Here is a 72,089-nt window from a genome sequence, read left to right on the forward strand (position 1 = left end):
CGTCTGATTTGGTGTCATTGTTATTTTCGATAACATCAATACGACTGGCCAATTCATCGATTTTTTTCATTCAGTGCTTTTACCTGATCGTCATTTTTAGCATCACAAACATTAATTTTTGTTTTTGTTTTTACGGGTGGTTTTGTTCAGTTTCTTAACGTCTGCTTTAATGGGATCGGGATCTTGTTTTAATTTCAATTGTTCAAGTCTGCTGGTCATTGTCTGAAAGTCTACAGTGTGTGTGTCTGTTTTTGTTTTAAGATCGGAGATTTCATGTGCAGTTCGGTGTTCAACTGTTTTATTTCATCTGATACTGTAGCAATATTGTTGTCTACGTATGTTTTTGCTTTTGTAAACAACTTACGCTTATCTTCCTGTCTCTGTACCGTAATAGTTTCCATGACTTGTTTCTTTACTTTGTTCTGCTCCTGTATGAATTTACGGTAACGCGTTTCACTGTTTTGTAGGTGGTGATTAAAGCGCTCGTCAATTTGCCTGTTTTGTTGTTCAAATATCTTGTCGACATTCGAATCCAGTGTGCGTAAAGTTCTGCAGACATCAATATACACTCGTCGCGTTACTGTTTCGCGTTTTCAGAACATTGTTTAGCGACTGCACTAATTTCATCTCTAAGTAATTTCGTTGTGGCTGCATGTGTATTGTGTATTTATTCACTATTATTCCTGGGATAGGCCTTAATTTCCTCACGTAATTGTTTTTTAGTTTCATTACATTGCTCTGCAACGGCTGTAATCCGGTAAGCTGTTCAATAGAGGTGTCAAGTTTTTCATTAATTTGTTTTAACTACCTGACGTGGTTTTCATTCGACTGTTTGAAATTTTTATTAAGTTGTTTGTTCGATTCATTAAGGTTGTCTTGTTTTTCATTAAGTTGTTTGTTCGATTCATTAAGTCGTTTGAAATTGTAGTCTTGTTCTTTCTTGACTGTTTGAGATCTTCATTAAGTTGTAGCAATACTGCCATAACTTGATCCATGCCAAAATTAGCGACTCTATTTTCTATGCTGTGTGATGGTGTATCTGCATTTGTCGCGTTTTGTGTAACGATTAGGTCATTGATTCACGGCAAGGTTTCTTAATCGGATGTGCACTACATTGGAACCAAATAAATCTGACGTACTTTGACTACATAGTTCATTTTCATTAGAAACATTTATCTGTTCACTAGGTACATTTTGCAACTCAGGTGTATGACTCTGGGCAGCTTTCGTTGTAACGGAACGTGCCGCGTCATCAATTGTCGTTAAATTAATGTGGACGTAATTGAATTTGTTTGCTCATCATTAGGATTAAAATCATTACTAGTGGTCGGTACGCACTGATTATCTGTACTTGGAGGAATATCATTATGAAACTGAGAGTCGTTACTATTATCTGTCAAATTATTGAAGTCCTCCTTTTCACTCACTGCGCATCGCGTTGTACTGTTAGCAGTTTTTCGGCATTTTCACAAGTCAAAGTACGCACAAAATCAAACAAAGACACACCAAAGTTGAACAAATACAATAACAACAAAGAGCAATAAATTTCCGATGATCTATGAAAGAAAGAATGACAAATTAGTAAATGCGTTGCGCCAGATGCAAACTACATTTAACATTAAGTAAATAAGAGCAGATATATAACTAACATCAGAAATTCACAAAAAATATGACCCAAGCCGGTTGTCGCCAAGTGTAACGCCGCAACAGAAAAATTATATAATAACGTCCCAACAGTAAAAATATAATTATTTATAGTTAAATTTTCGACGTCAGCAAAGCTGTGTCATGGCCCTGAAAGATCATTCTGAATAAAAAATGAAAATTCTTACCTCAATTAAGTCGCCGGATAACGCATATATATCTGCTTCTATAAGAAATGTTTCTGGCACAGCCCAGTGCAATGCTGGCCGATAGATTTGTCATGTATAAAAAGAACAATTGATTTTTCTTTGCAATAATCGGGATGACCATGGATTGGAGAAATTAGTAAATTCTTTAAATTGAGTTAAATAATTGTCAAAGGTTAATTTTTATAAGAAAGATTATTATTAAGAAATTTCTTTTTAAAAACATTTACATGGGACTTGATATAACAATGCAACGTATGCGAGAGGCTGCTTTTACCTTATACTACAACGTTCAGGCTCCGCCATCGCTCCACACGACCGGCACAGCGAACTTCATATACAAGACTGCTCGCTACAACTTACTCCTACTAACTCTGCTCTTACTGCAGTCAACACAGCTCTTTGGTCTCAGACTCTCTTATAGCTTACATATCGCAGGCAGCGCGTGAGCAATCCATCGAAATTACATCTGCTCGAGTGCGCTAGCAACAAATTATTTAATCATGGACCTCTTACACGGTTAACAAAATCTTTAGCCATAGGGAAGTCCTCTCTCTATGCTTTCCTTCGGCTTTCACTGTAGCCCATGCTACAACTGCTTAACGTAACGTTATCAGGTATTTCAGTGTCAGAGCAAACGTTAGCCGCAAGAGCATACGCTGATGACGTCGCTGTCCTAATAAGCAATAAAACGAGATAGCAACCATGAAACGAGACATTCACAAACATAGCGTCGCGCCGTGTCGCAGCTACGTGATCGAACATATAAAATCCTAAACATCAGGTGCTTCAACAACCTAGACAAATCGCTCACACGAGTTGCGGAGAATCACAGAGTCCTAGGAATCATCTTAAATAGGTGCCATGTAAAAATGACAGCCAAAAATAGGACGTCTCTCACAAACAAAATGGAAGGAATAATTATAAAAATACCAGACGCTCTCTGAACCCAACTGCAAAAAATTAAAATTTTAAACACTTATTAATTACCCATAATACTTATTTATTCTCCAAAGTACAATCCATCGCGCTGATATTTTGGATGCATAATGCGACTAACTGGCAGATACATACGTAAGAGAAACATTTTGAAACTGTCGTGTTATAAGTGGCCACATCGAAAATGTCTTATGGGCTGGAATATTTTCACAGCAACAGAAAAGCAGCAGCGTTTTTCCTCTGGAGAATGATAACGCTGATGAACGAAAATCAAGGCGGTATCACTACTTTCCGAAACCATGTGCCGAGGAAGGATGCTTACACCGATCGTCATACGGACATTTAACTAAAAGGTATATTAGGGAATTCTACCTCCAACCCAGTTATATAGACGCTACTCTCATAAAGAGAAACCGCTAGACGACAAGGGGTTTTCAACGCGAATAGAAAAAGGCGGTAAAACCGAAAAATTGAGGATACATCCTTGCGGCCACTGACTGTGAAACTGTATGGACAATCATAACCCTCATAATGTATTCATCTGACGTTACGGCGACATGGTACAGGGTTATTAAGAAGACGGCACCTGTGGCCGAGGGGTTGTAGGTGCTTCAGTCAGGAACCGCGCTGCTGCTACGGTCACAGGTTCCAATCCTGCCTCGGGCATGGATGTGTGAGATGTCCTTAGGTATTTAAGGTTTAAGTAGTTCTAAGTCTAGGGGTCTGATGAACTCCGATGTTAAGTCCCATAGCGCTTAGAGCCATTTGAACCATTTGGTTATTGAGAGTACCACTGCAACAAACGAAAAGATCCTCAGTACATGACTTAGTGAGACGGACAAATTCCCTCACGTGGATTAGTTGATTCCCTTCTTCACCGTTTCACTTGCTGTTGTCATTTCCGCAGCTGGAGGTGGTTCAGGAATAGACTAGCCTTGCGCAAGGAGCTCCGAAACCAGCTACCTGACAGACATCCCACTTCGGCCTGCATCCAGACTGTAGCCTACCACAAAAACTAGCACTGTAATGAGGTTACTGGGACATTATATCAATCACATAATTAACTTTACAGGGGATAGTAAATTCACAAACTTCATTACCTACGCAGGAATCGCCTACTGGGAGAGCAAAAGGGTATGTAACACAAAAACAAAATACTTGAAAGCATACTCGCAGTAACATTTAACAAAACTGGAATATGATAATTCACTGGACGGCTAAAGCAAGACAGAAAACAGAACAATATACTTTATAAGAAGACATTTATGTTCGAAAACAAATCGTTTCTGTTGCTGATGAACATATTTATTGTTACAATTCTCTTATTTAACTTGTTTAATACATCCATTTCTCATGTGTATAATAGTAATTTTAATAATTTTTTCTATTTTTTAAAAAAAGTATAGAAAGCGACATACTCTGCTCTTCCACCAGCTGTTGTATGAACGTGCCGACCTATTAAGTATAATGGCTTTGTCTTGTGATAAAGAAATGGAACGTGAGATGGCTGCTTGCTTGTGTTCATTTTGCGTAATTATATGTTACGTGTGTACGGTGTCGCCATTGAATTAGAAGGCTGTTCTGTCTGGCGTTACTGGCTCATGTGTAATATCGACTGTCCCTCTTGCGGCTCCATTGCCAATTATGAGGATGAGTTGGTATCTGTGGGTTCTGTCCTTAGAAGGTCTTTGCTTGCCGAGATATATACGGATCCGCCGGCCCGAGAGGGAGCCACGGAGTTTGGGGATAGGCGGTAGCGTCGCGACGAGAGGTGGTCACGAGGTCCGAGCGGCTGAAACGACAAACTACGCAAGGAGGGCTGGCGCAGAGCGAAGATACGGGAGTAGTTCACCAGGGTCAGCGTCTACTGCACGCAGCAGTCGACATGCCGTTGGCTGGTTGGCAACGTTCATGTCGGACGAATGTTCGTGGCCTGGCTGCCCTCTTCTATCTGGATTTCATCGGCACCGCTCAGCTGGATCCATGCGCCGACCCTCAGAGTTTCAATAGGTCGGCTCTTTGGTCTTACATACAGGCGGTAGTATTGTACTAAGTCACTAGTTGCCATTTGAAATTTGTTCCGCTATTGTATGGCCTTACCTTTCTGGTTTGGACCCGATCATTAATGTTCTAATTAATCAGCTCTTGGTCGTAAACACAGCCAGACGAATTATACTAAGGTACAGGTTGCCGTTAAACAAAAGAGGTACCTTGTGGTTAGATTTAGCTGTTAACCGGTTCAATTCTTTGACTGTAATTGCACTTCTCAGTCATGAGTCATTATCTGAAGAACCTGTTGTACTAAGCTGTTCGTTTCCGTGTTTGAAAGACCCGGTATTGAAATGGCTCTGAGCACTATGGGACTCAACTGCTGTGGTCATTAGTCCCCTAGAACTTAGAACTACTTAAACCTAACTAACCTAAGGACATCACACACATCCATGCCCGAGGTAGGATTCGAACCTGCGACCGTAGCAGTCGCACGGTTCCGGACTGCGCGCCTAGAACCGCGAGACCAGACCCGGTATTCTACATCTACATCTACATCTACATCCATACTCCGCAAGCCACCTGACGGTGTGTGGCGGAGGGTACCCTGAGTACCTCTATCGGTTCTCCCTTCTATTCCAGTCTCGTATTGTACGTGGAAAGAAGGATTGTCGGTATGCTTCTGTGTGGGCTCTAATCTCTCTGATTTTATCCTCATGGTCTCTTCGCGAGATATAAGTAGGAGGGAGCAATATACTGCTTGACTCTTCGGTGAAGGTATGTTCTCGAAACTTTAACAAAAGCCCGTACCGAGCTACTGAGCGTCTCTCCTGAAGAGTCTTCCACTGGAGTTTATCTATCATCTCCGTAACGCTTTCGCAATTACTAAATGATCCTGTAACGAAGCGCGCTGCTCTCCGTTGGATCTTCTCTATCTCTTCTATCAACCCTACCTGGTGCGGATCCCACACTGCTGAGCAGTATTCAAGCATTGGGCGAACAAGCGTACTGTAACCTACTTCCTTTGTTGTCGGATTGCATTTCCTTAGGATTCTTCCAATGAATCTCAGTCTGGCATCTGCTTTACCGACGATCATCTTTATATGATCATTCCATTTTAAATCACTCCTAATGAGTACTCCCAGATAATTTATGGAATTAACTGCTTCCAGTTGCTGACCTGCTATTTTGTAGCTAAATGATAAGGGACCTATCTTTCTATGTATTCGCATCACATTACACTTGTCTACATTGAGATTCAATTGCCATTCCGTGCACCATGCGTCAATTCGCTGCAGATCCTCCTGCATTTCAGTACAATTTTCCATTGTTGCAACCTCTCGATACACCAGAGCATCATCTGCAAAAAGCCTCAGTGAACTTCCGATGTCATCCACCAGGTCATTTATGTATATTGTGAATAGCAACGGTCCTATGACACTCCCCTGCGGCACACCTGAAATCACTCTTACTTCGGAAGACTTCTCTCCATTGAGAATGACATGCTGCGTTCTGTTATCTAGGAACTCCTCAATCCAATCACACAATTGATCTGATAGTCCGTATGCTCTTACTTTGTTCATTAAACGACTGTGGGGAACTGTGTCAAACGCCTTGCGGAAGTCAAGAAACACGGCATCTACCTGTGAACCCGTGTCTAAGGCCCTCTGAGTCTCGTGGACGAATAGCGCGAGCTGGGTTTCACACGACCGTCTTTTTCGAAATCCATGCTGATTCCTACAGAGTAGATTTCTAGTCTCCAGAAAAGACATTATACTCGAACATAATACGTGTTCCAAAATTCTACAACTGATCGACGTTAGAGATATAGGTCTATAGTTCTGTACATCTGTTCGACGTCCCTTCTTGAAAACGGGGATGACCTGTGCCCTTTTCCAATCCTTTGGAACGCTTCGCTCTTCTAGAGACCTACGGTACACCGCTGCAAGAAGGGGGGCAAGTTCCTTCGCGTACTCTGTGTAGAATCGAACTGGTATCCCATCAGGTCCAGCGGCCTTTCCTCTTTTGAGCGATTTTAGTTGTTTCTCTATCCCTCTGTCGTCTACTTCGATATCTACCATTTTGTCAACTGTGCGACAATCTAGAGAAGGAAGCACAGTGCAGTCTTCCTCTGTGAAACAGCTTTGGAAGAAGACATTTAGTAATTCGGCCTTTAGTCTGTCATCCTCTGTTTCAGTACCATTTTGGTCACAGAGTGTCTGGACATTTTGTTTTGATCCACCTACCGCTTTGACATAGTGGTGTATTTTAGCTGGATCTTGTGGTTCCGTCGAGTGAGTTCTCTTGTAATAATTGTTCACAAGTGATGTTTTAAGACTTTCCTTCAGAGCGGTCGTAATAACTGACAATAGTTTAACCTTGAAAATATTAACTGCCAACTGTCACCAGGCCTTTATTCAGTTGTCAGAATGGACGGGTTGGGATCCAATTGCACCTTGGTTGGCGACTGAAATTAAGAGGTTGGTTGCTTTGAAGTAACCCTTATCATTGTCATATTGTTTGTTAATATGTCTAACGTTCAAGCACAGGTGCGCATCGTAACACTGAACCTTTCGACATACCGTTTTCAACTTAAAAGTTAAGTCATTTGATTTGAGTAATTGAATCACTCTTGTCATCAGTGGTACTTATATAGTTTTCATGTGTTGCAGAAGGGCATTTAATGAGACAGACTGTGTCCAGCGCGGTAGTAAACACCGCTGTTTCACCCGATAACGGGCGGGCTGCAGGTCCGGCCGTCTTGTACTCTTTGTCATATTTTTCAATAATGCAATTCAGCTTTCTTTTACAAATTTTAAAAGCTTATTCAACATAAGGGTTAAGGTCAAAAGAATTTTACAAATTTCTTCATTTTGTTAAGGAAAATTATGTGGGTAAATGCTTCGATTATCTGTAAAACACAGTTTATGTATTGTTAAATAAACAGGTTGTGTGAAAAGAAAGTTATATTTCAGGGTCCTCTCTTCCACGTTTCCCCCAATTCAGTAAGGACCACGAATCAACGAGCCCTTGGTATTTCTCTAAGCGAGATATTTTACAGTTGTGTTTCACGTGACAATGCCAGGGGTATTTTCAAGTTCACTTTCTTTTCAGTCATCTTGGCCTGCAAATTGATTTTCTCACTGCTTTTCCACTATTTAAATAATAGTATGAGAGTTTACATGAATATGGGGTACGTTTTTATTGTCTTTTGAAAATTATGGTTCCCTGAAATCACGTAGTCAGTTGACATACAATAGTATGTAAGACATCAGATTTTGTTTTAACTTCCTGCAAATGTATATGTTTCCATTCGCTTTCGCCGCAACTGTAATATTTTAATGAACGTCTTTCTTTTTCACTCCAAGATACTGCAGTTGCCTTGTTACCTTGAAATGCAGTGTTAAGAACAATGAGTTTCTCATAATACTCGGTGAGGCTAGCCATTTTCAGTAGCAGATCTCCGTTGCTCAAAGTATCTGCCAGAGAGTGAGTTTTCTTCCATAACAAACAGAATACCTCACCCCTCTCAAACATTCTGTTTAGTACTTTATCACTTTTAAGCCATTGAGAATTACTAAAAATTCCGTCTGCTTAGCTGGGTGGCAACGTGTTTCTCTACCATTCAGCGGACACGGGTTCGATTCCCCGCCACGTCTGAGATTTTCACCGCTCTTGGACTGGGGGTTTGTTGTAGTCATCATCATCTCTTCGTCACCGACGCGCAAGTGGCGTCAACTGAAATTAGACATCAGCAGGGCTGCCGAACTTTCCCGACGGGGCCTCCCGCCCACCAATACCACACTATCATTTCATTTCATTCCGTTACTAAAGAAAGAGCAGTTGAGTGTATTCAGCACCCATCTCCTCAGACAGTTCTCTGAAAGCCTTTAGTTACATGTGTGATTCTTAGGAAGTTATTTTTCAAACTTTCAGATAAGATTTTCAGATAGCCACGGCAGTTCATCTAGCAGCAGAACTTCAAGGCACTCGGATGCAACGAAAGAGTCTTCAATATTTTTCTATCACACTAGCCCAGGTCTTTCAGGTTGTTAGGTGTTGTTGGATACGCTTTTGTATTGCAGATAGCGAATAGCTACTTGAAAACAGTTGCAAGGATAAACATTTCAGTTATTTTGTCTTGGTTTAGCTTATGTTAGACGCTGTTCATGTCAGAACGAAATATGCGATGAGATATAAGGTTAGTCAGATTGCTTTGTGTTCCCTCTACCTCTACATCTACATCTACATCTACATGGTTACTCTGCAATTCACACTTAAGTGCCTGGCAGAGGGTTCATCGAACCATTTTCATATTACTTCTCTACCATTCCACTCTCGAATGGCACGTGGGAAAAAGGAACACCTAAATCTTTCCGTTAGAGCTCTGATTTCACTTATTTAATTATGATGATCATTTCACCCTACGTAGGTGGGTGTCAACAAAATATTCTCTCATTCGAAAGAGAAAGTTGGTGATTGAAATTTCGTAAATAGATCTCGCCGCAAAGAAAAACGCCTTTGATTCAGTGACAGCCACCCAAACTCGCGTATCATATCAGTGACACTCTCACGCCTATTGCGCGAAACACGAAACGAGGTGACCTTCTTTGCAATTTTTCCATGTCCTCCGTCAATCCTGCCTTGTAAGGATCATTTTGTAATTGGAATTGATCGTCTGATGATTTTACTGGACGGTAAATTACAGCGTCTTCTGCAAACAATCTAAGGGGGCTGCTCAAATTATCACCTTGATCATTTATGTCAATCGGGAACAGCACATGGCCTATAACACTGTCTTGCGGAACGCCAGATATCACTTTTGTTCTGCTCCATGATTTACCGTGTATCGCTACGAACTGTGACCTCTCTGAGAGGAAATCACAAATCCAGTCACACAACTGAGACAATACTCCATATGCACGCAATTTGCTTAACAGTCGCTTGTGAGGAACGGTATCAAAAGCCTTCCACAAATCCAGGAATATGGAATCGATCTGAGATCCTTTGTCAACACCACCCATTACTTCATGGGAATTAAGAGCTAGCTGTGTTGCACACGAATGATATTTTCTGAATCAGTGTTGGTTATGTATCAAAAAGTCATTTTCTTCAAGGTGATTCATAATGTTCTAGTACAGTATATGCTCCAAACTCCTACTGCAAATTGAGTTCAATGATATGGGTCTGTAATTCAGTGGGTTACTCCTATTTCTTTTCTGGAATATTGGTGTGACCTGTGCTCCTTTCCAGTCTTTAGGAACAGACCTTTCGTCAAGTGAGCGGTTGTATATGATTGCTAAGAAAGGCACTATTGTGTCTGCATACGCTGAAAGGAACCTGCTTGGTATACCATCTGGACTTACCTTTCGTATGTGATTTGAGTTGTTACGAGACACCTAAGATATCTACTTTTATGTCACTCATGCTAATAGCTGTTCTGGTTTCGAATTCTGGAATATTTACTTCGTCTTCTTTCGTGAAGACATTACGGAAAACTATATTTAGTAACTCTGCTTCAGTGGCACCATAATCGGTAACATTTCCATCGCTCTCGCTAGATGACGGTGTTGGCTGATTTCGCCGCTGGTGAGTTAGATTTCATACAAGAGGGAACATTTCAGGTCATTAATACCGGATACCGATATAGATTATGAACTCGCAACCTACAATCTAAGTAGGGAAAGGCTTTCAATAACTGTACAGTAGACACAGCTATACCAACAGGCCGTATATGGCATAGACCCAGCTATTTTCATACAAGATGAGTCATCTTTCAGTTCGATTATAAAGTATTGTAAGATAAGTTTCCGAACGATGTGGACACTGAGAAGCCGATGAAATAGACGTAGCATAAGGCACAACCATCCAAAACTGGTGTATGGGACATGAGGTACTCAAAAAGCATTTTTTGTAGACAAAACGCACACACTCATTCACAGATACATTTAACTATATAAATTTTTCGCTGCTGCTATTATTCTGTCAATCGTAATGGTAAATGTTTGGCAGAACGAGTGACTGCGGTATGGTTCAAATGGCTCTGAGCACTATGTAACTTAACTTCTGAGGTCATCAGTCCCCTAGAACTTAGAACTACTTAAACCTCACTAACCTAAGGACATTACACTCAACCATGCCCAATACAGGATTCCAACCTGCGACTGTAGCGGTCGCGCGGTTGCAGACTGTAGCGCCTAGAACCGCTCGGCCACCCCGGCCGGCGCTCACGATTATGCCTTGTTTCCTGTGGAATAGGTATCGAAACGTTCGCTGGGCGTAGAGTCAAGCAGAAGTCTTCTTCCACTTGGCGACACTATACTGCATCCCGCTGACGTGCTCATCCAGAGTTGCATCCAGAATCTTAGTGTTCCATTGCAAAATGAGTAGTAGAGCATGTGTTCGCAGACATCAAGACTAACAAACGTTTGATGATGATGATGCGGGGGACAACATAACACCCAGAGAAAATCCCCATCCCGGCTGGGAATCGAACCCGGTACCACGTAATCTAGAGGCAGCAACGCTAGGCACTAGACCACGAGCTACGGACTAACATATGATGAGATAGTCAACTTACTTATGACTGTTTGTAGTTGAATGTTCAGTTTTCGAGCTTGTCTAAAAACTGAAGACTTGTCATTTTTTGGATGATGGAAGTACAATGTCTTATAGACTGGAACTCGAGTAAACCTGGAGATCATGGGCACAGAAATCGTATTTGAAAGAGGGCAGTAGTAGTAAGATGTAACTGGCACACAAGGATAAGAGTGGGATCGAAACTGATCCTTGCGGCAATACCGAAAAAACTTGCTTAGGTGTCACAATGGTGCCTTTTTCTCCGTTAGCTTTCAAACCACTTCATTGCAGAAGATACTACTCGAAGTTACCCACTTCTTTTCAAACTGAACCCGGGTGTTCAGATGAGGTTATTAACGAACTGTCTTCCCTGAAATATAACTCCAATACACTGAATACTACACACCAATAATGATATCTGACTTTAGATTTTCGGAGATGGAAAAACTTACGGAAAGTGGAAGAAGAAAAGGGGACGGAGTTATACGGAAGTAAGAGAATTGACTTTTGAATTACATTGACTGCAAACATTATGCTGTACTGTCTCAAAGTGTGTTAGAATTTGGCGTTACAGACTCAATTTGTTCAGGACAAATGTCTGTCTTCTGTGACCTACACCACATAATAATGAAAACGGAGAGCTTGTTTGGTAGAAGCAATAATTTACGATTATTCCGTTTCTGCCACGTTTACCTCGAAGAGCTGCATTTTCGTCACTTTATACGAACTGCTGAAAAGTTGAAAACGCAGATAGCGCTTGTATCGTATCCTCTGAGCGAACTGCGGTGTAAGTGAATGGAACACGTTTTGTACGGTCCGCAGCTCGTGGTCGTGCGGTAGCGTTCTCGCTTCCCACGACCGGGTTCCCGGGTTTGATTCCCGGCAGAGTCAGGGATTTTCTCTGCCTCGTGATGACTGGGTGTTGTGTGCTGTCCTTTGGTTAGTTAGGTTTAAGTAGTTCTAAGTTCTAGGGGACTGATGACCATAGACGTTAAGTTCCATAGTTCTCAGAGCCATTTGAACCATTTGATTCGTTTTGTGCGAGGAAATCCTTAAATATTCACTAATGGAGGTAAGATACACGTGACTGAATTTGAGAACAAAAAAAGGTGTAAAATATGGAAATTGGTGAAGACTAGACATCAGTCAATCAGGGTAACGGTTTTTACCAGTCAGGTTATCTTCGCAACACTTAGTAATTTGGTTTCAAATGGCTGGTGTTCCACATACTTGCACTGCATCGTACTAAATGTGACAGTGTTATTACCGCTTTGATTTCTAGTTAGTATTTAAATTGTCTTTCCACTTTGCTATAAGCCATTAGGCTTATGATATCTATTTAATTAAATTGTCTGTGATTTAAGTTGAACAGCGCCTGGCCAATATTAGTGTCTCGATATTTCAAGTGAAACCATCGGTACTATATTAACACTGTCTCTTTTTTACTGCTTATTAACACTTGATTTCGCTTTGGCAGGATACAAATTTACCCAGAGCGTCAGATATACGAAAAGTAACAAGTTTTTTAAGACTGGTAAAAAATTAATCTGAGCGACCGTGTAACTTTGAGAGGTGGCAGAAGCCCCCTCTCGTATTTCTATCTTACTCTGAGTAATTCGATTTTGCTCTGTAATTGCATGCGGTGAAAAGTTGCTATACCTTCACAAGCGGACTTCCCACACAGCGTCTCTCGTCACCCGGTTGGTCTGGTGACAGGCGGGCTCTGCTGATCTTGAAGGGGTTAAGCCGACGGGTGTGAGGGAGTCGAGTGAATGCTTTCCAGACGCCAACATTGCCATAATAGTGGCGGACACACGCCCGCAGGAGCCTGAAGGAGTGGCTGGGCTAGAGGTTCCGTTACTTCTCAGAAAATTAGCGAAAACACTTTCTGGCAGGCTACCAGCAAGGCGTGGGAATGACTTATAACTTGTGTACCCAGGCAGTCTTGGCATGCAAATTCCCGCGTTTTCTGCAAAATCGTAGCCCACATCTCGTGGTCATGCGGTAGCGTTTTCGCTTCCCACGCCCGGGTTCCTGGGCTCGATTCCCAGCGGGGTCAGGGATTTTCTATGCCTCGTGATGGCTGGGTGTTGTGTGATGTCCTTAGGTTAGTTAGGTTTAAGTAGTTCAAAGTTCTAGGGGACTAATGACCATAGATTTTAAGTCCCATAGTGCTCAGAGCCATTTGAACCTTCTTCAAAATCGTAACTGTGATTGGCTTGGTCAGGGCATAGCTCCGTGACGTAGCAAAATCGGCGCAGAAATTGGCGCCAAGAATCTCCATCGGTGGAATGGTAGTGCTTCGGCAATAGAGTGGAATTTTCCGCCGGTTTTCGAGTTGCTGATTGGAACGTTTAACCACGGCCACTGTCATGGGGGCGGGAATGTTCTGTGTTTGGTTTGTACGGGTGCTCTGAGGGGAGTCGGTTCTCGCCTTTCGGTCAGAGTAGTTTACAAGACTGAGCTCCCACTGCTCTGGACAGCCAACCCTCCGTTGGCTGTGTAATATACTTTTATTTGATTGTAATTGTTTAACAAAGTTGCTGAAGTTTCTACTTCAACGTAACTTTCCAAGTACAGATGGCAACTGAGCGTTCTGCGTACAAGCGGCCTATGTTGTCTGTCTCGGTCAGTTTAGGCTAAAGTTGACTGTATTGGAGTTACTGTGTGACTTCGCTTGTTAAAATCAATCACTGTACCGTCAGTGATTGTGTGGCGAGCCTTCTTCGTCTGGCCCAGAGGCGCATTTGTATTGTTAGGAAATCTTTAGTCTGGAACAACCAGACCACGACAATTTGTTTCGGGCTATACTCGCGACATTATCATCACCACTACGGGACGTCGAAGCAACCAGCCATCGCCTCCGGTACGCCAGATCGTGTCCTTGCAGTTAAGTAGACAGCTTGGTAATGTATGTCCGCAGCACCGGCATACTAGGGAATTTGCACTGTGATAATCAGAGCTCAGCAGAGCGCGCCTGTTCCTCTTTTCTAACTTTGTTCTGTCTTGGGTGTTCATTGTCTGAGTTATCACTACCGTAGCAGCAATTAATGTTGAGTTGGCTGGGTGTTTCTCTTAAGATTTGGGTTGCAAGGAATTGGCTCCACATACCACTTCGTCATAAATGTCACAATCTAGTTTATGGACAACTTCACCTTCACAGCGTTTACTTGAGTATCCAGTTTGACCCAATTTGATATATTGTAAATGTTTCATGTGTTTTTTTTATGATTTTGAGTTTAGTCATAATAAATCAAATAGTTATTTTGGACAGAACTTTCATTCTGTTAATCGGTAGAGCAACCCTTTCATTTCTCGCTACGTTACTGAAACTTTGCTTTATTTAATTAATGTCTTTCAAATTAAATTATTGCAGATGCCAAACTCTTTTCTACTCCACTTGAAGGGTCGATTACAGTCAGTTCGCGTTTCTTTTTAATCCACGTGCAACAGCAAAAGTAGGAGTTAGAAAAGGGGGGCTTAGAGCATCATTTCCATATGAAGATTCGAGAAGAATTTAGTGTTAAATACACTGCTAGCCCCGGCACGTCGCAACTTTGTACCAGAATTGAAACTGGAATCTACTGTTATAAGTCATAATTAGCATACATTTTCACCTTTGCAAGGACTCTGTAACTACAGATGTAAAATGTTACAACTTATGCTGTGAGGAGTAATTTATTTTTTTGTCCGAATCTCGTGGTCGTGCGGTAGCGCTCTCGCTTCCCACGCCCGGGTTCCCGTGTTCGATTCCCGGAGGGGTCAGCGATTTTCTCTGCCTCGTGATGGCTGGGTGTTGTGTGATGTCCTTAGGTTAGTTACGTTTAAGTAGTTCTAGGTTCTAAGGGACTGATGACCATAGATGTTAAGTCCCATAGTGCTCAGAGCCATTTGTTTTAGTAATTTATTTTGTGTCCGGTACTTCCAAAAATATATATGGAAGCGATACAAAGTTATCCCAATTAACAGTGTGATACATGCAGCATAACGAATGAACAAATAAGGTTTACAGAGTTAAGCATTGTGGATTAAGACAAACATTAGATTAGAACAGTGATCATCGTCTCTGAACATCATTGTAAAAGAACACATAAAAATAAATTTAGAAACTTCTCAAAAACGGCCTTGCTAATGGGCGAAATTGTTTGTAAATCACTTGCGTTCACGGATGGTTAGCTCAGAAACGCATGCCGGTCACCACGTCTTACGATGAGAACGAAACCGGAAAGACAGACAGAATGTTTTCCACGGTAAGGAAGAATGCAAAATACAGCGTGAAAATGACACGATTTTACCTAACTGCAACACTATCATAATTTCCAGTCACGTGAATGAACCCGAACGGGCGTTGCTTGCTGCAGTTTCACTATTATACTGAAAGTTACTGGTCGGATTCGCCGATGTCAGGTACTCAAGACAAGGGTCAGAATCACTTATGCCCCATACGCTGCCCAAGAAGAGATTGTTTTGTGTAGCAAACTGCATGAATAATATGCACCAATCGCTCTGAGTGACCAGCACGACTCAAAGTTTTGGCGTTCCTGTTCACTAATATGTATCACTGAACCGGTCAGAGTTGGCTGGTGACGGATTTATAAAAGACGCAACTGCCTCTCAATGAAAGATTTTCCCTTTAAAGAAGTAAGATAACGAAGGATGAGCAAAGTAGAGTAGATAGCGACAAAGACGTAGAGAGCGTTCTTTGATAAAGAATTCAACTGATTGCAGTAATGATATGGAACAAAGAAAGAAATACCTGAAAGTTTACACCTCAGGCATGGTAATGAAGCACAGTACATCTGCAGCAGAAGAAACTGAATGTATTTAAAATTCGGTGCAATCTAAAAAAGTTAAATATTAAATAATAAATGAAGAACAACTAAAAAGACTAGATGAGGAAAGAATGATATGTAAAACATTTACCAGGAGAAGGATAAGTGGAATATCTGCTATGGTATCATGTAACAATTAAACTGTGTACCATTACCTCCTTTCAGCGTAATTGTTGTGGTGCAGAATTAATTTAGTTATTTCGTGTAAGTCAGTGACGATTGCTACGTGAAGTCTGAAATTCTAGCACAGGCGCCGGTCGCAATCTACAGCAATGATAATGTAACGCAGCAGGTTAAACTCTGAATACGCAGACAAGAATTTATTTATTATTAATGGCAATATTACTCTTTCTTTCAATGAAGGACAATGTAACGTAACTTGCAACTAACCCAGTGATAATACAGAGCATGAAATGATTTCTTTCCCCACAAATCAATTTAATGTCATACAGAAACAGAGAATGGTACAAACACTTGCGTAATATTGAAATAATTGCAAAGAATTTCATTATTTTTTTCTTTAAGAACTGAGTTAACTTTTAATCCTTTAAATTAGCTGAAAATATTTTAAACCAGAGCTGAAGCTGTAAGTAGCCTGTTTATATGTTGGTATGTTGGCAGTGCGATAGACTGCATTAATAACTCTGACGACACTGTGCGCCCTCTGTGAGAGACTCTGTGTGGCTGGTCGGACCCGCAGTTGGGAGTGAATAGCCAGCGGTGATGAAGGGTAGAGGTCTGGACGTGTGTCCGTCATCGAGATGTGAATTTGTTGACTTTTAAAATTCTTGGGACTGGATGTCATGGACGATTACAAAAAAAATTTTTTAACTGGGTGTCACACGATTAATGTTAAATCTGCTAAATACATTGTTTGATCTGCAACAAAATCTTTCCTTTGCTAACCACATGCCTATTAGTAGTTATAACCTACAGTAGTTAGAATCTTTTGTTTAGCTGGCTGTATTGGTGCTTGCTGTATCTCGTAGCTCGTGGAATAAAGATTTTCTGTGACGTAAGTGACTTACATGGGTTGTTGTTAGGATTTCTTCTAATTCAGGGCCATTCTTTTGCGTTAATTATTTGAGCAGTCAGGTTGCGTTGCGCTTGTATATTGTGGACAAGTTTGAGTTGTATTTGTCAGGAACAATTCCGTAGGTTAGAAATGTAATGATAAAGTCAAGCAAAGAGACAATTCTTCAGTTTCACTTAGCAGTTCCAGAATTAAAGTAAGAAGTTAAAACTTCCCAGTTATTAGAGCTTAAGTAATTTTTTTTAATAAATAAGTTTCAAAGCCTCACCTACTTCTTGCGATGTTAAATCTCTGAGTAACTACCGTAATCAAAAATATTAACTAACATTAATATAGAAAACTAACTGTAAAAATTCATAAATGCACTCACGACTATTTTCCTTTGCGAGTGAAGCTCGCAAACACTGAAATCTTCATAAGTACACGTAATGGCGGACACAGCGCAACCGAAACAGTTGAAGCCAGATGGGCAGTCGACAGCAGTATTATTATCTTTAACTAAATTCCACGTGGAGGGAGAGGTATTTTTGAAAGAAAACATAAGATACTTTCAATTAACAGTATATTGTAACTTTAAATTACGTAGACAGCTAGTTACACATACATCGACCCACAGCCGGGAGAAAACAACGAGGCGAAAAACAGAGAACGAACATGGCTCTTGTGAAGTTCCATGCTTACTGAAATGTCGTATTCTTTACCTCTGCGATTAATGGAAAATATTTACAATATTTGTCACAAAACATTATCAGAACCGACAAAATGACTCATAATATTAAAGGCGTTACTTTCTTGTTTTACATTACATTCATACCAGCTGCATAAATGGGGTCATACGGGAGATGGACTTCCAGGTGACGCCACAACTTGCAATGGAGTGAACAGTAAGGGAAACAGGGGCATCAGACCAAGACAAGAATATGCAAAACTCAGTCTAGACGTTCGTATTACAGTTCGTAGAAAAGAAAAATTAGCTGAAGATTGGGGAAGATGGATAGTAACAAATCAGTCAAACGACTGATGATTTTACACAAAAATGTCAAGGTTTACAATGCAATATGCGTTGCTGTAGTCTTGTAAAGTCAATATTATGGCCTTACGGTGTTGCATGATATACATTAGAACAACAGTTCTTTTAAGAAGCACACTGTTTCTGCAGTGGGATAATATTTGTCAGAAAGGCGAAAGTTTCTGAAAACTAAAACCATTTTAAATGTCAACCGTAGGCTGTTAAATCCTTTACACAAGATTATGGTTATGACATCTAGTATTACATTATGTTACGGGCCACTTTCGGTCTGACGTCATTTTCAAAGGCAGTTGTGTCACTGACATGTGTCATATTTAAAAAGTACTTGGTGCTAGTTGGGAGGAGAGACTTGTTCCCACACAAACACGTCGATAATCTGCACATATTATCCTTCTTACCATAGTGGAAAGCATTTTGTAAAATGTTATATACACTATGTGATCAAATGAATTACAACTTAGTGGCGCCCTCCATCGGTAATGCTGGAATTCAATATGGTGTTGGCTCAACCTTAGGATCGATGAGAGCTTCCACTCTCGAAGGCATACGTTCAACCAGGTGCTGGTTCTTGGTGAATGACAGCCCCGTCTTGACAGAGTGCTGCACTGGTAAGCGGTATCGACGTCGGTCGGTGAGGCCTGGTACGAATTTGGCGTTCCAAAACATCCCAAAGGTGTTCTCCACGTTTCAGGTCAGGACTCTGTGCAGGCCAGTCCATTACAGGGATGTTATTGTTGTGTAACCACTCCGCCACAGCTGTGAATTATGAAAAGCTGCTCGACCGTTTTGAAAGATGCAATCACCATCCCCTAATTGTTCTTCAACAGTGAGAAGCAAGAAGGTGCTTAAAACATCAAAGTAGGCGTATGCTGTGTTAATACTACGCAAAACAATAAAGGGTGCAAGACCCCTCCATGAAAAACACGACCATACCATAACGCCACCGCCTCCAATTTCTATTGTTAGCACTACACATGCTGGCAGATGACATTCACCTGGCATTTGCCATACCCACTCCTGGCCATCGGATAGCTACATTGTATACCGCGATTCGTCACTCCACACAACGTTTTTCCACTGTTCAATGGTCCAACGTCTAGCTTCTTACACCAAGCGAGGCGTCGTTTCGCATCTATCGGCGTGATCTGTGGCCTATGAGCAGCAGCTCGATCATGAAATGCAAGTTTTCTCGCCTCCCACCTAACTATCATAGTACTTGCAGTGGATCATGATGCAGTTTGGAATTCCTGAGTGACGATCTGGATAGATGCCTGCCTATTACACATTACAACCCTCTTCAACTGTCGGCGGTCTCTCTCAGTCAACAGACAAGGTCGGCCTGTACGCTTTTGTGCTGTACGTGTCCCTCCACGTTTCCACTTCACTATCACATCAGAAACAGTGGACCTAGGGATGTTTAGGAGTGTGAAAATCTCGCGGACAGACATATGACACAAGCTTCAACCTAACACTTGACGACGTTCGAAGTCCGTGAGTTCTGCACAGCGCCAAATTCTGCTCTCTCACGATGTCTAGTGACTACTGAGGTCATTGGTATGAAGTACCTGGCAGTAGGTGGCGGCACAATGCAACTAATTGGAAAAACGTATGTTTTTGGGGTGTCCAGATACTTTTAATCACGTACTTTAACTGAATAATTGTTGAAAAATGACTTCTATGTCCTTACACATAGTATTTAGCTGTTGTATACGACTTCATACACATCGGAAAGGAGAGGTGGGCTACAGGGTGATTCAGCAACTTTCGTCGTAAGAAAACTGAACTGCAGGAGAAATGATACGCGAACAAGTTAACGCAGTAAACGGAAGATTTATTTAATTTCTATTTCTCCAAGTTAAATATAATGCAGCAAGAAATAAGTGCAATTTTTTTCAACCGCAACAACGGCGAGGCTCTCCGTAATAAAGCATTATCAGAGCTGCGACCAGATGGCGTCTGCATAGAGTCACGTAGCAAAGAAGCTCCAAGTGCGAGTGGCTGTGTAGCTGCCACCGGCCGTACTATACTGCTGCAGCAGAGTGTGCTCGTAGACTAGAGCCGCTGGAGGCATGGCTTAGTGGGTGCGCTTCATTGGGTCCGCAAAGTCTTGGACGACCGCTATCGGGAGCTGACGGAAACTTGCAACTTTGATGCCGGTCAGGTGGTATCGATACGTGACACCACATTAGCTACAAGCCAAAGTTGCTAACCCGCAGTGGCTAAGAGAGCCGAATTAGTATTCATCATCACATGGAATATCTCAGCCGACAAAGTTACTTTTCTTTAGCTGTTAGTATCTGTAGATACATATGCATGCCATGGTCCAAGGCCTTATAAGACGAATTCGAGGGGTGGTTATTCGACTCTGAAGATGGTGGGTGTTTCACCGTGGAAATACCGTTAGAAGAAAGGATTTTATACAGCAGCATTCCGGCTATTTCTTTGTTCGTCCAGGCACCTTATGTAATTGATGACTCTTGCTCCTTTTATACAACGTTGTTATATCAGACAAGCATGTCTTTCAAGAGGTGTAATACCAGCGATGTTGAAATCCCAGAACCCAAGAAATTTTAGAGCAGCAATGGGAGAGTAAGGGTTGACACTGGTCAGAGGTGCACAACATTTTGGACAATAGTGAACTATGGAAGTGCCATAATATACATTCGAACAAAAACGAGAGGTTTATTTGAATTATGTTTTATGAAGTGCGGTTAACAACTGAAAACTTACAAAGGCGAAATCAATCAAAAATAAGGTATTATAAGAAAATCTCCTGGACTAATACATTATGCGATGCAGACGGTGAAGGACGAAGGACTTCTCACAACAAGCGTTGCGTCGGTATCATCAGGAGACAAGCATGATTAACAATCTAAGCAAAATAGGTGTGACCTGTATCCACGATGAATCACTTGAAATTATCGCTGCGAATATTTCTGAGTGGAAGTACATACAGGAAAAGAACACCTTAATGTATACATTGAGGGAAGGTACACTAAACCACTATATCTACATCATAATGAAACTAGAGGACGCCAAAAGTGGCAAAAACTAAAGAGGAACACAAATATTGGAATATATCCAAGAAATAATCAACGACATTTGTTGTACCCCTACCCTCAAATGATGAGATTGGTACAAGAGCAGAATTTGTGGTGGGCAGCATCAAACCAGTGACAAGACTGATTAAGGTAATCGAAATTGATAGTGTACAGGAATTTTATTTCAGTGATTTCTTTTATTTCCCTACTCGGTTAGGTATTGTCAGCACACTTTTCAATAATTTGTCTGTTTTATTACGAACTCACTAATACAACACCAATACCCTGTCCGTATTGACTTCATGCAAAACAATGTTGGACGCATAAAGTATAAAAGGCCATTACCCTACAGAACTCTTGTTCACAATGCAGCCTATGAATGTCAATTCAGCGACATATCGTCTTCCACCAAGAGTAGTGTCACATATCTCTAAACGGTATTGTTTTATTTTCTGCCACTATTTAGTAGTTATTTAATTGAGAGAACTGGGCCGGCTGCTGTGGCCGAGCAGTTCTAGGCGCTCCAGTCTGGATCCTCACGACCTCTACGGTCGCAGGTTCGGCATGGAAGTGTGTGATGTCCTTAGCTTGGTTAGGTTATGTAGTTCCAAGTTCTAGGCAACTGATAACTTCGGATGTTAAGTCCCATAGTGCTCAGAGCCTATTTGAACCATTTGAGAGCACTGGACATGTGGGATTGGGAGGGATTTGCAGTTTCCGCACTGGAAAGTTGCATTCCAGCGTGACCTCAGGGTCCTGCTGTCGGCAGAAGACAGTCAGTGAACCTCATCAGTGCCTCTACAGAGAGACTGGCAGTTTACATGGGAGAGAAGCTGTGGCCTGATTTCCGCTTTTGTGGGCAGAGCTGTCTGCCACGTGCCCTAGCCGAAGGCGGGTGACCATGCCTGCTGTCCCCAGAGAATAATTGAGTAGGACATTTCTGTCTCTTCCGAACAAACTTCAAAGGTCGAGACAACGCAGTTACATGCGATTGTTTTTATTCCAAAATTTTGGCCATCCAATTAAATTGAGTGGTCCACAACCGTGCTTTGCATGTAGAGGTAGATGAATTGAGGACATGCTGCTCTAGGCCATGACCAACCTCGTATTTGTTTATGTGCATTTTGTAAACTTAGAGTGGGATATTTCTGTTGTGTGCCCTGTTCTTTTCATGAAATAAGCGATATTCTTGTCCATCACAATGGTTATAGTATTTAGTCATTCCCACCATGCAAAGATTTTTTCAAAGTACGAATTAGAGGAAGGGGACATAAGTTTCGGGGCACTCGTGTTCCGACCGCCTTGCGAACGGCCCTTTGTCGATGGGTGCATGCTTTGTGGAAATGGAAATTTCACACTCTGTGATAGCGCAACCCGTACTCTGAGCATCTCGGTACTTACTTGTTCCTGCATGCAACTTGCCATGGTCATTTCATTATCGTTTGTGATTTTGCCTTATTGACACTGAATTTGGAAGCTGACCGAATAAGGATAACTTGTTGTGTTTTCTCCACGCAGCCCTCCATGTAATTTGGTACCTATCCACAGTGTTAGCGTCATTATATGTGAATTCAGCTTTTAGAAAACTTCCCCCTTTGGTAGTTACTTGTATAATATGTCCAATAACTATAGAAATATAAGTCAGTGTTAATCCGACTTGATTTAAATTATAAATCCTTTAACTTGTCCCAAAACGTTTTCGTGATTAGGCGACCCACCAATAACAAATATAAACTGTCGCACACCGCACCATGTAGTTGTCGCCACAGTGTTATCGTTGCACATTGTGGCCAGACTCAATGATCATTCTCTTACTGTTCAGTGAAGGTAACGGGCATTGCACGAGCTCTGCTTCTTTGACTGTAGGTCTGTTTATTGAATAGGGGAAGCTGTGTCGATTTCCCCTCAGATTATAGGTTTGGTGTGCCGTGCTTCCTGACTATTTGGATAATCACCTTTCAGCATTCAAACGTAATAAGCAACAAGTTTTTACAGCAACCTCACAGGGTAACGCAGGTGTGGAGTTAAGAGGCCTAACAAATAGCTTAAACTTCCAATAATTAAATTTGTGTTCCAGACTGAGAGGAACACATGTTATCAGAATAACTTAAACTCAGCATATAGCGCAGGGAGCTCTCCGGCCTTACTTCAATAAATTCCGCACCGCTTACGTAGCGAAACAGTATCTGAAAGTACCTACTCTGTTTCTCCGAACTGACGCTAAACTTTTGTCAGCAGAGAAAGCTAAACAATGTATACGACGAGAATATAGCTCTCGCATCCGGGCCAGGAGCTGAAGAGGTTAACATGGGGAATAGCTCTGGGGCAAGACTAGAACAACAGTGACGGAAGTTGTGAGGCGTGTTTATTATGCTTGAAAGCCGTGAACGTGGCGCTGGTCCCGGCATTAGCCAACTATAGCTACGAGAGCGCGTACAGCCGACCGCTTGTACCTGCACCAGGTGAACACAGCACAGAGAGTGCAGCACAAGTTGTAACACTCCTGCTCGCATGTCCGTCAATGTAATGTCATGATGATCGCGTTTAAAGTCGCTTTAATAAAAACGAGTATATGGCTGTACTAACCAATATGAACTGAATGTTTAGATTCTGGATGATGATTACACAGGGCAAAGAATATTTTTTTTCGCTTTTTGTGAGATAATACGAGGGCTATTCGTAAAGGAAGGAACGATCGATAGCGAAAAAGAAACCACAGTGAAAATCAAAACTGATTTATTTGCAATTGTTAGATAAATATTCCAGTTGCTTTCCAACATAGTCGCCACTCCGACTTAGGCATCTGTTGCAGCGTTGTACGACCTTTTCAATACCCTCGCCATAGAATGCAGCCATCTGTGCTATCCGCCACTTCTCTACGCTAGTCTCCAGTTCGTTGTCTGTGCAAAAACATTCTCTTCATAGACAGCGGTCCATCTGAGCAGAGATGAAAATCGGAGGGAGCCAAGTCCGGTTTGTATGGTGGATAATCGAACACTTTTGGAAAACGCTGCAGGAGCTTCCTCATTGGCCCTGCAGTGTACGGCAGAGAACGCTCATGAAGAAGAAACTGCATGACAGTCACGTTATGTGGGGCTGCATGATATCAGGCGAAATCTTCGGACAGGCACCTACAATTGGCGGGAGACATTACTTCCTAGGCGTCTTTAAGCGCTCGCTGTGCGCTCAGAACTAAGAAGAGTGACGGAACTCTATCTACAGGTGTGCTAGAGACGCTGTCCAACACATCTGCACAAAGCTTCATCAGGTTTTGAGTGTGGTTTCCTTAATGATCGTTCCTTACTTTCCCAATATCCCTCGTAGATTAATGTCTTTTTTGGTAGTGAATCTATAGCTAATCTCTGTTTCTTTTTTTTCCCCTTATCTTTTAATCACGTTTAGTTTTTCATAATACGACGTCGTTATCAAGTAGAAATGAGAACTGGAAAGAAACTTTCCCAAGGTCAATGTGTAGTACAGACATACAGACTTACGTGCAATTGCATCATAGCTCATTTCTTTTTCAGCGAATCCATAGTCAATGGTGGTGTTTCTTTGGTCATGTTATAACAGTCTGCCAAAATAGGAAAATCTGCAACCTGACATCATATTCCAGCAGGACTGGGCACTACCTCACTGATTCCTAGATGTCCATAAATTTCTGGATGAAAAGTTTCCGGATAGCTGGTCCGGACGAGACCGTCCAGTTCGGTGGATTCCGTGTTCGCCTAACCTCACAGACTTCTTCCTGCAGGTGTTTTGTAAAGAATCAGGTGTACCGAAACAAGGTTGCAGACCTTCAGGTATGCATTCGCAATGCCTGACAAAATGTCAGTTTCGAGTTAGGTACCGTACATGGGGAGAAATCGAATACCGAGTGGACATTCTGTGTACCAGTAGGGATGGTAAATGAATGATGAAATAAAAATTTATGGGTTACATTGTCATGTGGAGAGAATCAGTTGTTATTATCCAATGTAGTTTTAAAGTTATTTATGGATAAATCTGTAAATTATGAAGAGAGAATTCCAACCCATATTAGTTTTATGTAAAGGAAAGGAGGAAAATCTTATTGGAGAAAAGGATCAGATTTAAGATAGATGGATAGAGTATTTTCATGAACTATTGAACACAGAATCGGGAACGAAGGTGAAGTGGATGCGGCTGTGGTGGAAGAGGTGAAGCAGGAAGTAAACAGAGAAGAAGAGTTCCAGAATCCATCGAGGAACTTACACTGCAAGAAGTTAATGCTAATTTCAAGACTCTTAGAAACAAGAGTCTAGGAGAAGACAACATTACAGCAGAAATGACAGAATGTGGCGCTGAAAAACTAATAAGTGATTTGCGTGACATTATAGTAGAAATATAGAAGAAAGAAAATATGCTGGAACAGTGGACTACAGCGGTTCTCTTCCCTATACATAATAAACATGAAAAAGCCGACTATGCGAATTACAGAGGAATTGGAATGCTCTGTATAGTGTATAAAGTATTAGGAAAAATCATAGCTGAGCATCTCAGAACATTTTTAGAAGAGTATCTAGGAGACCACCAGTGTGGTTTCAGAACTAATAGGTCCACTAGACACCAGATTTTTACCATTACACAGATGCTTGAAAAATGTTATAACATCGGTGTCCACCGTCTCTTCATTGATTTTAAACAAACTTATGACGGTATCACAAGGAATCAACTCTGCAAGGGAATGCAAGAGGTAAGTTTACCGAACAAACTGATACGACTGGGTCAAATAACTTTGAGAAGAACAGTACGCTAAGTAAAGTTTGAGAGTGCTTTGTCAAAGGTGCTTGAATTTAACCAAAGATTGCGACAGGGTGATGTTAAATGTCCCTTGGAGAGGGTAATGAAAGTGACACAAAGCGGCAACCCTGGGGGAACACTGTCTAATAGAGTGACGTAGGATCTTGTATTTGCAGTTGATATCGATTTGTTATCCATGAGGAAACAGGAGCTGGAAGGAAAGCTTGAAAAGTTAGAAAGATATGGTGCAGAGATGGGGCCGACATTTAATCAGTCAAAGACCAAGTATGTGTTAACATCTAGGAAAAGGTGTAGTGAGGGAGAAGGAAGTATGACTTTGAAACGAAAGAATATGAAGGCTGTGAGACCTTTAAATATCTTGGCTCGCTGGTAATTGAGAATAATGAGGTGACAGAAAAGAATACGTGCAAGGATTACGACTGATAACAGCAGTTACTCTGCACTGATAAAAGTATTTGAAGCAAGAAGCCTTAGTAGTGATCTGAAGCTGACTGTGTGCCATGCAGTAGTGAGACCTGTGGTGATGTATGGTTCGGAGATGTGGACAGTGATACAAAATGATGAGGAGTTGTAGCAGAGATGGGAAAGGAAGATACTTAGGAAAATCTTCATACCAGTGAGTGGTATGGCTTTTTGAAGAGTCAGAAATAATGAGGAAATCAGAGAGTTGTATAGCAAACCAGATAGCATGACAGAAATAAATAGTAATAGACGAAATAGTTTGGGGCATGTAGAAAGAATTGTGGAGAGCACCACTGTCAAGGAAGTTTTCAAAGGAAAACCAATTGGATGCTGCATAAGATGAAGACCAAGGATCATATCGCTAGACAACGTGGAGGAGGATTTGAAAGAATAGGATTTGGAAGATGGAAACCTGGGCAAAAGCTGAGAGGAGTGGGCGGAGATTGTCCAGATGGCCAAGGCGCTACACGGGACAGTAGCGCCACGGAGTAAGTAACTAAGTGAATTGGAACATTTACAACCAGACATCATATTCCAGCAGGATTGAGCACTATCTCATTTATTCCTGAATGTCCATTAATTTCTGGATGAAGAGTTTGTGGATAGCAGTTGCGGACGAGATTGTGCGGTTTGGTGGATTTTGTGATCACCTAACTTCAAAGTCGTCTCCCTATAGGGGTTTGTAAAGAATCAGGTGTACTGAACCAAGGTTGTAGACGCAATGCACCACAAAACGGCAGTGTCGAGTGACTGTGCCGTACATGTGGTGAAATCGAATACCGAGAGGACGTTCTGTCTACCCAGAGGGATGCGTAAATGAATTGTGAAACAAAACTTCATGAGTTACTATTTCCACATGTAGAGAATCAGTTGTTATTATCTGGCATAATTTTAAAGTTATTTAAGTATAAATCGGTAAATTATGATCACCCCTTTATTTAAAAGGTGTTAATACGAGTGTTGTTCAGAAAGTAAGTTCCGATAGGTCGCGAAATGGACATCACAGTGAAAACCCGAAGAAGTTTTGCACAGATGAGTTGGGTAGTGTCTCTAGTATGACCGTCTATCGCATCAAGATGCTCTTTTCAGTTGTGAGCGCACTGTGAGCCAGTAAAGGTGCCTAGAACAACGACGTCTCCCTCCAAATAGGAGGGCCAACTGAGGGTCTTCGCCTTAATGAATGCAGCCCACCTCACACAACTGCCACGCACTTCCTTCTTCATGGCGATTCTCAGCCGCATGCTGCAGTATCAGTGAAGACTCTCCTGCAGCCTTTTCGATGGGAAGTGTTCGATCACCCACAACACAGCCCTAATTGGCTCGTCCTGAATATCATATCTGTTCACATGAAACGCTGGATACGAAGACAACACTTGGGCACAGGCTACGCGCTATAGACCAGCGGAAAGCACAGCGATGTGTTGGAAATTTGGTATAGCGCTCCGACAAATGTCTAAGTCCGAGCAGCGACTATGTAGAGAAGTATCTGGCAAGAGTAGCTAAGTATTCCAAATAAAATGTTTCTGATTTTCACTGTGGCCTCCATTTAGCGACCGATCGGAACTTACTTTCTGGGCAACCATCGTAAATATGTTTGACCAGCAACCTTGCTGCAGTGGTAACACCTGTTGCCACTAGATCATTAATCGCTGCCGGGTTGGTTAGTACTTGGATGGGTTGGAAAACAGCGTGCATTTAGCTGTTGTGAGGTCAATTGATGAGCTGCTTGATTGGGAAGTAGAACCTCCAGTCACGAAAACTGACGGTTATCGGAGGAGGATGAGGTGGCGGTCGGTCGGTACCATTCTGCCTTTCGAGGTCTGTTCGCACAGAGTTTGTTAAACATCTTTGAATTAATTGTTGGAATCGCCGTAACACAGTGGGTTATTGTGTGTTTAAGACAGGAGCGAAATACGTATCCTGTTTAGGATTCATTTAATGTCTTATATTTATGTGATTCAGTTGGTTGGTCGGTTGATTAGAGGGAAGGGACCAAACAACTAGGTCATGGATACCATCGGATTAGGGACGGGTGGGGAAGGAATTCGGCCGTACCCTTCCAAAGGAACAGGGAACTATGCCGCCATTTGCTTGAAGCAATTTAGGATAATCACGGGAAACCTAAATCAGGATGGTCGGAGGCGGATTTGAACCCTTTATCCTCCCGGATACGAGTTCAGCGTTCCAACCACTGAACCACCTCTGTCGGTGCGGTGATTCAGTCTGTATGGTTTTTATCTGAATGCAAATAAAAGTCTAGTGTCACGTTTACAATACGTATTTGCTTTAGGTGACAAGATAACAACAAACATAAATGGTTCTCATTTTATCTGCAGTAATTAGAAAATAGAAGTGAAATGGAGTTTCTTTTTTTAACTTAGCAGGCTGTTGCTATAAATTATCAATTTCTGGAATTCTGTCCTGTGCACGAAAGGGTAGTTGGAGATAGACGAATGAGACATTCCATTTTGCAAACGGTTATGCACTTCAAGCATTACCTCTGACCATGGATAACACAGTGCCCGACGGCCTTCACTTAACGACTTAGACCAACGGCGCTGGCGTGGAGTTGTCAGTGCTAACAGACAAGCAACACTGTGTGACATAATATCGGAAATATATGTGGGGCGCCCGAGGAACGTGTCCGTTAGTACCGGGCGGTGAAATCTGGCGTTAATTAGCTATGGCAGCAGACGACTGGTGTGAGAGCCTTTGCTAACAGTACGACGTAGGCTGCAGTACCTCTCGTGGGCTAGTGACCATATCGATCGATCCTTGACGACTGAAAAACCATATTGTGGTCATACGAGTCCCAATTGCATTTGGTAAAAGCTGATGGTAGGTTTCGAGTGCGGCCTAATCCGCACGAATTCATGTGCCCAAGTTATCAACAAGTTACTGTGCAAGCTGGTAGTGACTCCATGATGATGTGGACTGTATTTACGTGGAATTGACTGAGATCTCTGGTGAAACTGAAGCGAATATTGACTTAAAATGATTATGTTTGTTTACTTGGAGGCCATTTGGAGCCATTCATGAACTTAATATTCCCAAACAACTATGGAATTTTTAGCATGACAATGCGCCATGCAACCTGGGCATATTGGTTCACGTTCGGTTCGAAGAACATTCTGAACAAGTCGAGCGGATGATTTGGCTACCCAGACGCCCGACGTGAATTCCGTCGACGTTTATGGGACGTACTCGAAAAGTCAGTTCGTAAGAAAAATCTTGCATCAGCAATACATTCACAATTACGGACGTCTATAGAGGCAGCATAGGTCGGTATTTCTTCAGGGTACTTACAACGACTTGAGTCCATACTAATTCGAATTGCTGCACTATGACAGGCAAAAGGAAGTCAGATACGATATTAGGAGGTATCACATGACTTGTGCCACCTGGTTCTATACCTAGCTATATGCGCTAGATTGACAGCGCCAACTATTGTCAACTGCAAATGCCTTAAAGGGTTCCGTGAAACTTTCCAGGCTCTTGAAAATCGAAGTTGGCCGGCTTTACCCACACCGCTTCAGGACACATGTACTGCTATGACTCAGGCAGGAAGAGCTGCTTTAATGGCTGCGGTGGACGGCAGAGTTTGTACACCTCTGGTATTAGGCTATGATAGATATTCACCAGGGCTTCCATTTGACCTGTAGTAGTAATCGAAAGCACAATGACATCTGGTGACTGTGAACTACGTGGGCATTACTGCGAGCAAGTTGCATTCTGCCAAATGGTTCAAATGGCTCTGAGCACTATGGGACTTAACTCTGAGGTCACCAGTCCCCTAGAACATAGAACTACTTAAACCTAACTAACCTAAGGACATCACACACATCCATGCCCGAGGCAGGTTCAAATGGCTCTGAGCACTATGGGACTTAACATCTATGGTCATCAGTCCCCTAGAACTTAGAACTACTTAAACCTAACTAACCTAAGGACATCACACAACACCCAGCCATCAAGAGGCAGAGAAAATCCCTGACCCCGCCCGAGGCAGGATTCGAACCTGCGACCGTAGTGATCGCGCGGTTTCAGACTGTAGCGCCTAGAACCGCTCGGCCACTCCGGCCGGCGCTTTCTTCCATGCCTGATGTCTTCCCCGTCAGCGATTACACCTTCCAGCAGGATGACTGCCGTGTCACAAGGTCACAATCGTGCTAAATTGTTCTTCAGGTTGACGGTGAACTCTTGTTGATGTCTTAGCAGCAAAATCTCCCTAACCGTAACCCTACGGAAGACATCTGAGACGCTCTCGGTTGCCGGTTCTGAGCCCACAAGCCACAGGCCCGTAATTCTCGAAAACTGTCTTACTGCCCCCATATACGTTCCGAAAATTACCAAGCACTTAGGTGCATGCCTCCTACAATCGCTGCTGCACTCCGTTCCAAAGCAGGAGCAACACTTCGATAAGCAGGTGGCCATAATGTTTTGGCTCATCAGCGAATATTGCTAGATAATGAAGTTAATCTCTAAATATAAAGTCAATTTTTTATAATAAAATTCTCAAACATAAAGACAATGATTACCTTAGGTCGCTCATGGTTAACGAAAAATTTTAACTTTTAAACTTCTGAAATACCGAAGTTGCTAGGAATCTAAGTGAAGCAGGCCATGACACGTAAGATTAAACAAAGGAAATGACGGACAGAGCCAGACAAAAAAGAGAGGTGGTTGCGGAGGAATCTAGAAAGGGAGAGCTGGACACAAAGATTTAAGAAGAAGGAATCACTGGAAAAAGTAGGGGAAGTGCATAATCATTACAGAAAATAGAAAGAAAAATTGGATAGAACGTTAGCTAGAAAGGCAATGGCTATCAGAGGTTGCATTGGTGGGAATGATGAAAGTAAGAAGATGTTGTGGAAGCAAAGATAGAATAATTACACGTTTCCTAAGCGCCATCTCTTGTAGCCAACGTATGTTCATTGAAAGAGTCATCTTAACAGTTTCTGTTCATTTATATCCGATTGTTTGTAGCAGGTTTATCGCGAAATAAATCCAGGTGTTCATGTGTAAAGTATTGATGCGCTATATGGCACTAGTGAAAAATGACAGAAGACAGGGATCGATGAAAAGCAAATATAATATAAATCTTTACCGTTGGAGTGGAACATTACATAAGGAAATTATTATAATAATATAATTTGTAGTCCATTTATCAAATAATATGGGTGCAGGCACATCTGGTGATGGTACTGTATATCCCAGAATCGATAATGTGAAACAAAACCCATACAGTGGACTCTTAGAAGTCAGTTAAGTCATAACATGGAAGTACTGCTGTTTGTTCCTTAATACCACCGGGACCGATGGACAAAATTATGTAATAAATAATAAGAGGCAATGGTACTATTTCGACATCAGTCTGCAATAATTCTGGGAAATAATGGAAGGAACATATCCAATAACGAACGTTGGCTGACAGCACAATGCTGTGATTGTGGTTAGCACCAAGAAGTGCGTCGCGATTTCCTGAGGATCACAGGAACTTTATGCTAGTATACACGTCTGACATTTAAAGCAATATAACAGGCAAAATTCTACTGTATACATAGAGATACAGCAAAAAAATGGTTGTAAAAATTCCAATTACACCTGTTAGAAAGCGACAAAGAAACATACCGGATACCACAGCCAGTAAAAAAAAAAAAAAAAAAAAAAAACAATATGCAGGCGATGGCGCCTCGACGGGCCCTTTCCGTGTAGTAAATACACAGTCCAACTACATACACTCGCTACAGAGATACTATTGTTCTCGAACGAACCATGCCACACTCGCATTACTCTCATCTATGCACATGTACCATTGTCCTTTAGTTTGAAAGAGGATATAAACGAATATGAAGCATTGTTCAAATTCGTCAAATGAACACGGACGCGTTTCGCCTCTGTATGCACAATAATTCTGCCCTTTCAAACAAATTCCTATCTTTCTGAGAGCGCTTCACAATGGGAAGCCAAACACGCTGTTTCACACAGCGGACAACAGTTGTTAATAAATTACGCACTGACCTGAAACATCAGCTTATTAACTTCGGTTCAGAGATTCCGATTCAGCTGCCCATCTCAAAGGCATCGTGAACGACACGGTTCAGTGATTACGATCCGGTTCAAACGACAAAGGTCGCGAATGTCCAAATATCGTGAATGTCACTGCAGAAAATTTAAGGATATTATCATTGCTAAAAGTTAAAAGTAAAATACACGAAGTGATTCAGCTGCCCGTACCTATGGGTTTTATGCAACCCACAACGCCTTCAAAAACAGCATGCAAAATTTTCATGATCTCTCACTTACTACATACAATTAGTTCTACAGAAAAAAATGAATAGGACATCATTGCAGGAATCTTAATGCAGTTAAAATTTTGTACTGGTATACGTTTCCACTAGAGGCTGAAGCTTTCAAATCATTCAAGAAAAAGGTAAAAAAGTGACATGCAAATGCGTTTTTCTTGAATAACTCGAAAATCGTCGCCTTCACGAAAACGTATTCCAGTACAAAATTTAACTACATCAAGTTTCCTACAAATAGGTCAACTTGTTTTTTCCGTTGGTGTTTGTGCATAGGAAGAGAGAGTATATGAGACAACTAGCATGTTTTTTTTTTTTTTTTTTTTTTTTTTAAGGTGTTGCAAGTTGCATTAAACCCACAGGTAAGGGCACCTGTATCACCCTCTGTGAGGGGCAAGCAAATGAAAACTAGATAGATGGAAGAAAGAAAGTGTGGTCCTTTTTAGAGATGTCCATTCCTCTTCAACTGTGCTGCCTACCGCGCTGTTCCTTATTGCTGTATCTATAGCGTTAGAGAACTTCAAACGTATCTCGTCATTCCTTAGAATTTCCATATCCCACTTCTTTGCGTATTGATTCTTCCTGACTAATGTCTTGAACTTCAGCCTACTCTTCATCACTACTATATTGTGATCTGAGTCTATATCAGCTCCTGGGTACGCCTTAAAATCCAGTATCTGATTTCGGAATCTCTGTCTGACCATGATGTAATCTAATTGAAATCTTCCTGTATCTCCCGGTCTTTTCCAAGTATACCTCCTCCTCTTGTGATTCTTGGACAGGGTATTCGCTATTACTAGCTGAAACTTGTTACACAACTCAATTAGTCTTTCTCCTCTTTCATTCCTTGACCCAAGGCCATATTCTCCTGTAACCTTTTCTTCTACTCCTTCCCCTACAACTGCATTCCAGTCGCCCATGACTATTAGATTTTCGTCTCCCTTTACATACTGCATTACCCTTTCAATATCCTTATACACTTTCTCTATCTGTTAATCTTCAGCTTGCGACGTCGGCATGTATACCTGAACTATTGTTGTCGTAGTTGGACTGCTGTCGATTCTGATTAGAACAACCCGGTCACTGAACTGTCCACAGTAACACACCCTCTGCCCCTCCTTCCTATTCATAACGAATCCTACACCTGTTATACCATTTTCTGCTGCTGTTGATATTACCCGATACTCATCTGACCAGAAATCCTTGTCTTCCTTCCACTTCACTTCACTAACCCCTACTATATCTTGATTTAGCCTTTCCATTTCCCTTTTCAGATTTTGTAGTTTCCCTACCACGTTTAAGCTTCTGACATTCCACGCCCCGACTCGTAGAACATTATCCTTTCGTTGATTATTCAATCTTTTCCTCATGGTAAACTCCCACTTGGCAGTCCCCTCCCGAAGATCCGAATGGGGGACTATTCCGGAATCTTTTGCCAATGGAGAGATCATCATGACACTTCTTCAAATACAGGCCACATGTCCTGTGGTTACACGTTACGTGTGTTTAATGCAGTGGTTTCCATTGCCTTCTGCGTCCTCATGTCGTTGATCATTGTCGATTCTTCCGCTTTTAGGGGCAATTTCCCACCCCCTAGGATAAGAGAGTGCCCTGAACCTCTATCCGCTCCTCCGCCCTCTTTGACAAGGCCGTTGGCAGAATGAGGCTGACTTCTTATGCCGGAAGTCTTTCGGCTGCCAATGCTGATTATTTATCAATATTTAGGCAGTGGCGGGGATCGAACTCGGGACCGGAAACGTTTTGATTCTGAATCAAAGACGCTACCCCTAGACCACGGGTGCTCAACTTTAGATTTCAATATCTCCGGATGTAATTAACATTTTACAACGCAACAAACGGCACTGATTACGTATTTGTTTATATGTTCAATTGTGCTAGCAAAACTAATGTGGTTCCATTTTTAAAAAAACGTAGTTCTGTGTTAAACAATATCCGTGCATTTTTGTATGGTTTGTAATAAACAATTACACTAGCCCCTCTCCTCACGTTCGGTCTGTGGAATCGGTTCGTCAGTATTTCATGTGGTTCATGAAATAAATCTAGCGGTAACGTTAGGTGACTAACCCTGTATATCCTCCATATACATCAAATATCTCCCTACACCATATCCATATTTTTGGAGCCGAGAAGAAAGACATTCGTGGCCGTCGAAGGCTTTGGACGAAGAGGTGCGTACCTGGGTACAGTCATTGACCTGTTGACAGGTGCAGACATTTTTCCATGAAGGCACTGACTGTCTTACCTCACTGTGAAATAAATGTATTGATAGTTGTGATGAATACTTTTGAAAAAATGACCCGTTCGCTTACTTTTTTCCATCTGTCTAGTTTTAATTTGACTGTCCGTTGTACTCAGTAAATGACTGGTAAAATTAGGGTGTAAAGCCTGTAAGTAGGCTGTTTAGGATTTTATGTTGGTAACGTCACATAGCGCTCTGTATGAAAATTACTGACTGTGCTGTGTGCAGTCTGTCGCTGGTTTGCATTGTTGGAATATTCGCTATTTTAGTGTTCGGCAGCTGTATGTGAATAGCGCGTAGCGTTGCGCAGTTGGAGGTGAGCCGCCAGCAGTGGTGGATGTGGGGAGCGAGATGGTAGAATTTTGAGAGCGGACGATCTGGACGTGTGTCCATCAGAAAGAGTGAATTTGTATTATGCCTATCAGTAGTTAGTACCTTTAGTAGTTTGAATCTTTTATTTTGCTGGCAGTATTGGCGCTCGCTGTATTGCAGTAGTTCGAGTAATGAAGATTATTGTGAGGTAAGTGATTCATGAAAGGTATAGGTTATTGTTAGTCACGGCCATTCGTTTGTAGGGATTATTGAAAGTCAGATTGCGTTGCGCTAAAAACATCGTGTGTCAGTTTAGTGTTGATCAGAATAAGTAAAGAGAGAACTATCTGAGTACGTTCAGTTCTGCTCAGCTGTTTGAAAATCAAATAATGCAAGAGGTTTATTAGAACAGTAATTCATGAATTTTCCAAAGGGGACGTTTCAAGACACTCCCTCATTTATAGATCAGTCATGAATTCTTTGGTTAGGTAACAGGTTACATTCATACCATATATGTATAAATTATTGAGGCGGAGCTTTGTAGGGCAATAGTGACTATAGCACAACCGGTTTAATATCTAGATATGATATTATACAATTATGGAAGTGATTCGATATACAATTATAAAACTTCCTAGCAGGTTAAAACTGTGTGCCGCACAGGGACTTGAACTCGGAACCTTTGCGTTTCGTGAGCAAGTGCTCTACCAAGTGAGCTACCCTAACACGACTCACGCCCCGTCCTCACAGCTTTACTTCTGCCAGTACCCCGTCTCCTACCTTCCAAACTTTACAGAAGCTCTCCAGCGAAGCTTGCAGAACTAGCACTCCTGAAAGAAAGGATACTGCGGAGAATGGCTTAGCCACAGCCTGGGGAATGTTTCCAGAATGAGAGTTTCACTCTACAGTAGAGTGTGCGCTGATATGAAACTTCCTGGCAGATTAAAACTGTGTGCTAGCAGAAGTAAAGCTGTGAGGACGGGGCCGGAGCCGTGCTTGGGTAGCTCAGTTGGTAGAGCACTTGCCCGTAAAAGGTAATGGTCCTGCGTTCGAGTCTCTGTCAGTCACACAGGTTTACTCTGCAAGGAAGTTTAATATCAACGCACACTCTGCTGCAGATAGGGAATCTCATTCTCGATACGCAATTAGTTATGAACAGTGGAATCAGCGCTTTTTTTTACTTTCAACTGTAGGAAATAGGTGCAGGCACATACTTGTGACAAGGGAACCTCCCCATCGCATCCCCCTCAGATTTAGTTGTAAATTGTAACAGTGGATAGCCTTGAAAACTGAACAAAGATCAATCGAGAAAACAGGAAGAAGTTGTGCGTAACTATGAAAAAAATAAGCAAAATATACGAACTGAGCACTACATACCAAGATAGGCAATAACAAGGATAACGAGCTATTAGGAGTGCCGTCGTCCCGTGGTTAGCGTGAGCACCTGCGGATCGAGAGGTTTTTGGTTCAAGCCTTCTGTCGAGTGAAAAGTTTAATTTTTTATTTTCACACAATTATCAAAGTTCAGGCACTTCCACAAACCAGCTTCGCTCTCCAAAATTCCAGGACATGTTCAGATTTGGAACTTCCTCGCAGATTAAAACTGTGTGCCCGACCGAGACTCGAACTCGGGAACTTTGCCTTTCGCGGGCAAGTGCTCTACCATCTGAGCTACCGAAGCATGCATATTAAAACAATGTGCCCTACCGAGACTCGAACTCGGGACCTTTGCCTTTCGCGGGCAAGAGCTCTACCATCTGAGCTACCGAAGCTTCGGTAATATTCATATGATGAAGGACTTGCAGCTCGTAGCAATGACATCATTTACAATTGTCCCATTTAATTCAGTACAATACCTTAAACTAACCCCTAAGTGTGAAGTACCATGGGATCAAACCAGCTGTAGAAAGTGCCATAACAGTCTACAACAGTTATTTGGTGAAACATGCTGATAGTATTCTAGTATCCTACCACCATCAGCTAGAAAGCTTTACAGCCTCTCCTCTTCTAAAGTAACCTCAATTATAATATTCCTTGTCAACACATCAAATTACCCTACTTCCTCATTTTCAGTGATAGCATCCTAGAAACTTGCCTGCAAGAATCCAATTGTTTCCCCACAATTTTCTAAACTGGCACTGTGCTAGAATAACACTTACACCTCTACGTACTCATACACTCGGCAACTTCATCACGCCTCTCGTCCTTGATCATTAATTTTTCATGTTTCTAATTCTGGTGTCAGATCTGTTCAAAGGGTTCAAATGGCTCTGAGCACTATGGGACTTAACTGCTGAGGTCATCGGTCCCCTAGAACTTAGAACTACTTAAACCTAACTAATCTAAGGACATCAGACACATCCGTGCCCGAGGCAGGAGTCGAACCTGCGACCGTAGTGGTCGCGCAGTTCCAGACTCTAGCGTCTAGAGCCGCTCGGCCACGCCGGCCGACTGTCAGACCTGTGTGTGTGTGTGAAATCTTATGGGACTAAACCGCTAAGGTCATCAGTCCCTAAGCTTACACACTACTTAACCTAAATTATCGTAAGGACAAACACACATATCCATGCCCGAGGGAGGACACTAACCTCCGCCAGGACCAGCCGCACAGTCCATGACTGCAGCGCCTTAGACCGTTCGGCTAATAGTGCGCGGCATGTCAGATCTAATTTCCTCATTCTTATCTACGTAAGACCTCTCTTTTCTCCTTTCTTACCGTCATCATACGTTAAAAACGTTATTAGCATTGCCAAGGTATTGAGTTTACGACTTTTCTGTTAGAAATGTACAGGTTCTTAAAAACAGTGCACAGCTGCTTCGCATATCTACAATGCAGTGTTATAGACGTCTCTATGCAACGGCTCTTCATAGCTCTGTTCCCAGCTATTGTTTGCAACTACAGCTGTCTGTACTCGTAATTGACATCATTCAAAAGCACTGTCAGGAGTCAGAGATTTCCTTAGGTTGGCTTGATTGTAGTAATATTTTAGTAATAAAGAATAAATGTATTGAAGCTTCATGTATCTCAGTATTTTTGAAACCGTATCTCTTGAATTATGTGTCATAGAATAACATGTTTGTGCAGGTACAAGTAGTGGGACAAGGATGATTCTGGTACAGTTTTTATTTATTCAACGTAGTGGACCGTCCTAACTCTGTCTCCTGCCCCACATGGGAAATCCCCAGTCCATTAGGGTTCCCTCAACACTCTCTCTATGGGAAATCCCCAGCCCTGCCCTCTGTGGGCTTCACCAGGACTAGAACGTGGGACCTAATTTCTACATCAACATCTTCATTATTACTCTGCAATTCACATTTAAGTGCTTGGCAGAGGGTTCATCGAACCACAATCATACTATCTACCTACCATTCCACTCACGAACAGCATGCGGGAAAAACGAATACCTAAAGCATATGTTCGACCTCTGATTTCTCTTCTTTTATTTTGAATATCATTCCTATCTATGTAGGTTGGGCTCAACAAAATATTTTCGCATTCAGAAGAGAAAGTTGGTGACTGAAATAGATAGATTCAAAGGTGAAATGGGAGATTTTGGCACAATATTGATTATTGTTCCAGCAAATTGACTAATTAATTAAATTATTCAATTTATTATCCTCTCTCCCTCCCTCATTCAAATTTTTATGGTAAATTGGAATTTTTGTAGAAATTCAATGATATCTGCTTCACACTGCAGAGGACATAGTTATAATAATAATAATAATAATAATAATAATAATAGATAATATATATTCAATAGTTATAAAAATGAGTTAATACTGGTGGAGTCTGTGACATCACAATACAAGATGGCCAGTCCACAATATTGGCACAGTCTGACTCCATTCCTCCTATAGGTGGAAAATTAAAAAATCAGTAGGAAATTAAGAAACCAGGAGTAATCTTGAAATTTTTTCTTCTGACTGTGAAGTATGGTGGTTGGATAGGGGTAGTTGCCATTAATGGAGTGATGGAAGCTGCTGAATGCTATTAGTCAGCCGAGGGGGAGGTGACCACAAGAAAAAGATTGAATGAGCAACAAAAGGATAGCATTCAGCCACTCATGGCGTTGAATGTCAGAAGTCTGAAAGTATAGGGAAGCAAGAAAACCTGAGAAGGGAAATGCTAAGTTCAATATAGGCATAGCGGGTGGCAGTGAAGTAAACTGGAAAGAAGAAAAAGATTTCTCGTCAGGTGAGTATAGGTTAATGTCAACAGCAGCAGAAAATGATATAACGTGACATTCCTTATGAATAGAAAGGTAGAGCAGAGGGTGAGTTAATGTGAACAGTTTAGTGATAGCATTGCTATCATCCAAATCGACAGCAAACCAACACTGACAATGACAGTTCAGGTAAACATTCCAACGTCGCTAGTGGAAGATGAAGAGAGAGAGGAAATATATAAGGACACTGAATGGGTAATTTAATACATAAATGAAGGGGAAAACCTATTAGTCATGGGGTATTGGAATGCAGTTGTAGAGGAAGGAGTAGAAGTAAGGATTATGGGACAGTATGGGTTTGGCAGTAGGTATGACAGAGGAGACTAACTGAGTTCCACAATAAATTTCAGTACTAACAGAAAATACTTTTTTCAAGAGGAGGAGGTACACTTGGAGAAGGCTGGATGACATGGGAAGATGACAGATTACGTCATAGTCAGACAGAGGTTAGGAAATTAGGTACTGGATTGATAGGGACTTCCTAGAGCATACGTAAACAGAGATCACAATTTAATAACAGTGAAGAGCAGGCTGAATTTTAAGAGACTAGTCAGGAGTGCACAAAGAAGTGGGATACAGAACTGCTAAGGAATGAAGAGATAAGCTTGAAGTTTTCTGAGGCTATGGCCACTCCGATAAGGAGTAGTTCCATGGGCAGTACAACTGAAGAGGAATGACCATCTCTAAAAAGGGCAGTCACAGTAGTTTGTAAGAAAAACATAGGTACAAGGAAGAATAAATGCGAAGAAATCATGTGTAAGAGAAGAAATACTTCAGCTGCTTGATGAAAGAAGGAAGCAAAAAATTAAAGATAACAGGAAAAAGTCACTTAGGAATGAAATAAATGGGAACTGCAGAAAAGCTAAGGCGAAATGACTGCCTGAAAAATGCAAAGAATAAAAAGAAACGATATTTGGAAGGACTGATTTAGCATATAGAAAAGTCATAACAGCCTTCAGTGAAATGAAAAGCAATGGTGGTAACATTAAGAGAGCAATTATAATTCCGCTGTTAAAAGCAAAGGAGAGAGTACATGAAGGCCTGTATGAAGGAGAAGATTTGGCTGAGGACGGCATAGAAGAAGAAACAGGAGACGACATAGAAGAGAGAGGGGATCCAGTATTAGAATCAGAATTTATAAGAGCTTTAGAAGTCATAAGATCAAAGACAGAAAGGATAGATAAAATTCCATGACAATTTCTAACTCCAGTGAGGGAAGTGGCAATAAAATGACTATTCTTGTTCGTGGGTAGAAAGTATGAGTCTGGCGATATATCATCTGACATTCAGAAAATTATCATTCTCACAGTTCTGGAGATTGAGAAAGATGACAAATGCGAGAATTATTGGGCAATCAGCTTAAAGGCTCATGCATTCAAGTTACTGACAAGAATAATATACAAAAGAACGGCAAAGAAGATCGAGGATGTGTTGCATGACAGTCAGTTTGGATTTAGGAAAGGTAAAAGCACTAGCAAGGCTATTCTGACCTAGCAATTGATAATGGAAGCAAATCAAGACACGTTCACAGAATCAGTCGATCTAGAAAAAGCGTTCTACAATGTCAAATGGTCCAATATATTCGAAATTCCGAGGAAAATAGGGACACGCTATAGAGAAGACTTGTAGTATGCTATGTGTGCAACCAAGTGGGAACAGTAGGAATGGAAGACAAAGAATGAAGTGCTCAGAGCAAAATGAGAATAAGACATAGACGTAGTCTGTTGCCCCTATTGTTCGATCTATACATGGAAGTAAGAATGACGAAAATAAAAGAAAGGTTCGAGATTGGAATTAAAATTCAAGGTGAAAAGGCACTAATGATCAGATTCACTGATGACATTTGCTATCCTCAATGAAAGTGAAGAATAAATACAGGCTTTGCTGAATGGAAAGCAAAGAATGTGGACTGTGAGTAAATTGAAGAAATGCGAAATGAAGGAGAAGTAACAGAAATGAAAACAGTAAGAAACGTATCAACAGTTTGGTGTTCTTGAAGTAGACGAAGTTAAGGAATTCTGATACGTATGCAGCAAAATAACCCAAGACAGACGGAGCAAGGAAGACATAAAGAGCAGACTAGCAGTGGCAAAAAGGGCATTCCTTGTCAAGAGAATTCTACTAGCCTCAAATATAGGCTTCAGTTTAAAGAAGTAATTTCTGAAAATATACATTTGGATCACAGCGCTGTGTAGTTGTGAAACAAGAAAACCGCAAAAGAAAAAAAAAGAAAGATAATCTAAGAATCTAAGATGTGGTACTACAGAAGATTGTTGAAAATTATGTGGACTGATAAAGTAAGGAATCAGGAGGTTCTCTGAAGAATCAATGAGGAATGGAATATATGGGAAACATTGACAAGAAGAAGCAACAGGATCTTAGGAGATTTGTTAAGACATCGTGGAATAACTTCCATGGTATTGGAGGGAGCTGTAGATTGTAAAAACTCCAGAGGAAGGCAGTGATTGTAATACATCCATCAAATAATTGAGGATGTAGGTTGTAGGTAAAGAGATTGGTGCAGAAAGGAATTCATGGTGTGGCACAGTAAACCAGTCAGAAGACTGATGACTAAAAAAAATATATTCGGCGCTAGAGTCTATCCGATAGCCCTATGTGGGAAGGCTGAGTAATAGTAATAGATCAGAAAACTAAAATGGACAAGTAGTCTCCTGCCGCTCTATGAATGAACAATTGCTAGGAGGGACATAAAGATGGGTAATAGTATTAGGACAACAAACCGCTATACCAGTGCTTCTGTATTTTTTTTATTTATTGTTATTTCACTCCCCAAAATGAGGTGGGCTAGCAGCAGCACAATACACCACTCTTCAGCCAAGAGAGTTACAGGAAAAAACATAGACAAATGAGAAAAGAACACATAACACAGAATGGTATAAAGTGATGACTGAACAAGAACAAAAACAGGTGAGTGTAAATGGTAGATTTAAAAACAACATAGATGAGAGCCACACACACATGCAGAGAATGAACACTGTGAGTCGGCACTAAAACAAAGAATACCCCACAGTGGGAACACAAATGAATGATGCTGGCAACACTGTTGGTGTTGATGGAATGTAGCACTGCACATGACACTTAAGAAACACTGACACCACAGCGAAAACATTAAAAATGACTGCACCAAAGTGGATTTACCACCAGGTAGATGGAGGAGGGCGGAAGAAAAGGGGGGAGAGATAGGAGGGGGAAACCAGCTGGGGGATAGGAGAGAAACAGTGGAGGGGAGAAGTAAAGTAGCCGTCAACCTGGGGGATGGGTGATGAAAAGGTGAAAGAAGGTGTTTGACAGGGAAAAAGAAAGAAGAAGGGGGAGAGTGTGGGAGAGAGCATTGAGGAGAGGGGGAAGAAGGAGAGATTAGATCTGGTAGGAGGGGTAGACAGAAGGTATGAGGCCATCATCGGGGAGGGGTAGTTGGTGGAAGCCACCTTAGGCGAGGGTATGGAGTGTGTGGAGATGGAGACCAGGTGGGACAGTGTGGTATAGGCACGGCAGCAGGCTAGGGTGTGAGAGGATGGGGGAAACCAAAGGATGTGGGGGATCCAGTTTGTGGGAGATGTATTCGATCCGTATTCGTTCAAGGAACAGGAGGAGATGGGGAAGGGAATCAGATCATAAAGGATCCACGTGGGGGACGGGAGACGGATGAGATAAGCGAGGTGGAGTGCATGGCAGATATGGTTTGTGAGTTGGAGAGGTAATCAGACGTTATTTCATTGTGGCGACATTTTCGTTTCTGCAGAGTTTTAATCTGCCATCTACACATCTGCCATTGTAAAAAAATCACCTGTACTACTGCATTTATAAAGTGATACATAGTATTAACCTTATATTTAAAGCTCCCTTGTGTTGTTATTTGGCCACTTTAAGAAACATCGTATGTGACAAGCCATTTGACTACCTTAAGAGACTTAGAACAGAGGTGCAGCATACTCGTAGCAGTCCATCACAAGCCAAAAATGAGTTTAATATTCTAGCCCTGTGTTGCAGGACTTACAGAAATTAATTCGTATGTCCCTCCCACCCGTGTTCATTTGTAGGTTGCTGGGATGACATTACTCTGCACTTCAGTGACACTTATCAATTTATTATTGTTCATGCATTCCACATAATGAGGTTGGCTAGACTAATGGCAAAACTGTCCTCTTCACATGCAGAAGTTAATGACAAGACTGGCTAGAGCTACTCTCAAGCCCTCGATCAATGGCAGCTACCCCTCCCCAACTCACATACTACGCAGCCAGAGGAAACAAAATTGAACTTCCCGCTAATTTTTGAATGTCCCGTCAATATCTGAATTTCCTGCCAATAGTTGGAGGGGAGTTGGAATGTCCCAGTATTCTGGGTCGGCTATTTTGGATTATGACATCACATTTAGACAGCGCCAATATTCCAAAAATGATGAAATAAAGGGAGACGGTACATACTTCCACCATGAACAAACTGGAATCTTTATAAGTAATGAATATATTATTGTTATTATTATGCCCTTTGCTATATATGGAATTTACCGCAAAATACGAATTTACCAGAAAAATTTGAATTTACCGCTGATTTTGAAATCCCACCATTTTCGCAAGTGGGGGCTAGATGGGGTAGTTAATTTATCAATTTAATTAATCAGTCAATTGATTTGGTATCAAAACTGCGTCAGAACTGTTTCCTTTATCTCTCAAACTTCAAAAGTCTGAGGTTCGAGTTGTGGTCCGGCACACGGGTTTGATCTCCCCGACAGGAGGGTTGGGGAGGGCTGCAGATTTCTCAGAGGGGGAAGGGGACAGGGGTGGAGGGAGGGATCACCAACTTAAGTAACTCAAAACTGTGCCATAATCACTCTTATCCCAGTACTGGTGCATCTCTTTGGACATCAACCCGCCAAGCCAAGACTGACGCCCAGGAAAAGTTTCCTAACAACTTCACAACTCTTAGAAGGATCAGCTGCTGCTACCCGACTCACCAAGTAGAAAGAAAAATGTCAACACCTGTCAAACTGGATGACACCACAAGAATCCCTGCGGCCTGGACACAAGGAGAAGTGGCTCATCTGGAAGTCCTTGAACAGACTACAGACCGAAGTCGCAAGATCGAGGGACAGTCTCCTTAAGTGGAACTTCCAACTGCCAAACGCCAACACAACACTGAGCGAATGCGGTCAATTGCAGACAAACCGGCATCTCTTCAAAGGTAACTTATGCCCAACTAGCTGTAGCTTGAAGGACTTAACGTCTGCTGCACCCAATGCTATCAAAGTTGCTCAGTTCTGGGTGAACACTGTAAGGTTTCTTTATATGTATTGAATACGTGTTCACTTTAGTGTACCTCTGACACGAATAAAGAAGTACCTGTGCATTTAGCAGAGTTTGTGGACAACGCCTGGAATATGTGTTGTGAACAGAGTTAGTAGGAAAGGAGTAATAAATTGAAATGTCATGCACAATTCGGTAGCTTTTCATGCATCTCAGTGTTCATGACATCAAATCACCTGAACAATGTGTGGTACCTCGGTATAATTTTATAGGTAAATTCAGCGAATATGTAGTAGATACTGTCTGTGATATTTATTACGAATAGAATCAGTAGCGGAGAAATAATAAATTTAAATGACATGAATGATCTGACAGGTTTCTCACATCCCCCTTTTTTCTAGGCATCAATCTTCTGACTTGTTTGATGTGGCCTATCGCGAATTCTTCTCCTGTGCTAACCTCTTCATGGCAGAGAGTAGCATTTGCAACCTATTTTCTCAATTATTTGCCGGATTTATTCCAATCTCACTCTTCCTCAATAGTTTTTGGCCTACTGCAGTATCTATTACTACTAAAGTTATTCCCTGAAGTGTTGCAGATGTCCTGTCATCCTGCCCTTCTTCTTGTCAGTTGTTTCTGTGGGATCATGGATTGGTACCACACCAGTGGCATCCCGCAATTGGTAACAGCAACGACAAGTTTCCGTCAGATGCCTACAGTGGTCGTGCAGGATCCAGAGAACTCAATGGAGGACGCCCAGTGAGTCACACCTTCAGCGGCCCCATTCCGAGAGTGCCGCCTTACAGGATGGTCGGCGGCATTTCCAACGACGAATCGTCCAGCAGCAATGGAGTCGCCACTAAATAGCAGCTCATTCGTTGCCCCCTCTATGGCTTGTGCATTAGTTAAGAGAGCCTCACAGTACGATGCCCTTGTTACTACCGTATTAACTGGACATTATTACTGTATGTTCGTTTGTAAAAAGACTTCGTACTCTTGGAGAAGGCTTCCAGTTGAGTAAAACTTCTGTTTACTGTTATTGTTGTTGTTGTTTTGGTTTGCTAATTTCTTCTTCTCCTGTCCAACGTTCATACGACGACAGCTGCTACACCATTCTGTACGAAGTACCACACATTGTTTTACATATATTCTCTTCCTCACCGATTCTGTGAAGAACCTCGTCTTCCTCACCTTATCAGTCTGCCTCATTTTCAACATTCGTCTGTATCACCACACCACAAATGCTTCCATTCTCTTTCGCTCCGGTTTTCCCACCGTCCATGTTTCACTACTATACAATGTTGTCCTCCAAACGTGCAATTTCAGAAATTTCTTCCTCACATTAAGGCCTATTGTTGATACTAACAGAATTCTATTGGCCAGGAATGCGCTTTTTTCCAGGGTTAGTTTGATTTTTATGTCCTACTTGCACCATCCATCATGTGTTATTGTTCGCATACATAGCAGAATTACTTAACTTCGTCTAGTTTATGATCCACAGCTCTGGTGCTAAGTTTCTCGCTATTCTCATTTATGCTACTTCTCACCACTTTCACCTCTCTTCAGTTTTCGAGCATTAAAACTTTTGAATAGATAAAGGAGTATTTAAATCTATCTTTAACTTAGCTATAAATTCACGTAGCAATATGATGACGTAAAACGACCGGTAAGGAAGGGAAATCATTTGGAGAAATATTGCTGTAATGGATAAATTTCGTGAAGCCATGTTGTGCAATCGGTGGAAATCATAGCGTGAGGAGACGCGCAGATAGCGTCACAGCAGAAGAGAGAGGCGAACATAGCATCCCTGGACATGAGAATGGAGGACGGTAACAGAGAACGCTCATGAATGATGTAGTGATGTAGAGATACTGTGATAATTCAGAAATTGAGGAAAAATACTGAGGGCGCAAGATAGGAGCGACTGTTGTAGGGGAGAGTGTTATACCTGGAGGATGACGTACCTAGGAAAACGTTTCCTTGTCGGCTATTAATCTAGTGATTTTAGAATCACATGAAGTAATGCACTCTAGCAATCTCCGTGATCAGTTTTCGGTATTTTCTACTGTATTTGGTGTTGTGAGACTTGAGGTTTTGTTTCGTGGTACGTTTATAAATATTGTGAGTTTTCCATATTTAAGTCCGCCCCGATAGCTGTGTGGTCAGCGCGGCTGTCTGTTAGGCCAGTGGGCCTGGATTCGATTTCCGGCTGGGTCTGAGACTTTTTTCCGCTCAGGAACTGGGTGTTGTGTTGTCCTCATTATCATTTTATCATCATCAGTGGAAGGCAACGAGAAACCAACGCTGGAATCACTTCCCTAGACGCACATGCGGTTGATCTCTCTGATGAGGCTTCCCCCATGACAAGACCTCCCGTAAGGCAGAACACAAAGCTTAGGTTATATATTTATGTACTGTATAATTTATTAATTCTGTTTGGAGGATATTGATATTCCTTCCGTGAGTTTTGTGTTGAATAAAATTCAGTATATTTTTTAAACTGTTCATGTAACCATGTAATCCAAGCTTGATCGATCTTGAACAGTCACGTGCCTTGAAATGGAAGACCTTTTACCTTGGAACACGCGATACTTCCAAGAGACTGAGTTTGTTTACGCTGTTAAAAATTTTATCTATCCTGAAAATTTGTGTTCGTTGTCTGTAACTTCTATTTCAGAATATTTTTAGCTTTTAACTTGTTTTTCATAGTAATTCATCTAAATTTGATTTTACTTACTGATTATTGGAATGTGATGGATTAATAATCTAACATGTACACTATTAGGCTGCATACATTACTGACAATATTTTCTCTACTGAGTTTAGATAGAATGTTTCTTTCTATGTAGGTGTCTGTGAATCTTGGAACAGTTTTTCACATGGCATTTTCCAGTACAGTTTTTGTAATTTCAGAAAAAAGTTGCAGCATACGTAAAAATTAGAAAATATGATGAATTTCTAGTAAAGGGCTGGCTCGAGGTGAAAGTCTCAAAAGTGTTCCAAGACACAAACCTCTCCTCAATAAGAAATATAAGTGAAATGTTTTATTCGAATAAATATTGAACATCATGAAACTAAGTGCTGCAATTGGCGATAATCTTGTATGATAACACCTGGTGACGTGAAAAAAAGTGGAAATGTGAAATTATAGCTTAAAAGATATCATTGTGGGTCTATTATTTCATTTAATCATTTACATTTCGTTCAAAGTCAATAAAAGTTCAATCCACTCTGGTGGAGCTCTCCGTAATCTTGATGGTAACACTGAGTATACAGGGTGTTCGTAAATGAATATCGGAGTTTTAACGCTTTACGATATTTATTATATTAAACATACAGTTATAAATCATATGTCAAATGAAAGAGCAACTGAAACTGTTTTACCAAGAACCTTATCTATGTTCAATGCAAGCACCATTTGTCACACGTCACACATGAAGTCTATAGCCGAGTTTTTCCCAAACGTTGATAAGTGTGTCTTCAGTGATTGTAGCAACAGCTGCTTCAATCTGGTTTCTTAATTCATGGAGGTCTGCTGGTAGCGAAGGCATGCGAAGGCATGCAAAGCAAGCCCTGTCATTGGGCCTCTTGCGGCCTATTCAGCGCTAGGGTACTGTAAAGATCAACCAATTGCGGCGTTCCATTGCAGTCAGATTACATTATATATACAGATATAAATTCAGTTCCGCAGATAAACATTTAAATGTACTAAAAAGTTTCTAAATAGTAAATTCAACTAGTTGGCAAGTCAAATCATTTATAATGTTCTTTGGAGCACCAGATTTCAGTTTTTTCTAGGTCCTGCTTCTCTGGATTTCGACTGGTACACGTTTCAGCTCTATTCAAAGATGCGCTTCAAAAGTACACTTTCAGAAACTTTCATTCAATGCTGTAGCAGAATTTGATGCCAGAGGTATATTTCTCCCTTTGTGTAACTCGATTGAGAAGTGTCGCTGAGACTTGTGTTAGTTGTCATGGGTTAACAGGTGTTTGTCAGTCTTCTCACACGTATTATCTCACGTGGTTCTTTTTTCTTCACCATAATGCGGATAGAAGAGATCTGCGAAAATTTTCTTAGTATCCCAAATAGTTACTAATAATGTGTTGTTTCAAAGAAGTATCATCTTTTATTTCTTACATCATGAATCGCTTCCTTCATTTGTATGTCGTTGGTTTGTACTCTGGTGATGTCAAATCACCATGGTATTGAAAAACACCTGATGCAGATTACATGCGATCTCTACCCCGTAGAAGAACCTAATCGTGGTGTACATTTTGAAGAATTATCAAGATTTACCAACAATGATACACAGGGTTATTCAGCTACCACTACCACTGGGATTTATGCAATCCACAACACCTTAAAATATCACGTGCAAGATTTTCATACTCTCTCTCTCTCTCTCGTTGTGCTCATATAGGGCTAGTAGCCCTACAGGAAAAATGAACAGGACCTGTCTCTTGGAAATTTAATCTAGTTAAAATTTGTACTGGGATACGTTTTCGCTGGAGGATGTAGTTTTCGAAATATTAAAGAAACCGCACAAAACTGACCTTACAATGTGTTTTTCTTGAATAACTCGAAAACCATGGCCTACAGCGGAAAGCTATACCACTTCAAAATATAACTACGTTAAGTTTCTTGCAAAAAGTCCCAGTTTGTTTTCTCTGTAGCACTACTGGTTTGCTCTCAGCGAGAGACAGAGTATGGAAATCTCTAGGTTTTTAAAGGGATTGCAGGTTGCAGAGAACCGATCAGAAGCGCAGTCGAATCAACACATATAAGGCCAAGTCCATCTATGACACAATATGGCACTGAGCTACCACATGGCACTTATCTGAAAACTGGTAGGAGATCTGAGAACACATTGGTCTCTCCTCCTCTGTCATGTAGCAGCTCATGGTTGTGTGAAAGTCTTTTTATGTGCCACCGTTTAGATGACTTGCATGTCGCCGATGAAATGACGTTGAGAACAGCACAACAGCGTGGAGAAAGTCTCCGACCAGCCCAGGAGTCATGCCCGGGCCCCTTCGGTTAGCATTCTGCCGCACCGGCCCCGCAGTTACTGAGGCAGACATACAGAGTGGTAAATATGCGGCAAGGCTGTTAAAACTGGGGGACACTTAGAACCAGTACGGAAAAGAGCACATTTCATAAAGTAGCGTGAGATTTGTAATGAGTTGGATCTCGGCTGGGGGCTGTGCAATTGTGGGACTGAATTTAACAGTTGTTTTCTTTAACAACAAATTGTTTCTGAAACATAAAAGAAATGCGCTCTGACGATGTGTGGGTGGGTCTCCATACGGTACCAACAAGTGATGAAGAAGTCCCATACTCCGTGACGGAGCGTAGGGGAACGATGAGGGAGACGAACGTATTAGGAATGAATGATGATGATGAGGACGGCACAACACCCAGTCATTTCAAGGCAGGAACAATCCCTGATCCCGGTGGGAATACAACAAAACCCAGTCATTTCTAGGCAGGAATAATCGCTGACCCCGCAGGGTATCGAACCCGGGACCCCGTGCTCGGGTAGCGACCACGAGCAAGGACTATATCAACAAAAGCTACTTTAAAATGAACGTAAACAGTCTCGACCGCGAGAAACTCCTCAGACCTCATAAAATGATGGTAGGTGGTAGTGGTGAATGGGGCAGGTGTTACGACTCCACGAACGCTAACTGAGCAGTTATGATATGATGTGTGAAGATTGTCTAAAGCAGACCGAAATAGGTAACCAAAAAAAAAAGTTTCTTGCTGTCTAGGTTGTTTATGTTCACTTTAAAGTAATTTTTCTATTGATTGCAGATCTTTACGAGTTTTGGAATATTTTTTGTTTTACTGAAAGTGTATTTATATTTTGTAACAGAAGTATTTTGTTGATAAATAAAATAATTGTTAAATTTAGCCCCATGTTTGCACAACCCGCAGCCACGACCCCAGTCTAAATCCTACGCTATTTTGTGAACTGTACAAGTTCTCAGTGCCCCTCACTTGTCCGATGGTGTCGCATAATTTACCAGTAGGTGCGGCGTCAGTGTGGCTGAACGCTAGCCGAAGGGGCCCGGGCACGATTCCTGTCCAGGTCGGAGATTGTCTCCACTCGGTTGTGTTGTTCTCAGTATCATTTCATCAACGATGTGCGAGTACCCTAAATGGCGTCATATTGAGAGACTTGCACTCAACGGTGAGCAGCCACACGACCGAGAAAATTGAGAGGGACCAGAAAAAAAAAAGGAATCCGAGTCTAGAGTTAAGTCAACGTTTATCCACTGCATTGTCATAAATAATATTATTGTCACAAAAATTGTATACCACGGCCTTTAAATTTGAAAATGGCGTGAACTTTTTTTGACGAAGGGACTCCAAATCTTCCCTTTGGAATACTACATTAGGCTGCACCCACTCATTGATGATGAGGCAGTTATTAAAAATTTATAGGAATACTGATAGCTACGTTTCGCCAGCTGTTGTAAAGAGTCCCAAAAATTCTTCATGGGGCTTAGAGAGGGTGATTTAGTGGGTCAGTCTGTAACACCGAAAATGCAGGATGCATGGCATCTGCTACAGATATATAATTTTATTTTTGAATTGTATGTAAATATTTGTAATTTAAAAGCTTTCTTTTAATAATTAAGGACATTGCTACACTGTATGTGTATATTTAGGTAGAAGTCTGTTGACGTTTCATTGTATTTATCTGTGTTTTACTGTGAAACTTATAAGCTCTGGGAAAAAGCCAAAGGAATTGTTATTTGCATCGACTAGCAACGATAATGGCAGTGCCTGTGCATTGTAAAATCTTTGGGTAGGGAGTTGTTGCGCAGAGCGCGCGGAGAGAGCGGGAGATGGGTTCCAGCGCTTTTAGTGTGCGGAAGTGTGGTGTTACCGCTCTCGCAGTAGAGAGTACCATTTCGGCGGCATCATGTACGCGCACCGTCCAGATGTCTAGAGCAAGAGTACGGACTGTGGACGGGCGGAAGAGGCTGATTGCCCATGCCTATAATTAGCCGTGGCTTCACAATATGCTACCGCCTTCAGCAACAGCAGCAGTTCCAGCAAAACAGTTTCGTTGTCGGCTCCGAGTTCGTCGTATCCACAGCACTGAAGCAAGACTGTTCATTGGTAGAAAGTATTAACGGCTGACCCAGCAGCACAACAGAATGTAATTTGATTAATAAGATTTATTTAAATAATAATCAATTAAACTCAGGGCGATTGTGTCTTCATTGCCCCCAGACATTGTTACCAAGCAGGATCCTTGTTCCTTTTTTCCCCGTAATATGCTAATTGACTGTCATAAGGAACCAATTGAATAGTTACAGCCAGTTTATTAATGAATAATTTCTCTTTGAAGAATTTTAGCCTCAGTCTACTTTCAGTTAACTGTTGTACAACAGGAGCTTCAGTATATGACTAAAATAAAGCAGTTTCAATTTTCAAGTTTGATAATCAATCGTTGGAAAAAATCCAAATCTAAAGAAATGCAAAAATTAAGAGTGTGGAAGTTTTATTTATTTTACATATAGCTTGGAGCACATGGCTGTTTGGTTTGGTACGCATTCTAGTATTTAATTCTGTTCAAGTCAGTAAAAGATGCTCAGTTTTTCAGTCAATAGTATGAAATCAAAAAGAAATGGTTCAAATGGCTCTGAGCACTATGGAGCTTAACATCTGTGGTCATCAGTCCCTTAGAACTTAGAACTACTTAAACCTAACTAACCTAAGGACATCACAAACATCCATGCCCGAGGCAGGATTCGAACCTGCGACCGTAGCAGTCACGCGGCTCCGGAGTGAGCGCCTAGAACCGCGAGACCACCGCGGCCGGCAGTATGAAATCCAATTTTCAAAATAACTAATGGCAAAGTAAAATTTCTTTGATGCTGAGGTCACTGAAGTTCATTGTTCACGTAACGAAGTTCAGTACTGACATACAGGTTAATTGCATATTTTCAAATCATTACTCGATAGCCTTTTTCAAAATTTAATGCCAAACATAACGTAAGAGTGACTTCTCAGTTTTATTTATCATTACATACCCACTTAAAATTAGTGTCAAAAAAAGAAAGAAAAAACGTGACAACCTTTAGTTGCCACGTCAGTGTTTAATAATACATGTTTTTCTTTCGCATCATCTTGTACGGGGTTTTGGATGTAAATTTCCCTAGTGGGCCGGCGACCGTTCATTATTTACTTTTCGTTCATTAGTTTAACTTTTTGGATTCATGATCAATGGTACCCCTTTGTGTGCAGTGTTGTTCGTGAGTGAAGGCGCAAAATAACTTTCATTTTCCAAATTATAGCCCTGGTCGGTTTACTTACTTTTACTTGTATTAGGCTTTCCATCAGAAGGGTCAGTTGTACACTTTCCTCCTACTTATCGGTAAAGATAGCCTGATAATATTAGAAAAAATCCATTAGGCATACACGCAATCCGCGGTCATATTTTATATCGCAAGCAGGATAGGCCGATGAGTAAGAGGGAGGTTACAAGTCGAGGTGCGAAATGTGCTTATCAAACAGGAATATATACGTGGAGCCTTGTCAACAAAATCCTCGTCACCCTGGAAGACGGGAATGTCCACAATGTACTCGACATGAAGACGTTTGCAGATTTGGAATTATCTGTTATGCAGTACCGATCGAGAAATATTGCAAAAGTGTTGTGTAAGATCATGATAAGATTTTAGAGCGGTATAAAATCTGGCAAGTTCAATGTCGAGAAATGTAAAACTGCTGTGCACTTCATAAAACGAAAGAGCATAGTAGCCTAAGACGCCAATATGCACGAATCACAAATGAATGAGCCCATTCATACAAATATCTGGGTGTAGCAGTCTGTAGGAATATGAGACGGAAAGATCACATAAGCTTAGTCGTTGATAAAGCAGGGGGCATACTTCGATATCAGTAGGATATTTGGAAAACGCAATGCATCTTGAAGGGAGGTCGCACACGAAATTCCCGTTCGACCAGGGCCTAAAACATTGCTCCAATTTCCGGGAGAAATACCATGTAGGACTTTCAGTGGATATTAAACGTATACAAATGTGGCCAGCGCAAGTGGTCACAAGTTTGTTTCAATGCTAAGGGAGAGTTACGGGGATGCTGAAACGTCTGAACTGCAGACACGAGACGGTACATCGGGAATCTTGAACGATGCGAAATTTCCGTGGTGACCGCGAGGGCAAAATTGACGAATTACGGCGTGTGCAGTATACATGTCGTGGAGAGAAATGGTTCAAATGGCTCTGAGCACTATGGGACTCAACTGCTGTGGTCATCAGTCCCCTAGAACTTAGAACTACGTAAACCTAACTAACCTAAGAACATCACACACATCCGTGCCCGACGCAGGATCTGAACCTGCGACCGTAGCAGCAGCGCGGCTCCGGACCGTGGAGAGAAATGTGGAAACATGCAAAACACTACAGTTACTATGCCTAATACGGTACATGATTCTCATTGGCTTTCGAAACGGCTTTCAGACGTCTCGAAATGGATAAATGCAGGTCCTGTAAGGTTTTCAAAGGAATCCTGCAACATTCTTCCTGTAAAATATTGCCAAATTCAGGTAATGATGATTAAGATGCAAGCGATCACGCACAGTTATCTCCCAGTTAGATCACAGAGGCTCGATAGTAGTAAGATTTGGTGGTTGTGATGGCCAGGGGTGATCAACGTGCTCAGAAAATCAGTCCTGGAAGATGGAAGCTGAGTTAACAGGGTTCCTGTCGTCTTGAAGCACACGCTACAAAAGGGGAGAGAACGTTGTACCGTGGGATGGGCGAAAATGGTCACGTTATCCTTAGTAGTGATGAGACCTTGCACAGCGACGTGGGTCACCTGGAATATCATGATGTGATTTCCTAAATCATCACCGAACCCCCGCCATGTTTCTCTCTTGGGTCGTACACTCGGCTTGATGTTAGTGAGAAAGAAATCTCATCCGACCAAATGACCTTCTTCCATTGTTCTTTTGTCCAGGTCTTATAGTTTCAGAAGCACGTCCTCCAATTGCGGCCATTGGCATCACAGCCGAGTGGCTCTTGAATTCCAGCTCGCCCTGAAATTCCCAACTTGTGGAGCTCCCTTCGTGTTGTTTTGATGCTGATAGAGTTCGCGAGTGTGACATTCAGTTGTGTGGCTATCTTCTTTTCCGTCGCAATCTTCTTCAATAACCGTCCTTCACAATCACTAAACTCACACCACCGTCCGCGTTGGACTTGCCGCGTATGTTTTTCCGTTTGCGGTATACACTATGTCATCAAGTATCCGGACACCTGGCTTAAAATGACATTCGTTAGGGGCGCCCTCCATCGGTAATGCTGGAATTAAGTACGGTGTTGGCCCACCCTTAGCCTTGGTGAAAGCTTCCACTCTCGCAGGCATACGTTCAATCAGGTGCTGGAAGGTTCCTTGGGGAATGGCAGCTCATTCTTCACTGAGGTGAGGTATCGATGTCGGTCGGTGAGGCCTGGCCCGAAGTCAGTGTTCTATAGGATTCAGTTCAGGACTCTGTGCAGGCCAGTCCATTACAGGGATGTTATTGTCGTGTAACCACTCCGCCACAGGCAGTGCTTTATGAACAGGTGCTCAGTCGTGTTGAAAGATACAATCGCCGTTCCCGAATTACTGATCATCAGTAGGAAGCAAGGAGGTCCTTAAAACATCAGTGTAGGCAGTTGCTGTGATAGTGCTACGCAAAACAACAAGGGGTGCAAGATCCCTCAATGAAAAACACTACTACACCATAATACTATCGCCTCAGACTTTTACTGTTGGAACTACACACACTGGCAGATCACGTTCACCAAGCTTTCGCCATACTCACACCCTGCCATCCGATCGCCACATTATTTACCGTGATTAGTCACTCCGGACAACGTTTTTCCACTGTTCAGTCTTCCAATGTTTACTCTCCTCACACCAAGCGAGGCATAGTTTGGCATTTACCAGCGTGATATCTGGCTTATGAGCTACCGCTTAACTACGAAATACAATTTTTCTCACCTCCCGGCTAACTATAACAGTACCTGCATTGGATCCTGATGCGGTTTGGAATTCCTGTGTGATGGTCTGCTTAGATGCCTGCCTATTATACATTACTACCCCCTTTAACTGTCGGCGGTCTCTGTCAGTCAACAGACGAGGTCGTCCTGTACGCTTTTGTGCTGTACGTGTCACTTCAAGTTTCCAGTTCACTATTACATCGGAAACAGTGAACCTAGGGATATTCAGGACTGTGGAAATCTAGCTTGCAGACATATGACACAAGTGGCAGCCAACCCCTGACCACGATGGAAATACGCGAGTTCCGCGGAGCGCCTCTTTCTGCTCTCTCACGATGAATGATGACTACTGAGGCCGCTGATATGGATTATCTGGAAGTAGGTGGTAGCACAGTGCCCTAATATGAAAAAGCATTTTTTTTTTTGGGGGGAGGGGGGGAGTCAGGATACTTTTGATCACGCAGTCTAAATGTTCGATACGGTGCCTCTTGAATCACCGAACAGCCCCTTTGGTTACGGTAGTACCGATTATTCGAGCATCAACAATTTGCCCACGTTTGAATGCACTGTGCTCCAACAAAATGCACACATAACTACACACATTGTGCTGGCATCAAATGACACTTGCAAAGTAGTGAGGACGTTGCATAAGATTCGTTCATGGCCGAATACGACAGCTCAACCCGCAGGCTTGGGTGGCACCTGCATTTATGTTCAAGCACGTATTTATCGCCATGTTTCCATAATTTTGTCCAGACCTTGTAGACTTCGAAGTGAAAGAGAGGAAAACGCTCTGTCGCAGAGAATATTGAAATAAATACCTGATTTATGTTGCGATAAACTGAAAGAGTGGTCTTACGTTATGATCGAAACAACACCCACATCACACAAGCACCTCCGGAATAAGCTACACCCTCCACACAGCGTGGATTGTACGCATCACTAGGCTACGACACCTGAGGATGGGCTTATAACAGTTCGAAACCGGTAGAGTGTTAATAAAGTAATGTACAAGTGAAGCGGTATTTTCAACCTCTGCTTGTCACCACTAGTTCGGTGTGCAAATGGTAGCGCTTGAAATTAAATCAAGGATATTTTTATGCTAGACCAGGATTCGAACCCACATATGTGACTTTCATGGAGACCTGTAATACACACATCAAAAAGAGTTTTACATCACGTCGGTTCCGAGAGTTCAGGAACCTGTACAGAAAATTGTAATAGAGATCAACATAAACATCATTTGCGCCCTTTTTATTGCTCATGAAAACCACACATTGTATGTTGTACCATAACACAGAGATTCCTTCAGAGGTGGTGGTCCAGATTGCTGTACACACCAGTAAATCTAATACCCATTAGCACGACCTCTTTCCCTCATGCATGCCTGTATTCGTCGTGCATACTATCCACAAGATCATCAAGGTACTGTTGATCCAGATTGTCCCACACCTCAACGGCCATTCGTCTCAGATCCCTTGTTGTGGTTGGTGAGTCACGTCGTCCGTAAACAGCCCTTTTCATTCTATCCTAGGCATTTTCAATAGGGTTCGTGTCTGCAGAACACGCTGGCCACTCTAGTCGAATGATATCGCTATCCTGAAGAAAGTCATTCAGAAGATGCGGACGATGGGGGCTCGAATTGTCGTCTATGAAGACGGACGCCTCGACAATATACTGCCGATATGGTTTCACTGTCAGTCGGAGGATGGAATTCACGTATCCTACAGCCATTACGGCGCCTTCCATGACCACCAGCGGCGTACGTTGGCCCCACGTAATGCCACCTCAAAACAGCAGGGAACCTCCACCTTGCTGCACTCGCCGGACATTGTGTGTATGGCGTTTAAGCTAACCGGGTTGCCCCCAAACACGTCTCCCACGATTGTCTGGTTGATTGCACAAAAAGAATTATTCAACGTGGTGGAGTTGCTGCCAGGGTTCCTTTGACCCATAGTCCATAGGTAGTGGTGATCCACTTCAGTACTATTCCTCGAGCGGCCTGGGCCTGGCATGTCATCGGCAGTTCCTGCCTCTCTGTATCTCCTCCATGTCCGAACAACATCGCTTTGGTTCACTTCGAGACGCCTGGACAATTCCCTTGTTGAGAGCTCTTCCTGGCACAAAGTAACAATGCGGACGCAATCGAAGCGCGGTATTGACCGTCTAGGCATGGTTGAACTACAGACAACATCTGCCGTGTACCTCCTTACTGGAGGGATGACTGACCGGCTGTCGGACCCCCTCCGTCTAATTGGCGCTGCTCATGTATGGTTGTTTACATCTTTTGACGGGCTTAGTGACATCTCTGAACAATCAACAAAGGAAGTAGGTTACAGTACGCTTGTTCGCCCAATGCTTGAATACTGCTCAGCAGTGTGGGATCCGCACCAGGTAGGGTTGATAGAAGAGATAGAGAAGATCCAACGGAGAGCAGCGCGCTTCGTTACAGGATCATTTAGTAATTGCGAAAGCGTTACGGAGATGATAGATAAACTCCAGTGGAAGACTCTTCAGGAGAGACGCTCAGTAGCTCGGTACGGGCTTTTGTTAAAGTTTCGAGAACATACCTTCACCGAAGAGTCAAGCAGTATATTGCTCCCTCCTACGCATATCTCGCGAAGAGACCATGAGGATAAAATCAGAGAGATTAGAGCCCACACAGAAGCATACCGACAATCCTTCTTTCCACGTACAATACGAGACTGGAATAGAAGGGAGAACCGATAGAGGTACTCAGGGTACCCTCCGCCACACACCGTCAGGTGGCTTGCGGAGTATGGATGTAGATGTAAATGTAGATGTAGATCAAAGGGACTGTGTCTGTGATTTCCACAGTCAACGTCTATCTCCAGGAGTTCTGAGAACTGGGGTGATGCAAAACTTTTTTGATGTGTGTAGTTTGCCATCTTGAGTATAACAAGGAAATGGTCGAAGTATATCGTTCCTTGTTAGTCAGATACCACGACAGAGGAAATTCGAATCCCATTCCATCACCAAATTTTGCAGCATCTCAAGTGCAAATAAAATAAGAGCCCTGTGACATTAAATGGTCACTGGCTCATTAAATAAAACAAAGATTCTACAGTAAGGCATCCTATTGACGACAGAGGTTTTGTCTGACAAAGGAAATACACTTTTCTTTTAATGCCAAGCAGAAATCACAGCATATAAAGAAAAAAAAACTGGTTGTAGACGTAATACTTTCAAATTATGTGTACTTAATAATTGTCGTTGTCCTCCCGAACTAAAACTCTTACTAGCAATTAAAATTCATGGAAGTGACAGAATTCGAAACCTCCTCCGGATTAGGCACTGACCGCCTTAACCACTTTGCCACTCCACCGATCGTCTACGGAACGCTTACGAAGTGGTATGATGTGGTCTGTACTGTCACACCTTTTGCGTGAAAAAGAAATGATATATTTGAGTGAAAGTTGCGCAGCGCCTCTTCGACAAATATGCAGACAGTCCATCTGATTTGTATTCCAGGAATGGAGTTATGAAGAACAGAAGCTAAGTGAATGTGACAAGGTAAGTATTTTGTTAGGTTTCATCAGATCTCCTTGTGATCAAGATGCCACGGTTGAAATGGCTCTGAGCACTATGGGACTTAAGGTCAGAGGTCATCAGTCCCCTAGGACTTAGAACAACTTAAACCTAACTAACCTAAGGACATCACACACATCCATGCCCGAGGCAGGATTCGTACCTGCGACCGTAGCGATCGCGCGGTTCCAGACTGTAGCGCCTAGAACTCCTCGGCCATCCCGGCCGTCGGAGATGCTATGTGTGGGAGAGTGTGAGATTAAAAGTATTTGGTCATCCTCAGAAACATACGTTTTTCATATTAGGTGCATTGTTCTGCCACCTAATGCCATTCACTGACAGAAACGGCCGACAGTTGAAGAGGGTCGTAATATGCAATAGGCAGATATCTATCCAGACCATGACACAGGAATTCCAAACTGCATCAGGTTCAAATTGCTCTGAGCACAATGGGACTCAACTTCTGAGGTCATCACTCCCCTAGAACTTAGAACTACTTAAACCTAACTAACCTAAGGACATCACACACATCCATGCCCGAGGCAGGATTCGAATCTGCGACCGTAGCGGTCTCGCGGCTCCAGACTGTAGCGCCACTCCGGCCGGCAACTGCATCAGGATCCACTTCAAGTACTACGATAGTTAGGCGGGAGATGAGAAAGCTGGGATTTCATAGTCGAGCGGCTGCTCGTAAGCCACACATCACGCCAGTAAATGCCAAACGATTCCTCGCTTGGTGTAAGGAGCGTAAACTTTGGACGATTGAACAGTGGAAAAACATTGTGTAGAGTGACAAATCACCGTACACAATGTGGCGATCCGATGGCAGGGTGTGGGTATGGTGAATGCCTGGTGAATGTCATCTGCCAGCGAGTGTAGTGCCAACAGTAAAATTCGGAAGCGGTGGTGTTATGGTGTGGTCGTGTTTTTCATGGAGGGGGCTTCCACCCCTTGTTTTTTTGCGTGGCAGTATCACAGCACAGGCCTACATTGACGTTTTAAGCTCGTTTTTGGTTCCCACTTTGAAGAGCAATTCGGAGATGGTGATTGCGTCTTCCAACACGATCGAGCACCTGCTCGTAATCCACGGCATATGGTGGATTAGTTACACGACAATAACAGCCCTGTAATGGTTGGCCTGCACATAGTCCTGATCTGAATCCTGTAGAACATCTTTGTGATGTTTTGGAACGCTGACTTCGCGCCAGGCCTCACCGACCGACGTCGATACCCCATCCCAGTGAAGCATTGCTTGAAGAATGGGCTCCCATTCCCCTAGAAACTTTCCAGAACCCTGTTGAACGTATGCCTGCGAGAGTGGAAGCTGTCATCAAGGCTAAGAGTTGGCCAACACCATATTGAAATCTAGCATTACCGAACATTTAAGTCATTTTTAGCCAGATGTCGGGATAATTTTGATCACATAGTGTACTTCTAACAGGAAATACCATACTTGAGCAGTCTAGGAAGTGACCACAGTTCGTGTCTCAAAGATGTGGCGACCGAGCGCTGAAATAAACAAGCTATATGTCAATGTGCCTCATTTGTGTTCATGTAACTAACCAATAGCTATATTGTAAATGTGATGAGCAGCAACACATCTTACATGTAATATTTGACTTGGAAATTATCCATGAAGAACAGGCGCACAAATAAAGAGACAACAAAAGAGCACCAATTCCAAACGTAACATCCTCAGGGAGAATTTGTTAGCTAGCAATAAGATGAAATTCCAACTCAAGAAAGGCTGCTATGCTGTAAACTGTAAGAAATGGCAGAAAATCTAGGATCAGCATCCCGTAGAAAATAAATTAGCGAATGTATAAAGCGTAACTTAGTTTCCAGATGCTGCTAACGCGAAGGGAGAAGCAGTTGTTATTTGAAAACGGAACTAGAAAAACAAAACGCTCAACGTAATGCCGAGAGTAAGGCATCCTCGATTAAAACAGTCTTTCAGTCTACAGATACTAAGAGAAAAATACATATAATTTACTCGTTACGATTAAAATGTATCAGCTGTTGATGTTTTGTCAATAAAAGCGATGAGCGCCTATGTTGAAGGGCTTTTCAAAGTGCAATATGTTTCGCTTGCGAAGGGTGCTATTAATTTAGCCCTTAACGTTTTAATATTGGTTGCGGTTCTTGGCTACCACAACAATCATATGAGAATTATCGAGTTCTATTGCAGCGGCACAGATGGGCAGACGGTTCTACAATTTGCAGAGACTATCCATATGCTGCAGAATCATAATGACAACATACCACTACATCAGATTATACGTCATACTTAATTTCTACCTGTGGAAGTATTGTTTAACATTGAGTGAGTAGCGCCCTTACCAACACTCTACCTTAGCGTAGAACTGTTCTGTTCACTGGTAGCTGCTGGAGTGGCTATTGGAGTATTTGAGTTTGCGGATGCCAGTGAGTGGCCACAAATCAACGTCCAGTGGTGCCGTCTGCTGGATTTGAGCTGTACCTCGTTGTGGTTGACGTCATATCTTACGAGTGAAAGAGAGAGTTTTTCAGCAGTTATTAAGGTCATTTGCTTTTTTAGTACTCCGAAGGAGCTGTGTTGTAACATTACACTGCTGCATTGCTTATTCTGATACTGATTTCGACGTAATTATTTCACTGAATTCTAGTTCCTAAACTAAGCAAGCATGCGAACAATTAATGAAGAATGAACCAGGCTTCCGACAAAGTACATGACGAGAGACTTTGTAATTTTCCCACTAAATAACCTTCTTGCGCTCCACAACTTAAAGCTTCCAAATTATGTTACGCATTACTCAAGAATTGTTCAGAAGTTACAAGTTAATATGTAATGAAATGGGCAGAGTAATGTATTTCCAATCCCGGACGTCTGTCGATTGGCACTGAGTGGCCAAACATTTTTCGGATATCATTTTATATGCAAACGTTTTCTGAGACAACACAAGTAACTTGAGGGCATTTGTTTTGCTGCCTGTGTAATGGGGTTTTATGGCATCCTTTCGTTTTTCATTGTTTTGTGATGGCGCTAAATCACATGAAATACGAAAGAGTGTAGCGCCTGTTTATTCAAGGAGCAAAAGGTCAGTATACTTCAGAACAGTGGAAGTGATAATGTAGCAAGCTGATTACTCGGCTACCTGGTAAATATAGAACCTTTCTCGTGATTGTCATCTCAGTTGCATAGCAGACGATTATTTGTTAATCAGATATCTGCTGATTTTATGTATGTACCACAAGAATGTACCTCGGTGTTAATGATTCAGCTATACATACACTAGATTGAGCAGATCGACACATGTTACGTTTTTAAGGTCAAGAGTTGTTGGTTTCATAAATTGCTTGTTCTTGAGAGTAACATGAGTCTAGGGCAGATGTTCATAGTCCACGTCAGTGCGTAGTGTATACTAGCTTGTGGAACAGTATGATATAGGTACAGCTTAGTCACAATTACTGATCATATGAAGCGACAACGCCACGACTCTGTCTCTACTTCGGTATGCAGCGTCATATTAAGTATATTTCAGAAGACATGGACACTCTAAGACCACCACATTCTCTGAGCGCCCATACCATTCTGATCATACACTGGTTTGTATACTTTACTCGTGATGATTACAATATAATTGCTGCTGATGCATTGTGTTATGTGAGCATGTGTATGGAACGAGGGACCTAGAAACGACGAAGAGGCTTCGTCCCGCAGTAGCCCTCAGTGGTTCACAACCCCACAACACGCCACAGCAGTCCACCCATCACTCCACCGCCCCACACCGAATCCAGGTTATTGCGCGGTTCGGCCCCCAGTGGACCCCCCTGGGAACGTCTCACAACAGACGACCGTAAGTGTTCGCATAGTATAGCACGTGGAGAAAGTGTTTGCCCACCAATCGCCGACATAGTGTAACTGAGGCGAAAGAAGGGGAAGCAGCCCGCATTCGCCGCGGTAGATTTAAAACCGCCTTAAAAGCCATCCACAGTGTGGCCGGACATCAGACCTCTATACTAATCCGCCGGAGGGATTCGTGCCGGGACCGGCACGCCTTCCCACTCGGGATGCTGATGCATTGCTGCAAGAGCGAAAAGCGCCTTTTGAACATGAACTCTCATTTGCAGAACGCCATGAGGTTCTGCAGGTTGATCTTAATTAATGCCTGACAGTTTCACACACTAACCGGGCCTTTCAGCCATCAGAATATTATTACAGGAATTATCGAAGTGTAACTGCTGGACCATGCAACTATCTTAAGTAATACTCCATCATGGGTTTAGTACGACCCGGAAAGCGGCATTAATTTGATTTTCAGTTCATCTCCTGGCGACTTAATAAAAGATTTCTCGAATTCTCTGATATAAAAGTGTTTCCCACCATGTCAGTACTGTAAAGTTTTCTGGCAGCTGTCAGTCAGGGCTGAATGGAGCCGCACACAGAGATCTCAACTACTGTAGGGGCTACTCTCCTTTCCTACATGTTCCCCATACGGCACTGGGTACCGTAACATAAGACTGATTCTGCTGCAATACCTGGTGTCCGGAAGTCCGTCAATAATAATCAGCGTTAGTAATGCATCAAAGAAAAAATATTTTTGATTTATGTGAGCCTTATGATTGGGACTATGATAAGGATCTGGTGTCAAATTGCGCTTCAGAAAACTAAAATGTTTATTTTCTCACTTCATATTAAAACAAGTGTTATCATATGAGAGGAAGAAATGAATTATATGCTTCTCAGAAAAAGAATTTCTCTGTGTACTGCTATTAAGTACGGAAGAGTTCATTAGTTCTTTTTGGTATTGCGTAAATTTTTGTGTCGCTTCATCTTACTTTTATTACGCGACATGGGTTGGAAACGTCAGGCTGTGAACTGCACGAACGTCATTTAGCGAGCAAACTACAATGTCTCCCGTCATTTACTTTGTGGGAAACCTGATCCTTTCTTCACTAATTGTTGCCAAGCTTGCTAAGTTGAGGAGCTAGGATTCTGTAATAATTACATAAAATAAGTGTCATATTAAGCAGGGCAAGAGTGTAATGTTACAACACAGCTACTCCAGAGTACTACAAAAGCAAATAGACATTGCGAGACCTAAATCGTGAGTGAGCAACTGACTCCACTCCAGAGATGGCACCACTGGACGTTGATTTCTGGCCACTCACTAACACCACCACACTCAAATGTTACAGTAGCCGCTCCAGCAGCTAACAGTGAACACAACAGTTGTACGTTAAGTAAGAGTAAGATTATTTATCTTTATGTAATAGTTTTCTGTACATATAAGCACCTGATGATGATCAAAATATATTTGAACTATAAAATATACAATTAAACTGCTCCTCTCTACCTGAGATTGTACTACACCAATAAGATCATGTTATTCAGGTTCTCGATTCCTTAGTAGCTGAGTGCCACTAAAGCTGTAACCATAGGCTCAATTCCCACTGGAACAGTATATCTAACTCAAGACTGTTCCCTCTTCCTCTGTTTTAATTAATAAAGACCGAAACGAATTTCAGTAACAGATTCCTACAAAACTCTTAAGTTTGTACTGCGGTGTCTTGTAGGTGAAAAAGCAGGTTTTCATAATTGTCAGGTGACTGATGGAGTATGCCACGTGTGACTGATTACTATTTAATTAATTAATAGATGACTCTCTGTCGCTTATTTTCACAGTTTTTCGAATAATGGACGTTAGATGTTCACCATACAGAATATTCGCATTTACCTTACGTATTTCTCTTCAGAACAATGACAGAATACCAAGTCAGAAAATCTGATAAGAAGCTGATTAATTTACGTATGAATCTGCGTTTGATATATTAGTTTATGAGACATAGACAGTGGGTGTGGCAGGTGGTGCCGGGGGGGGGGGGGGTTGGGGGGGTGGAAGGAGTGGTCGTTAGCCATGAGCCATGGAGTGGTAGATCATAACACTTGTTTATCACAACGGTAACGATGTGATGGTCCCACGATGGAAATTAAGTCGTTGGCAGATAGATGAAGACATAGAGCATTTTGCAGCAATTAACAGGCATGTACTGGTACTGTGTTGTGCGTTATGTGACGGTTAGTGATGCTGATGCTATTCAATAATTGTTGAACGGTTCTTTCACAGGTAGAAATTAAGTATGACCTATAATCTGATGTAGTGGTAGTTCGGCTTTATGATTCAGCAGCACATGGGTCGGCTGCCAGATGTCCAGTCGCAATAGAACTCGATAAACCTCCTCTGACTATTGTGGTAGCCAAGAGGCGTTTTAAGGCTAAATTAATTACCCTCTGCTCAAGTGATGCACAGAATCTCTGCACCGCGCTCAGCTTGGTTACCCTCAAGTTCCCCCAGTCTTAAGCATACTGCACGTTAAAAAGCTCTTCAACATAGGCGCTTTTCGCTTTTATGGACAAAACATCTGCAGTCTATACATTTTAATAATAACGAATACCTGATATGCATTTTTCTGTTAGTATTTATAGACTGAAAGACAATTTCATTGGCCGGCCGAGATGGCCGAGCTGTTCTAGGCGCAACAGTCTGGAACCGCGCAACCGCTACGGTCGCGGGTTCGAATCCTGCCTCGGGCATGGATGTGTGTGATGTCCTTAGGTTAGTTAGGTTTAAGTAGTTCTAAATTCTAGGGGACTGATGACTTTAGAATTTAAGTCCCATAGTGCTCAGAGCCATTTGAACTATTTGAACAATTTCATTCCAGGATTACTTGTTCTAGACATTAGTGTCAGGTTTATGTGTTTCTTGTTCCACCTACAGATAACCTCTGCTTCTGTTTTCGCATGAGCAGAATCTGGAATCGAAGTTGCGCTACATATATTCGCTAATTTTTTGTCAACGGAATTTTGAACCTGGAATTTCTGTCATTCATTTGGTTTCCTGCATAACAGCCTTTCTTGATTTGGAACTTTATGTTATTCCTAGATTAGAAAGTCTCCCTGAGCATGTTACATTTTGTGATCGATGTTGTTTTGTTGTTTCTCCGTTTGTGTGCTTGTCTTTCGTGGATAATGCCGTTGATATTGATTTCAAGAAAATTGTGTTACATATCTATTATTATAAACAAAATGTGTTGCCTACTCGGAAGATTTGCGGTTTAACTATTGGAGATGTTCTAAGCTCATGAAACGTGTCTGTCGATTGGCATTTTGGTTCCAGTACGCTTAGGACATAGAAACACAAATGACTGTGACAATTAATGATTTGTGTTGTTTAGTTTGCAGACAGTTCATCTGAAATTGTTAGTGACGACACTCCAGTTCCTAAACCCACTTACAGAAACGCAGGTGAGGCTCATTGGCGTATGGTTTGGGTATTTCGGCGCTCGGGTGCTACATCTTTGAGACACGAACTGTAGCCACTTGCTAGACCGCTCAAGGCTGGTAATTCCTGCTATCAGTGTAACTTAATCTTGCCAACAACGCACGGTAACTTTGGGAATCTTGTGAAGGACGTGTTACTTCCCGTGTGGCACTGAGATATACTTGATGTATTCATGTCACTTCCATTAAATAATATGACTGGTTTTCACATGAGGTGTGAAATAAAGTTATGAATTATGGTTTTGAATTCATTAAAGTCATTTGACTTGGAAACTGTAATTTATCTCGTTCTTTTCGTTGCAAGCTTTTCTGTTCTAGCTAGAAGTGTAGCAAGAAAGCAGAACACAACGCTGCAGTTTCCGCCAGTTCTGAGTCTACGTTGTGACCCATATGTGAGGGCTGCTTTGGATCCCAGTTTCATTCTTACTGGAGGATACGTTTTTAGCCGTTTCGTGACGGAGCTGCACGCTGTCCGATCGAAAATAAATAAGAAAAGTTTGTTTACTTTATTTATGAAATGTCACAAAAATGGTTCAAATGGCTCTGGGCACTATGGGACTAAACATCTGAGGTCATGAGTCCCCGAGAACTTAGAACTACTTGAACCTAACAAACCTAAGGACATCACACACATCCATGCCCGAGGCAGGATTCGAACCTGCGACCGTACCGGTCGCACGGTTCCAGACTGAAGCGCCTAGAACTGCTCGGCCACAACGGCTGAAATGTCACATTTCCATTCTACTTCATTGTGACACAGGTCAGCAATTAAACAACGTCCCGAAACAGAACGATTAATATCTTACTGATTTTGTTGTTGTTGTGGTTTTCAGACCAGAGACTGGTTTGTTGCAGCTCTCCATGCTAGTCATACAGTAAAGCTGCTTGCTCTCGGGAAAATTTACGGCTGTAGTTTCCCCTTCCTTTCAGTACCATCGCAGTACCATCACGGCAGTACCATCACAGCAAGGCCGTATTGGTTAATGTTACAAGGCCATTAACATAACAGCAAGGCCGTTTTGGTTATTGTTACAAGGCCAGATCAGTCTATCATCCAGACTAGTGCCCCTGCAAGTACTGAAAAGACTGCTGCCCCTCTTCAGGAACCACACATTTGTCTGGCCTCTCAACAGATACCCCTCCGTTGTGGTTGCACTTGTGGAATGACTACCTGCATCGCTGAGGCACGCAACATCACAGAAAAATTAACTATAAACAGGATATTCTATTGCATTAACTAAAACAGCCTGACGACGCCCAGCTAGTCTGCATATTCGGCGTCTACCTACTGTATGCGAGTTAAAGATGTCGTTAAATTAGGTTTTAATTACATTTTTGACGACAGAGGAGTTTTCTTCTCTGTTTTTCGATGGGGAGGTTGAAAGGTGCACAGATGAGAGCATATTCTGGACAGTTTTCTTAATGAAATCAGTAGAGTAGTCTTGAAATCTTGTAGTATCGACACGTGATGAAATTTTGTAGGTTGTTTTTCTTATATCGCAACTGATACCATGTCTCAGTTATTGGCAAAAATAAGAGTTACGGTTTGCTCTTCCCAGGGGAGGTATTCGTAAGGCACAACACCCTTTGTGAGCCACCACAGTCAAAATATTATGTTCACACTGCCCTTTGCTCGAGTACATGTCTTTCTTTTGTTAGGGCTCAGTCATTGATTCCTCTTAAAACGTTAATATAGAGACATATCATAACTGGCCACCAGTAGAAATACAAAACTGGAATTCTCAATGAGCCAACTGATGACGAATAGGCAAAAATACATGAATAGTCACCCGTTTGATTCTTAAAAATAAAAGACCATGCAGTACTACTGCTCCAGACATTTGAACCTTCTTTATTGAATGTAAACATTGCATGACGCTAAAATGGTTCCACTGCGTCACATACGTCTGTTATCGAGGCTTCCTGAATGTGCAAAATCATTCATGCCAGAACGTGTTTTGTTCAAAAGCACTCGCACCACTCACAGTGAAAAGATTCAAAGCTGCCTATGTTGCATTCACACCTCTACTGCCTATGTTGCATTCACACCTCTACTGAACCCAAAGCAAAAAATACACTGCGGAAGTTAGGACTTTTTGCACTTGCAAATATATTTTATCACACTTGTTTACAACGTTCATGTACAGGATGATTCAAAAAGAATACCACAACTTTAAAAATGTGTATATAATGAAAGAAACATAATATAACCTTCTGTTATACATCATTACAAAGAGTATTTAAAAAGGTTTTTCTTCACTCAAAGACAAGTTCAGAGATGTTCAATATGGCCCCCTCCAGACACTCGAGCAATATCAACCCCATACTCCAACTCGTTCCACACTCTCTGTAGCATATCAGGCGTAACAGTTTGGATAGCTGCTGTTATTTCTCATTTCAAATCATCAATGGTGGCTGGGAGAGGTGGCCGAAACACCTTATCCTTAACATACCCCCATAAGAAAAAATCGCAAGGGGTAAGATCAGGGCTTCTTGGAGGCCAGTGATGAAGTGCTCTGTCACGGGCTGCCTCGCGGCCGATCCATCGCCTCGGGTAGTTGACGTTCAGGTAGTTACGGACAGATAAGTGCCAATGTGGTGGCGCTCCATCCTGCTGAAATATGAATTGTTGTGCTTCTTGTTCGAGCTGAGGGAACAGCCAATTCTCTAACATCTCCAGATACTGTAGTCCAGTTACAGTAGCACCTTCGAAGAAAAAGGGACCAAAAACTTTATTGGCTGAAATGGCATAGAAAACGCTCACCTTAGGTGAGTCACGTTCATACAGAGTTGTTTCCCGCGGATTCTCAGTGCCCCATATACAGACATTGTGACGGTTGACTTTCCCGTTAGTGTGGAAAGTTGCTTCATCACTAAACACAATCTTTGAAACGAAAGATTCATCTGTTTCCATTTGAGCAAGGATAAAATCACAGAAATCGATTCTTTTAATCTTATCAGCTGTGCTTGAACCAATTCCAGACGATAAGGTTTGATAACTAACCTTTTTCGTAGGACTCTCCATACAGTTGATTGTGGAATTTGCAGCTCTCTGCTAGCTCTGCGAGTCGATTTTCCTGGGCTGCGAACAAATGCTTGATGGATGCGTGCTACATTTTCATCACTCGTTCTCGGCCGTCCAGAATTTTTCCCTTTGCACAAACACCCATTCTCTGTAAACTGTTTATACCAACGTTTAATACACCACCTATCAGAAGGTTTAACACCATACTTCGTTCGAAATGCACGCTGAACAACTGTCGTCGATTCACTTCTGCCGTACTCAATAACACAAAAAGCTTTCTGTTGAGCGGTCGCCATCTTAGCATCAACTGACACTGACGCCTAGTCAACAGCGCCTCAAGCGAACAAATGTACAACTAAATGAAACTTTATAGCTCCCTTAATTCGCCGACAGATAGTGCTTAGCTCTGCCTTTTGCCGTTGCAGAGTTTTAAATTCCTAAAGTTGTGGTATTCTTTTTGAATCACCCTGTATTTCAGGCATGCAAAATCCAAATCGAAACTGCGAGATAAATACCAGAAATTCAAATAAGAAAATGACCGTTGATAAATATAATTATAGCGTCCCGCCACGTTCACCTGGCCCTGCTTAGCAGAGGGCAGCGTATAGTCCATAGCCGGTAACTGCTGTGGGGCGGGGAAACTCTCGAGCGTTAACTGTTGTGATATTGATGCAGCCACGAGCTATTTGGTGAAAATATTTCTGGAACGTTTTGATACTGCAGGTGGATTATAAAATGAAACGAATGATATTCGAGTTTCCATCAGACTGATATATTTAGCAGATACCCCATATGCGATTTAAAGAAACTAGGGAATGGATTGGACTCGAACGCGCAACTTTACATTTACACAGCATGAAACTTGACACTACAGCCGGCCGGTGTGGGCGAGCGCAGCTAGGCGCTTCAGTCTGGAGCCGCGCGGCCGCTACGGTCGCAGGTTCGAATTCTGCCTCGGGCATCGATGTGTGTGATGTCCTTAGGTTAGTTAGGTTTAAGTAGTTCAGAGTTCTAGGGGGCTGTCGACCTCAGATGTTAAGTCTCACAGTGCTCAGAGCCATTTGAGCCTTGACACTACATCACGAGAAGATACGTTTCCGTAACACCTCGAGAACACTGCAAGAACCTGGTCCGTACACTTCTGCATTACGGAATGTTGTCAGTTCGAGGACCTGTCTAGACTTAGAATTGTGAGAGGCAGACGGCAATATTGGCTGCCTTAAGTGAACAACTCACACTTCGTCTCCGAGGTGGCCACCGACAGCCAGGTTGTACGTCTACTACAGTCCTTTCTTGTCATTTCGATGAAATATTCTAAATAGCTTCCATTCAAGATGTGACACTTAGTAAGTAAAATTCATTGTTTGCCATTAGCACGTAAGCTACGGCTGCCCTCTGATGTCACGTTCCGAGTAATGTACATTAGTAAATGTGGGTGTAATGAAAAACGGTATACCGCGGCAGTGGTAACACGCTCGATTTTCACCGTCGCTGTAACCAGGTGTAGCAATAAGAACCCACCTGGATAGCTGAAAATTTCATCTAAAAATAATAAGAACGTGCTATCACAGCTGAAGGCAATTTAGTCCCCCCCTCTCTCTCCCTACATCTCTCTCAGTAGCGGTGGGTTATCATGCGCTAATAAGCTACACCGCACTGTAAATATCGCTCTAAAATGCTGTCATTGCTCTTCGAATATGAGTCGAAAATCGCACCAAAATTAACCTCATTTCAGTTCGAATCCATACTGGTACGTGGGACATAAACATGTGGATATCTCTCTCCATGTCAATTAGAAACCAGTGTCCAGTTCTGTAATGATGGCAAGCCATGCTACGACCAACTCAGAGAAGGGACGCAACTGTCTGTTTTCGACTGCGCACGCTGTGATCTCACGTCATTCCTTCCGGCATTATGTGTAGTACCTTCGTACTGTGCAAGCGTAGAGTGTGAGGGATGTTGCCCGACGGTCATTCTCCTGGGATCAAATGGCTCTGACCACGATGGAACTTAACTTCTGAGGTCATCAGTACCCTAGAACTTAGAACTACTTAAACCTAGCTAACCTAAGGACAGCACACAACACCCAGTCACACACATCCATGCCCGAGGCAGGATTCGAACCTGCGACCGTGGCGGTCGCACGGTTCCAGGCTGTAGCGCCTAAAAGCGCTCGGCCACTCCGGCCGGGTTCCTGGGATCGTTTAAGCAATCTTCTCTCACACCATCGATGAAAAAACCAAACTTTCTCCCCTCGTAACACTGCCTTTG

Source organism: Schistocerca gregaria, chromosome 6 (genome assembly GCF_023897955.1).
Source record: "Schistocerca gregaria isolate iqSchGreg1 chromosome 6, iqSchGreg1.2, whole genome shotgun sequence".
Classification (NCBI taxonomy): Eukaryota; Metazoa; Arthropoda; class Insecta; order Orthoptera; family Acrididae; genus Schistocerca; species Schistocerca gregaria.